This window comes from Rutidosis leptorrhynchoides, chromosome 7, assembly GCF_046630445.1.
Source record: "Rutidosis leptorrhynchoides isolate AG116_Rl617_1_P2 chromosome 7, CSIRO_AGI_Rlap_v1, whole genome shotgun sequence".
Taxonomy (NCBI): Eukaryota; Viridiplantae; Streptophyta; class Magnoliopsida; order Asterales; family Asteraceae; genus Rutidosis; species Rutidosis leptorrhynchoides.
In genome coordinates this window covers 367,750,798-367,822,886 of record NC_092339.1, presented here as the reverse complement: position 1 = coordinate 367,822,886, position 72,089 = coordinate 367,750,798, and the positions used below count along the sequence as shown (strand labels likewise).

The window sequence follows — 72,089 nt, the reverse complement described above, 5'->3', positions numbered from 1 at the left end:
CATATCATATAGATATAGAACATGTGTTTAGTTGATTTTAAAAGTCAAGTTAGAAGGATTAACTTTTGTTTGCGAACAAGTTTAGAATTAACTAAACTATGTTCTAGTGATTACAAGTTTAAACCTTCGAATAAGATAGCTTTATATGTATGAATCGAATGATGTTATGAACATCATTACTACCTTAAGTTCCTTGGATGAACCTACTGGAAAAGATAAAAATGGATCTAGCTTCAATGGATCCTTGGATGGCTCAAAGTTCTTGAAGCAAAATCATGACACGAAAACAAGTTCAAGTAAGATCATCACTTGAAATAAGATTGTTATAGTTATAGAAATTGAACCAAAGTTTGAATATGATTATTACCTTGTATTAGAATGATAACCTACTGTAAGAAACAAAGATTTCTTGAGGTTGGATGATCACCCTACAAGATTGGAAGTGAGCTAGCAAACTTGAAAGTATTCTTGATTTTATGAAACTAGAACTTTTGGAATTTATGAAGAACACTTAGAACTTGAAGATAGAACTTGAGAGAGTTCAATTAGATGAAGAAAATTGAAGAATGAAAGTGTTTGTAGGTGTTTTTGGTCGTTGGTGTATGGATTAGATATAAAGGATATGTAATTTTGTTTTCATGTAAATAAGTCATGAATGATTACTCATATTTTTGTAATCTTATGAGATATTTCATGCTAGTTGCCAAATGATGGTTCCCACATGTGTTAGGTGACTCAAATGGGCTGCTAAGAGCTGATCATTGGAGTGTATATACCAATAGTACATACATCTAAAAGCTGTGTATTGTACGAGTACGAATACGGGTGCATACGAGTAGAATTGTTGATGAAACTGAACGAGAATGTAATTGTAAGCATTTTTGTTAAGTAGAAGTATTTTGATAAGTGTATTGAAGTCTTTCAAAAGTGTATAAATACATATTAAAACACTACATGTATATACATTTTAACTGAGTCGTTAAGTCATCGTTAGTCGTTACATGTAAGTGTTGTTTTGAAACCTTTAGGTTAACGATCTTGTTAAATGTTGTTAATCCAATGTTTATAATATCAAAAGAGATTTTAAATTATTATATTATCATGATATTATGATGTACGAATATCTCTTAATATGATATATATACATTAAATGTCGTTACAACGATAAACGTTACATATATGTCTCGTTTCAAAATCATTAAGTTAGTAGTCTTGTTTTTACATATGTAGTTCATTGTTAATATAATTAATGATATGTTTACTTATCATAATATCATGTTAACTATATATATAACCATATATATGTCATCATATAGTTTTTTACAAGTTTTAACGTTCGTGAATCACCGGTCAACTTGGGTGGTCAATTGTCTATATGAAACCTATTTCAATTAATCAAGTCTTAACAAGTTTGATTGCTTAACATGTTGGAAACATTTAATCATGTAAACATCAATCTCAATTAATATATATAAACATGGAAAAGTTCGGGTCACTACAGTACCTACCCGTTAAATAAATTTCGTCCCGAAATTTTAAGCTGTTGAAGGTGTTGACGAATCTTCTGGAAATAGATGCGGGTATTTCTTCTTCATCTGATCTTCACGCTCCCAGGTGAACTCGGGTCCTCTACGAGCATTCCATCGAACCTTAACAATTGGTATCTTGTTTTGCTTAAGTCTTTTAACCTCACGATCCATTATTTCGACGGGTTCTTCAATGAATTGGAGTTTTTCGTTGATTTGGATTTCATCTAACGGAATAGTGAGATCTTCTTTAGCAAAACATTTCTTCAAATTCGAGACGTGGAAAGTGTTATGTACAGCCGCGAGTTGTTGAGGTAACTCAAGTCGGTAAGCTACTGGTCCGACACGATCAATAATCTTGAATGGTCCAATATACCTTGGATTTAATTTCCCTCGTTTACCAAATCGAACAACGCCTTTCCAAGGTGAAACTTTAAGCATGACCATCTCTCCAATTTCAAATTCTATATCTTTTCTTTTAATGTCAGCGTAGCTCTTTTGTCGACTTTGGGCGGTTTTCAACCGTTGTTGAATTTGGATGATCTTCTCGGTAGTTTCTTGTATAATCTCCGGACCCGTAATCTGTCTATCCCCCACCTCACTCCAACAAATCGGAGACCTACACTTTCTACCATAAAGTGCTTCAAACGGCGCCATCTCAATGCTTGAATGGTAGCTGTTGTTGTAGGAAAATTCTGCTAACGGTAGATGTCGATCCCAACTGTTTCCGAAATCAATAACACATGCTCGTAGCATGTCTTCAAGCGTTTGTATCGTCCTTTCGCTCTGCCCATCAGTTTGTGGATGATAGGCAGTACTCATGTCTAGACGAGTTCCTAATGCTTGCTGTAATGTCTGCCAGAATCTTGAAATAAATCTGCCATCCCTATCAGAGATAATAGAGATTGGTATTCCATGTCTAGAGACGACTTCCTTCAAATACAGTCGTGCTAACTTCTCCATCTTGTCATCTTCTCTTGTTGGTAGGAAGTGTGCTGATTTGGTGAGACGATCAACTATTACCCAAATAGTATCAAAACCACTTGCAGTCCTTGGCAATTTAGTGATGAAATCCATGGTAATGTTTTCCCATTTCCATTCCGGGATTTCGGGTTGTTGAAGTAGACCTGATGGTTTCTGATGCTCAGCTTTGACCTTAGAACACGTCAAACATTCTCCTACGTATTTAGCAACATCGGCTTTCATACCCGGCCACCAAAAATGTTTCTTGAGATCCTTGTACATCTTCCCCGTTCCAGGATGTATTGAGTATCTGGTTTTATGAGCTTCTCTAAGTACCATTTCTCTCATATCTCCAAATTTTGGTACCCAAATCCTTTCAGCCCTATACCGGGTTCCGTCTTCCCGAATATTAAGATGCTTCTCCGATCCTTTGGGTATTTCATCCTTTAAATTTCCCTCTTTTAAAACTCCTTGTTGCGCCTCCTTTATTTGAGTAGTAATGTTATTATGAATCATTATATTCATAGATTTTACTCGAATGGGTTCTCTATCCTTCCTGCTCAAGGCATCGGCTACCACATTTGCCTTCCCCGGGTGGTAACGAATCTCAAAATCGTAATCATTCAATAATTCAATCCACCTACGCTGCCTCATATTCAGTTGTTTCTGATTAAATATGTGTTGAAGACTTTTGTGGTCGGTATATATAATACTTTTGACCCCATATAAGTAGTGCCTCCAAGTCTTTAATGCAAAAACAACCGCGCCTAATTCCAAATCATGCGTCGTATAATTTTGTTCTTGAATCTTCAATTGTCTAGACGCATAAGCAATCACCTTCGTTCGTTGCATTAATACACAACCGAGACCTTGCTTTGATGCGTCACAATAAATCACAAAATCATCATTCCCTTCAGGCAATGACAATATAGGTGCCGTAGTTAGCTTTTTCTTCAATAACTGAAACGCTTTCTCTTGTTCATCATTCCATTCAAATTTCTTCCCTTTATGCGTTAATGCAGTCAAGGGTTTTGCTATTCTGGAAAAGTCTTGGATGAACCTTCTGTAGTAACCAGCTAGTCCTAAAAACTGGCGTATGTGTTTCGGAGTTTTCGGGGTTTCCCACTTTTCAACAGTTTCTATCTTTGCCGGATCCACCTTAATACCTTCTTTGTTCACTATGTGACCGAGGAATTGAACTTCTTCCAACCAAAATGCACACTTTGAAAACTTAGCGTACAATTCTTCCTTTCTCAATACTTCTAACACCTTTCTCAAATGTTCACCGTGTTCTTGGTCATTCTTTGAGTAAATAAGTATGTCATCAATGAAAACAATGACAAACTTGTCAAGGTATGGTCCACACACTCGGTTCATAAGGTCCATGAACACAGCTGGTGCATTAGTTAAACCAAACGGCATGACCATAAACTCGTAATGACCGTAACGTGTTCTGAAAGCAGTCTTTGGAATATCATCTTCTTTCACCCGCATTTGATGATACCCGGAACGTAAGTCAATCTTTGAATAAACAGACGAGCCTTGTAGTTGATCAAATAAGTCGTCGATTCTCGGTAGTGGGTAGCGGTTCTTGATGGTAAGTTTGTTCAACTCTCGGTAGTCGATACACAACCTGAATGTACCATCTTTCTTCTTGACAAACAAAACAGGAGCTCCCCACGGTGATGTGCTTGGTCGAATGAAACCACGCTCTAAAAGTTCTTGTAATTGGCTTTGCAGTTCTTTCATCTCGCTGGGTGCGAGTCTGTAAGGAGCACGAGCTATTGGTGCAGCTCCTGGTACAAGATCTATTTGAAATTCAACGGATCGATGTGGGGGTAATCCCGGTAATTCTTTCGGAAATACATCGGGAAATTCTTTTGCAATGGGAACATCATTGATGCTCTTTTCTTCAGTTTGTACTTTCTCGACGTGTGCTAGAACAGCATAGCAACCTTTTCTTATTAGTTTTTGTGCCTTCAAATTACTAATAAGATGTAGCTTCGTGTTGCCCTTTTCTCCGTACACCATTAAGGGTTTTCCTTTTTCTCGTATAATGCGAATTGCATTTTTGTAACAAACGATCTCCGCTTTCACTTCTTTCAACCAGTCCATACCGATTATCACATCAAAACTCCCTAACTCTACTGGTATCAAATCAATCTTAAATGTTTCGCTAACCAGTTTAATTTCTCGATTCCGACATATATTATCTGCTGAAATTAATTTACCATTTGCTAATTCGAGTAAAAATTTACTATCCAAAGGCGTCAATGGACAACTTAATTTAGCACAAAAATCTCTACTCATATAGCTTCTATCCGCACCCGAATCAAATAAAACGTAAGCAGATTTATTGTCAATAAGAAACGTACCCGTAACAAGCTCCGGGTCTTCCTGTGCCTCTACCGCATTAATATTGAAAACTCTTCCACGGCCTTGTCCATTCGTGTTCTCCTGGTTCGGGCAATTTCTAATAATGTGGCCTGGTTTTCCACATTTATAACAAACTACATTGGCATAACTTGCTCCGACACTACTTGCTCCGCCATTACTCGTTCCGACACCATTTGTTCCTTTCGTTCTATTAACCCCTGGTCCGTAGACCTCACACTTCGCCGCGCTATGACCATTTCTTTTACACTTGTTGCAAAATTTGGTGCAGAACCCCGAGTGATTCTTTTCACACCTTTGGCATAGTTGCTTCTGATTGTTGTTGTTTTTGCGGTTATTATTGTTGTTGGGATGATTGTTGTAGTTGCTGTTGTTGTTGTTGTTGTTGGGTCGTTTGTTGTAGTTGCGATTGATGTTGCGATTGTTGGGATAATTGTTGCGATTATTGTTGTAATTGCTGTTGTTGTTGTATTGGTGATTCTTATCACCGTTTTCCTCCCACTTTCTTTTGACTTGCTTCACATTGGCCTCTTCAGCAGTCTGTTCTTTAATTCTTTCTTCAATCTGGTTCACTAGTTTGTAAGCCATTCTACATGCCTGTTGTATGGAGGCGGGCTCGTGTGAACTTATATCTTCTTGGATTCTTTCCGGTAATCCTTTCACAAACGCGTCGATCTTCTCTTCCTCATCTTCGAATGCTCCCGGACACAATAGGCACAATTCTGTGAATCGTCTTTCGTACGTGGTAATATCAAATCCTTGGGTTCGTAACCCTCTAAGTTCTGTCTTGAGCTTATTGACCTCGGTTCTGGGACGGTACTTCTCGTTCATCAAGTGCTTGAATGCTGACCACGGTAGTGCGTACGCATCATCTTGTCCCACTTGCTCTAGATAGGTATTCCACCATGTTAATGCAGAACCTGTGAAGGTATGCGTAGCGTACTTCAGTTTGTCCTCTTCAGTACACTTACTTATGGCAAACACCGATTCAACCTTCTCGGTCCACCGTTTCAATCCGATTGGTCCTTCGGTTCCATCAAATTCCAAAGGTTTGCAGGCAGTGAATTCTTTGTAGGTGCATCCTACACGATTTCCTGTACTGCTAGATCCAAGGTTATTGTTGGTATGTAGCGCAGCCTGTACTGCGGCTATGTTTGAAGCTAGAAAAGTACGGAATTCCTCTTCATTCATATTCACGGTGTGTCGAGTAGTCGGTGCCATTTCCTTCAAAATAGTTAAATGGAACAAGTTAATCATACAGAATATTAAGAGTAGTTAATAGTATTTCGTAGCATAATATGAACTCATTTATAAAAGCTTTTTCTTCATATTAGCGTTTTATAAGTTTAAATTCGGGTAGTACCTACCCGTTAAGTTCATACTTAGTAGCTAATATACAATTCAACTACTACAATTCTATATGAAAAACTGATTGTAATAATATTTCGCGTTCAAACTTTTATACAATATTTTACAAACTTACAATACCGCTTATTTTACATAAAGCATGAAATATAGCACACAATAACTTTGATACAAGATAGTTGTGAAGACAATTCTAGCTAGTACACAAGTCGTTCGGCAAAGGCAATAAAGACACGTAATTCATACGTCCAGAAACAAGTCATGCATTCTGGTTTTACTAGGACTACTTCCCATCCTTGGTCTTGTGCAACATAACCGTTATGGCCGTTGATAAGACAGCGTGTTGTAACGTCATCAAAGGGACGAGGGTTACGTAATGTCCAACAGTCCCGTAATAATCTAAAAACCTCATTTCTTACCCCAATTACCGACTCCGTCACTTGTGGAAACGTTTTGTTTAATAGTTGTAGCCCGATGTTCTTGTTCTCACTTTGGTGAGAAGCGAACATTACTAATCCGTAAGCATAACATGCTTCTTTATGTTGCATGTTAGCCGCTTTTTCTAAATCACGAAGTCCAATATTCGGATATATTGAGTCAAAATAATTTCTTAACCCGTTGCGTAAAATAGCATTTGGGTTCCCCGCAATATATGCGTCAAAGTAAACACATCGTAACTTATGGGTTTCCCAATGTGATATCCCCCATCTTTCAAACGAAAGTCTCTTATAAACCAAGACATTCTTGGAACGTTCTTCGAATGTCTTACAAACTGATCTCGCCTTAAATAGTTGTGCCGAAGAATTCTGGCCGACTCTAGACAAGATTTCATCAATCATGTCTCCGGGTAGGTCTCTTAAAATATTGGGTTGTCTATCCATTTTGTGTTTTTAAACTGTAAAATAGACAAGAGTTAGATTCATAAAAAAAATACTTATTAATACAAGCAATTTTTACATATATCATAAAGCATAAGAACACTATATTCCATATATTACACCACACGAATACAACTATCTTATTCCGACTCGCTCGTTTCTTCTTCTTCGGTTTTGGTTCGTTTTGCCAAGTTTCTAGGGATATATGATGTTCCCCTAATACGAGCCGTCGTTGTCCACATTGGTTTAGAAAAACCTGGTGGTTTAGAGGTTCCCGGGTCATTGTTACAACTTAAGGACTTCGGGGGTTGACGATACATATAAAGTTCATCGGGGTTGGAATTAGATTTCTCCATTTTTATGCCCTTTCCCTTATTATTTTCTTTTGCCTTTTTAAATTCAGTTGGGGTAATTTCTATAACATCATCGGAATTCTCGTCGAAATCCGATTCATCGGAGAATTGGTAATCCTCCCAATATTTTGCTTCCTTGGCGGAAACACCATTGACCATAATTAACTTTGGTCGGTTGGTTGAGGATTTTCTTTTACTTAACCGTTTTATTATTTCCCCCACCGGTTCTATTTCTTCATCCGGTTCCGATTCTTCTTCCGGTTCCGATTCTTCTTCCGGTTCCGACTCTTCTTCCGGTTCCTCTTCGGGAACTTGTGAATCAGTCCACAAATCATTCCAATTTACATTTGACTCTTCATTATTATTAGGTGAGTCAATGGGACTTGTTCTAGAGGTAGACATCTATCACATAATATCAAACACGTTAAGAGATTAATATATCACATAATATTCATATGTTAAAAATATATAGTTTCCAACAAAAATGTTAAGCAATCATTTTTAAAGAAAACACGGTCGAAGTCCAGACTCACTAATGCATCCTAACAAACTCGATAAGACACACTAATGCAAATTTTCTGGTTCTCTAAGACCAACGCTCGGATACCAACTGAAATGTCCCGTTCTTATTGATTAAAAACGTTCCATATTAATTGATTTCGTTGCGAGGTTTTGACCTCTATATGAGACGTTTTTCAAAGACTGCATTCATTTTTAAACAAACCATAACCTTTATTTCATCAATAAAGGTTTAAAAAGCTTTACGTAGATTATCAAATAATGATAATCTAAAATATCCTGTTTACACACGACCATTACATAATGGTTTACAATACAAATATGTTACAACAAAAATAAGTTTCTTGAATGCAGTTTTTACACAATATCATACAAGCATGGACTCCAAATCTTGTCCTTATTTAAGTATGCGACAGCGGAAGCTCTTAATAATCACCTGAGAATAAACATGCTTAAAACGTCAACAAAAATGTTGGTGAGTTATAGGTTTAACCTATATATATCAAATCGTAACAATAGACCACAAGATTTCATATTTCAATACACATCCCATACATAGAGATAAAAATCATTCATATGGTGAACACCTGGTAACCGACAATAACAAGATGCATATATAAGAATATCCCCATCATTCCGGGACACCCTTCGGATATGATATAAATTTCGAAGTACTAAAGCATCCGGTACTTTGGATGGGGTTTGTTAGGCCCAATAGATCTATCTTTAGGATTCGCGTCAATTAGGGTGTCTGTTCCCTAATTCTTAGATTACCAGACTTAATAAAAAGGGGCATATTCGATTTCGATAATTCAACCATAGAATGTAGTTTCACGTACTTGTGTCTATTTTGTAAATCATTTATAAAACCTGCATGTATTCTCATCCCAAAAATATTAGATTTTAAAAGTGGGACTATAACTCACTTTCACAGATTTTTACTTCGTCGGGAAGTAAGACTTGGCCACTGGTTGATTCACGAACCTATAACAATATATACATATATATCAAAGTATGTTCAAAATATATTTACAACACTTTTAATATATTTTGATGTTTTAAGTTTATTAAGTCAGCTGTCCTCGTTAGTAACCTACAACTAGTTGTCCACAGTTAGATGTACAGAAATAAATCGATAAATATTATCTTGAATCAATCCACGACCCAGTGTATACGTATCTCAGTATTGATCGCAACTCAAACTATATATATTTTGGAATCAACCTCAACCCTGTATAGCTAACTCCAACATTCACATATAGAGTGTCTATGGTTGTTCCGAAATATATATAGATGTGTCGACATGATAGGTCGAAACATTGTATACGTGTCTATGGTATCTCAAGATTACATAATATATAATACAAGTTGATTAAGTTATGGTTAGAATAGATTTGTTACCAATTTTCACGTAGCTAAAATGAGAAAAATTATCCAATCTTGTTTTACCCATAACTTCTTCATTTTAAATCCGTTTTGAGTGAATCAAATTGCTATGGTTTCATATTGAACTCTATTTTATGAATCTAAACAAAAAAAGTATAGGTTTCTAGTCGGAAAAATAAGTTACAAGTCGTTTTTGTAAAGGTAGTCATTTCAGTCGAAAGAACGACGTCTAGATGACCATTTTAGAAAACATACTTCCACTTTGAGTTTAACCATAATTTTTGGATATAGTTTCATGTTCATAATAAAAATCATTTTCTCAGAATAACAACTTTTAAATCAAAGTTTATCATAGTTTTTAATTAACTAACCCAAAACAGCCCGCGGTGTTACTACGACGGCGTAAATCCGGTTTTACGGTGTTTTTCGTGTTTCCAGGTTTTAAATCATTAAGTTAGCATATCATATAGATATAGAACATGTGTTTAGTTGATTTTAAAAGTCAAGTTAGAAGGATTAACTTTTGTTTGCGAACAAGTTTAGAATTAACTAAACTATGTTCTAGTGATTACAAGTTTAAACCTTCGAATAAGATAGCTTTATATGTATGAATCGAATGATGTTATGAACATCATTACTACCTTAAGTTCCTTGGATGAACCTACTGGAAAAGATAAAAATGGATCTAGCTTCAATGGATCCTTGGATGGCTCAAAGTTCTTGAAGCAAAATCATGACACGAAAACAAGTTCAAGTAAGATCATCACTTGAAATAAGATTGTTATAGTTATAGAAATTGAACCAAAGTTTGAATATGATTATTACCTTGTATTAGAATGATAACCTACTGTAAGAAACAAAGATTTCTTGAGGTTGGATGATCACCCTACAAGATTGGAAGTGAGCTAGCAAACTTGAAAGTATTCTTGATTTTATGAAACTAGAACTTTTGGAATTTATGAAGAACACTTAGAACTTGAAGATAGAACTTGAGAGAGTTCAATTAGATGAAGAAAATTGAAGAATGAAAGTGTTTGTAGGTGTTTTTGGTCGTTGGTGTATGGATTAGATATAAAGGATATGTAATTTTGTTTTCATGTAAATAAGTCATGAATGATTACTCATATTTTTGTAATCTTATGAGATATTTCATGCTAGTTGCCAAATGATGGTTCCCACATGTGTTAGGTGACTCACATGGGCTGCTAAGAGCTGATCATTGGAGTGTATATACCAATAGTACATACATCTAAAAGCTGTGTATTGTACGAGTACGAATACGGGTGCATACGAGTAGAATTGTTGATGAAACTGAACGAGAATGTAATTGTAAGCATTTTTGTTAAGTAGAAGTATTTTGATAAGTGTATTGAAGTCTTTCAAAAGTGTATAAATACATATTAAAACACTACATGTATATACATTTTAACTGAGTCGTTAAGTCATCGTTAGTCGTTACATGTAAGTGTTGTTTTGAAACCTTTAGGTTAACGATCTTGTTAAATGTTGTTAATCCAATGTTTATAATATCAAAAGAGATTTTAAATTATTATATTATCATGATATTATGATGTACGAATATCTCTTAATATGATATATATACATTAAATGTCGTTACAACGATAAACGTTACATATATGTCTCGTTTCAAAATCATTAAGTTAGTAGTCTTGTTTTTACATATGTAGTTCATTGTTAATATAATTAATGATATGTTTACTTATCATAATATCATGTTAACTATATATATAACCATATATATGTCATCATATAGTTTTTTACAAGTTTTAACGTTCGTGAATCACCGGTCAACTTGGGTGGTCAATTGTCTATATGAAACCTATTTCAATTAATCAAGTCTTAACAAGTTTGATTGCTTAACATGTTGGAAACATTTAATCATGTAAACATCAATCTCAATTAATATATATAAACATGGAAAAGTTCGGGTCACTACAGATACATGAAAAACATCGTGAACAGCACTGAGTTCTTGTGGCAACTTCAAACGATAAGCCGCCGGTCCAACTCTCTCAACAATCTCAAATGGTCCAACAAAGCGAGGACTTAGCTTTCCCCTTTTACCAAAACGGATCACACCCTTCCAAGGTGAAACCTTTAACATAACACGATCACCAACTTGAAATTCCACATCTTTCCTTCCCCTATCGGCATAACTCTTTTGCCGACTTCTAGCGGTTCTCAACCTTTCCTTAATCTGTACAATCTTCTTGGTAGTCTCGTGAATAATTTCTGGACCTGTGAGTTGAGCATCCCCAACCTCATTCCAACATACAGGAGACCTACACTTCTTACCGTATAGAGCTTCAAACGGTGCGGCTTGAATACTTGCGTAATAACTGTTGTTATAAGAAAACTCAGCTAGCGGCAAATATTTATCCCACCCATTTCCAAAATCAATAACACACGCTCGTAACATATCCTCTAACGTCTGAATGGTCCTTTCACTCTGACCATCCGTTTGAGGATGATAAGCGGTGCTCATATCTAATCTAGTTCCCAAGGCTTCCTGCAAAGATCGCCAAAACCTCGATACAAATCGACTGTCTCGGTCCGAAATAATGGATACAGGAACACCATGCCTAGAAACAATCTCCTTCAAGTACAAACGAGTGAGCTTCTCCATTGAATCTATTTCCCTAATCGGCAAAAAGTGAGCCGACTTAGTGAGTCGATCTACAATCACCCAAATAGTGTCATAGCTACCCGCAACTCTCGGTAACTTAGTAATAAAATCCATCGTAATTCCTTCCCACTTCCACTCGGGAATCTCGGGTTGTACCAATAGTCCAGACGGTTTTTGATGTTCAGCTTTAACCTTAGCACATGTCAAACACTTAGCCACATACGTAGCCACATCCCTTTCAAATTTGGCCACCAATACAGCTCCTTAAGATCATGATACATCTTTCCTGAACCAGGATGAATAGAGTACCTAGACTTATGAGCCTCATCCAAAACCAGTTGTCGTAGTTCACCAAACTTCGGAACCCAAAGACGTCCTGCAAAGTACCTAGTACCATCTGCTCGAATCTCAAATTTCTTAGCCATACCTCTTACGTTCTCTTTCACAAAATTCTCTTCCTTTAAGGCTTCTTGTTGTGCCTCAAGAATCTGCCTTGCGAGGTTTGTTCTAATTGTCATATTCAAGGCTCTAAACCTGCGAGGTTCAGCCCTTTCTTTATGACTCAACGCATCAGCCATAACATTGGCCTTACCCGGATGATACAAAAGTTCACAATCGTAATCATTCAACGTCTCAATCCATCTTCGTTGTCTCATGTTCAACTGTTTCTGATCGAGGATATGTTGAAGACTTTTGTGATCTGTGTACACAGTACTCTTAACCCCATACAAATAATGTCTCCAAATCTTAAGTGCAAAAACAACGGCCCCCAACTCTAAATCATGAGTTGTATAGTTCTGCTCGTGAATCTTCAACTGACATGATGCGTACGCAATAACTTTCTTTCATTGCATCAAAACACAACCAAAGCCTTGACGCGAAGCATCACAATAAACAACAAAATCATCATTACCCTCAGGTAGTGACAATATCGGAGCGGTAGTCAACTTCTTCTTTAAAATCTGAAAAGCAGCCTCTTGTTCATCCTACCACTCATATTTCTTCCCTTTATGCGTTAAAGCAGTCAAAGGTTTTGCGATACGAGAGAAATCTTGAATGAACCTTCGATAGTAACCTGCTAATCCTAGGAACTGACGAATCTGGGTAGGAGTTTTCGGAGTTTTCCACTTTTCAATCACCTCAATCTTAGTAGGATCAACTTGAATCCCTTGCTTACTAACAATGTGTCCAAGAAATTGAACTTCTCGTAACCAGAATGCACACTTAGAGAACTTAGCGTACAACTCTTCTTTCCTCAACAGATCAAGCACTAACTTCAAATGTTCCTCTTGCTCTTCATCACTCTTCAAATAAATAAGGATGTCGTCGATAAACACAATAATGAACTTGTCCAGATAGGGTCTACACACACGGTTCATGAGGTCCATGAACACAACAGGTGCATTCGTCAATCCGAACGGCATAACAAGAAACTCAAAGTGACCATAACGGGTGCGAAAAGCAGTTTTCGAAACATCAGATTCTTTAACACGCAACTGATGATAGCCGGAACGAAGATCGATTTTTGAATAAACTGATGAACCCTGAAGCTGATCGAACAGATCATCAATTCTCGGAAGGGGGTAACGGTTTTTAATAGTAAGCTTGTTCAACTCACGATAATCAATGCACAAACGAAAAGAACCATCCTTCTTCTTAACAAACAGAACAGGAGCTCCCCAAGGGGACGAACTAGGAGGAATAAAACCTTTGTCCAACAACTCACAGAGTTGACTTGATAATTCTTGAAGTTCAGAAGGCGCAAGACGATAAGGAGCACGTGCCACGGGATCAGCACCGGGAACAAGATCAATTTGAAATTCTACCGCGCGTTGCGACGGAAGGCCAGGTAAATCTTCGGGAAATACCTCGGGAAAAACTCTAACAATATGAACATCTCCAACACTCTTCGTTTCTCTTTCGGAATCAACAACATGGGCTAGAATAGCATGACAGCCTTTGCGAAGATGTTTAAGAACCTTCAGACAGCTAATAAGATTTAACTGTCGGCACCCCTTATCTCCAAAAACCATCAGCGGCTCTCCAACCACATTAGTAATACGAATAGCTTTATCGTAACACACGATCTCAGCACGATTCGCAGATAACCAATCCATCCCAATGACAACATCAAAACTACCAAGTTCAATCGGTACCAAATCTATCTCGAAATCCCTACTAGCTAAACTAATGTTACACTTACGATGCACAGTCTTAGCAGTGAGTACTTTACCATTAGCTATTTCAACAACATAAGTATTGTCTAAAGGAGTTAACGGTGTTTTGATTTTTGGACTTAATTTACTCGACACAAAACTCAAATCAGCCCCTGAATCAAATAGTACATAAACTGATAAATCATTGACCGAGAATGTACCAGTAACAAGTTTAGGATCTTCCTCAGCATCCCTAGCGTTAATGTTGAACGTTCTACCACGCGCAGTCTCTACAGTCTTCTTGTTGGGACAGGCATCACGGAAATGCCCCGGCTTCCCACACTCGTAACAAACTCTCGGATTACCACCATTATTCGACTTTCCATTACCATTACCATTACCATTACCACCTCTATTACCAGCATTATTACCATTATTACCACCTGCAGTAGGAGTAGCAGAACTCGGCAGAAGTACCGTACAATCCTTAGCAATGTGTCCCTGTTTGGAACACCTCTTGCAAGTCACGGTACAGAAACCATCATGAGCCTTGTAACAACGTGGACACACACGCTGACTGCGGTTATTCGAACCAGAAGTATCCTGCTTTTTCTGATGATTCTGGTTTTGATTGTGGTTATTATCCCACTTTCTCTTCCCATTATTAGCTTTCTTAACAGCCTCTTCACTGGGTTCAGTTACAGCAGCCTTGCTTCTTCTCAAGATTTTATCATTCAACTTATGAGCCATTGACATCGCGGCCTCAATAGTCTGGGGCTCACTAGATTCAACTCCATGTTCAATTTTCTCAGACAACACATCAATGTAAGCTTCAATCTTAAGATTCTCATCTGCATAAACATTAGGGCACAACAAAGTCAACTCAAAGAATCTCTGCTCGTAGGCATCTAATTCGGTGCCCTTCATTTTCAAGTTTTTAAGTTCAACCTCTAACTTCTTAAGCTCACCCCTAGGAAGGTAGCGGGTGATCATTCTTTCCTTGAAATTATTCCAAGTTAAACCATAAGCCACATCATTTCCTAAACTGTTAACCAAGTTGTTCCACCAGGTCAATGCACTATCCTTCAAAGTGCAGCTAGCAAAACTAACCTTGTCTTCCTCTAGGACTCGACTAACCCTGAAAATAGACTCGATTTTCTCGAACCAGCGGGTAAGTCCTATGGGTCCTTCTGTACCACTGAATTCCTGTGGGCGACTAGCCATGAACGTTTTGTGAGAGCATCCCACCTGATTGTTGTTCGCATTAGCATTTGCATTCGCATTCGCTGCCATAGCAGCAGCTATCCCTTCGGTAATAAGACGTTGGATACTGGCTTCGTTAGACTCTCTAGGAGGCATGATCTTCAAAACAGAATAACACAATGCGTCCTGAAACCACAAGCAACGCGTTTAGTACTAACGGTTGTGTTATAAAGGAATAGATCGAACACGAAAAGATTAACCATTAAAATAATAGTCAGTAAACACTATAGGTAATAACATGACAGTTATGATTGTTATAGAAATAACCACCACATTCATACATATTTTATGATAACATCATACAACATACATAGCACCTAACATACATGATCTACATTACGCATAATATAACATGGCAAGAGTCACAACATCAGAAATAAAATGTGATAATGATAATAGATGTCAGAAAAATAACCATCCATACATAATGAAAAACATCCCATAACAAAATCTTAATAAAATCCTCGGCAAAACGCCGTACATAACCCCAAAAATGTATGTATGAAAGGACATTAAGTCTTATGAAATAAATTATCAATCATGAATCATAATATCACATCTACTTAGAGCGGGTGTGATAAGCTGGGCCAGCATGAGTCACAGCAGAAGGCTCATACTTCCGCAACTTTCCTTTCACTTCTTCCAACTCTTCCTTCAAACCACGAACTGTGCTCTCGAGAGCCTCGAACCTAGCTTCAACTTCACGGTTACGCTTACGACTCTCGATCCCAACATTGTTCTTGAAGCTAACAAACGAATCCATACTAGCTCGTATCTGGTCCATCATCTCATTATGTGGCAAGGTACGCATACAATCACTAAGAGCATTAATACGCGTCACTTCATTGTAAGCCCTGTTCATATGGGTAAGGGTGGAAAAGTAGTAGTGAACAGGATCATCGATCTCCGGTTGATCAGCACGGCGTCTGGCAGCAGCCGGAGGAGCAGGAGCAGCAACTGAGTTATCGCTCGAAGTCAACATCTGCAAACAGTAAAACCACAAACCACATACCAAAAGATATAAATTCTAATGATATAACACATCCGAAATGAAATGCATAATAATGCTATAGCAAAAGGGTCGGGCTGTAGACTAGACTCTAATGCACCCTAAGAACCACGGGTTGACCAAATTAAGACCGCCTAGTTCCCTACAACCAGAGCACTGATACCAACTATGATGGCCCCGTCAAAACACTTAACGGCTCCATCACTTGGTCCCACAGCTTGATCGAACTTAAATGAATTTAATAAATGACATTGCATTCTTTTATATCAAAAGTTTCCCAAAAAGGAAAGCATACCAAAATATGTAGTTTAAAAGTAACCCACAAGTATTAATTATTCAAAAACCGAATGCAAGCCAAAGTTTCATAAATTGTTTCATAAAAATCTGCACAAATGCATGCAGACTCTTCTAAACACAGCGGAAGCATCACATAAACTCAAGTACCTGTGAAAACATGCGAGTAAACTGTCAACACAAAGGTTGAGTGAATTATAGGTTTAAATAATTGAATAAACTTTAGACCACAAGATTTAAAAATGTTAGAAAACATTAAACATTATTCCATTATCAATGGGCCACCTGGTAACCACTTAACCCTTTATTTACCCTTGCCAATCACAATAAAAATATACACTGGACAGTGTATCTACAACAAAATACGAAGTACTAAACATTCCGATTATAAATTGCTAGCGCGACTAGCTCGAAATGGGGTTGTCAAACCCGATAGATCTATCCGTAGGATTCGCGTTCACCGGTAGAAACCAATGATTACAGTTACCAGACTAGGGAATATTTTTGTCCAACTCACAATGAATAATTTAAATTTAATTGTCACTTGTGTCTAAACGTGAAATAAAATGCATGTAATCACATCCCAAAAATATACTTCGAAAAGTATGTAAAAACGGGACTATAACTCACCTTAATAGTAATGAAGTAACCAACACAATTAAGCGAACAGGAAATGTAGTACAGTGATCAGGAATGATCACAACGCCGACCTATAAATAAAGCATGTCGATATAAATAACTAACTTAGGTCAAGTCTTAGTATGATAGCTATTGTACATGTTGCAAGTAGTTATAGAACAATACTCAATATGTATTGGTTTGATTGGAACAGCTTACGGACACACACTTTCTATTTTTAGAAAGTTTCTATTTTTAGCAGGTTTCCATATTTGGAAAGTTTCTATTTTTGGAAAGTTTCTATTTTTGGAAAGTTTCTATTTTTGAAAAGTTTCTAGGTTTAGAAAGCTGCTATTTTAGGAAAGTTTATAAGTTAGGAAAGTTTCCTTAATTAGAAAGTCAACAAAAGTCAACTGAAAGTCAAAGTCAACCGAAAGTCAACTCAAAAGTCAACCTTGGTCAAACATAGTCAACGTAAATTTTAAATGTGTAAGTTATAATAATAATATAAGTTATAACGTTTATTAAAGTTAAATATGTCTAATTATGTCATAACATAAGTTTAATTAAATTAAAATGAATTATTAAAGTTAATATAAGTTTAAATGATATAATTAATATAACATAAGTATTTAATTAATTAATTAAATATTAGTCATAATGTAAATATTATTAATTAATAATATTTTTTAAATCATATCATAAGTGTTATTAATTAATAATGAATTATTAATCATATCCTAAGTTTCTAATTATAATTATTAAATCACAAGTATTTAATAATTAAATTATAATTAAATAATAACTAAGCCTTATAATAATTAAATAATTAATTAATCCTTATTATAAGTCTTATTATAGTAATCTCATAATATAAGTTTAATACTTATCATAAGTATTTTTCCATTAATAATGAAGTATTATTAATCATATGTTTAATTAAAAAGTTAATTAAATCATAAATATTAATTAAATGATATAATAAATATATATCATAAGTTGTAAATAATAATAATTACCTTTTTTTATCATAAGTAATTAAATTATAATGAAATCCATTATTTATATCCTAAGTTTAATAATTAATCAAAAGTTTTAAATCAAAAGTTCATCGGGTCGTATCCTGAGCCCCGGGTGTCGGTTTTCGGCGAGCCTTACATATATCTCCGCCTAAGAAAACCACCCGACACTTTGGTACACTCAAGAACACCCCAAGAACAGTCCAAAAGTCATGATGTACAGCCAACACACTACTTGCAACTTCAATTCAATCAAAAACGTGTTTTGGACGTAACGGGTGATTCGTGGCTCGGATTGAGATGACCCGAACATGAAAGTTCGCCCCACCATCAGTCCTAACACACTAACACACCCTAAAGTCACCAAATATGATCACAAAGTCGGACCAAACCTGGTTCATACCAAAATCACATTCAATCTTAACAAAATACCACTTTGATCATAACTAGGGTTCCGGGAATCGAAACGACATGAATCCGGTATCTAAAATTAATGTCTTGAAGAGAGGAACTCATTTATATACTTTATTTTAACTTTTATATCAGTTAAAAAGTCAGAAACACACGAAAAAGCTGCTGTCCAAATTATATCAAACCGAAAACATATGTAAACGAGCAATTCTACGCGTACAATCAACATTACAACAACTAATAATCATCATACTATTAATAAATCATCAAAATATAGAAAAGTAAGGAAAAATTAAAAGTTCTAGGGTTAGGGTTTATACCCTAATCAAGAAACGAGAAGTATAATCGCGTAAAGAACGGAACGAGGAACGCGTTGATGTATAACAATCCTTGATCCAAGCTATGAAAATTGATGAAGATGATGATGTTATGGTGATGGTTGGCGATGGCAAGGAGGGAGAGGAGAGGGAGAGAGCACCAAAAATAGAAAATTAGGTTTAATAAAAAGTGGGATGGAAATAATACTCCAAAAATAAAAATCAAGGGAGTTTTACTCCCCCCCCCCTTGGTGTCTCGGCCGAATGAGGGGTCATGGGGTGGGCCCCATGGCCCAATCTTGCTAAATGTGTAAAAGCTTGTGGCCCGAAAGCCCGAACGAGTCCCGAAACGCGAAAACGCACTTACGCGATTAAAAATTCGGAAAGATAACAAACGCGCGACGAAAAATAAATATAAATACACTATATAATTATATGACCTTAAAATATCATATTTAAAATAAATAGGATTTAAATATCCCAAAAACGCGACCGTTGGTTTGAAAACCGAAAAGATTCGCCGGACAGAAATTCGCGATTCGTATAAACGTACGTTTTAAAATATGAATACATATATTCACATAACACATAATAATTAATATATTATTACTAAAATAATAATATAGGTCATAAAATGACGTAACCCAATTAACAGTTAACGGTCGTTAAATAATTAACGGTAAAAGATAACGGAAAAAGTAGGGTCGTGACAGAAATCGTACTGGCATGATCTTGATTTGTCAAATTACCAGAATATCCGAAAAAGATTGAATCATCAAGAAAATATTTTCTTGATATTTTTAGAGATTAAATAGAATACAAGAGTCGTGTAACATGGCACTTAATGACGGTATGGTCTGTGAATCGTCATGTCCCATTAGAAACTCAGCATGACTTACTGTAATATAATCACGTTGATCAAGTGTCATTATATTATACTAACTCATGCTTCAGTTCCCAACACTACTTCAATAACATTCATATTTTAAACTTGAAGGTTTCAGAATTCAGAAACTAAAATAGTTTCTTTTATGATGTAACACAGATAGCGCGAGGAGATAAATGATTTCAGATAAGAATAGTTATGAAAATATCTTCAGAAATGTGGAGGATCTTTATAATGAAAGATACGATGATATCTTGGAATTTCTAACATAGATGAATGATGATGAAGATTTTTTCGTAAGGATTTAGAGTCAAGAGTAAGATATTCGATAATAATTTCAGTAGACACTGAATCATTTGGATCCTTTGATGGTAGGTTTAGTCTTTGTGATTTGTCCACAGCCTCTTTCATGGTTTGCTCAATTCGTTTTTCAGTACCAAATCTTCTCTTTTTTTGATCTTTGCCAACACACTACTCTTTATCATCAAACTTTTTACTGTTAAGTCGTTTATAGTATTTGCTGCTTCATCAGCATTTCGAGAACTAGTTCGCAGTTCAGGGTGTTTTTCAGAAACTTCACATTCGCAGTATATAAGTCTAGGAGATAGACGTTATAGGTACACATATAATTGTTGGCGTAGACATGCTGCGAGATTTCAAAATACTGATTGCTGAATCCCAGTAATTAGCATGACAATTCTTGTTACAAGATGCAGATGAGTAAACGATGGGGTTTCGTTATAACGATTTTTCGGAAAGTCAAAGATCAATGAAGTTGTTGGTAAGTTTATTGCTAATGTGGTGGACATAAACGGTTCCCCGATAACGATGGCGAAAGGGCAACGTATATATCAAGGTTATAATAAGACTATTTCAACTGAAAAGTCGAGGTTGACTTGCTGGAGCTGTAACAAAACTGATTACTTTGGAAAAGAATTGAAAAGTTATTTTAGCTAATAAATGCCAAAGGGTTTGACACGGATACGTGTTAAATTATAACTTTGGATTCAAGAGTTTCTCAGGTACATAACTGTGGGTAACATGTGGTTGGATCATCATCTCGATTGTTCATTATTTGAAGTGTCTTCAGGAATTTTGAAAGGTTTGAACACAGATTGTAATCGTTAATATACCTATGATGTTCTAACACAGTTTTGAAGTCAACGTATAGCTTTGAAAGATGTAATGATCTAAGAGTGATGATTTTGGTTATATCTTGAATTGAATTTTGCGATTTCAAAATCAGAATATGTAATTGAAATTGAATGAGTATGGTTGTTTTGATTTTTATGAAAGAATGTATTTTTTTATGAAAATAGTGAATATAGGGGATGATTACTGAATCAGATTCGAAGAATTGTAACATATTAATTGTGAATTTATATATCTCTCGGGTATTACCTACCCGTTAAAAAAAATTTCACAATTAATATTTTGTACAAAAAAAAATTATTACAGTCTTTATGGATATATATATGTGTATATTTTCTTTAGATGTAACATATATTTAATAAGTTAATATTAAATTAAACTCATTTGATTTTCGGTTGAAACTAGAATTGAATAATCCTTAAACTTTAGAAATTACATAAGTATTTCTTCAGTGATATTGAAATTATGAATCAATACTTTGTTATTTGTTGATGCATGGTGTTGGTGTTTGTGGAATTCTTGTGAACTTCGTAAGGTACAAATGATGTTATCTGGAAAGTTTTGAGTACATCGATGATGAAAAAGTAAAATCAAACATATATTTGAATAATACACTTGATTTATTATGAATTGGAATTTATTGAATTGAGACAGATATTGTAGTTAACGATGGTTAAGTTGTGGGAGAAGGACGTACATTATTGCATATTAGTAATTATGAATTAACCGAGTAGTTAAGATTCACACATAATAGCTTAGTACGGAAAGATTTATTATGGTTTAAAAATGTATATAAGATATACATATAAATCCTTCAGTGGAAATGAGTTAATACTTAATAACTCATTGATATGACATACTTGTTGTTGATTTGTAATGATGTCCACGATGATTCTTGAACTGTCGGAGCTTGTGATGTTATAGGTGCTGCTAGTGCTAATGATGCTGACAGTACTGACGGTGCTGTGATGCTATCGGTACTGTTGATGCTGCTGATAAAACAAGTCTAGCTTGTGTATCACGCACCATTCTTGTCAGGGTTTCTATTTTGGTTTATTCATCTGATCTATGGTTAGGGCTAGAATAGATAATCTCTAAGACTTTGGAGATTACATAATTACCGCGAAAAGTTTCTCCAATGAATCAATACATCATCGGTTATTGTTGATGGTACTCCTTGTTATCTACGGTGCGTATGACATTGATGCTCGTGGGACAGATTGTGAAGTTGAGGTTTGCGATGCGGTAGTTGTTGGTGGTGGTAATGGTACTATTGGCGTTGATGATGGTGGTACTGGTTATGCTGCTGGTGCTGCTACTGGTGTTTGTAACATTTACACCATATTCTCCAAAGCCACTACCCGAGCGCGAAGCTCGTTGACTTCTTCTATTACACCGGGATGATTGTCGGTTCGGACGAGCGGATGAATAAGATCTAGAATTTGAGATAGTATATAATCATGACGGGATACTCTGGAAATGAGAGAGAAGATGGTGTTTCGAACAAGTTCGCCGGTAAGTGCTTCAGGTTCTTCACCAAGAGGGCAATGTGGTGGATGGAAAGGATTTCCTTCTTCTCTTCTTCAATGATTTAGTAGATTACGAACCCATTCCCAATTCATCCAAAATAGATGATGGCTAATCGGTTGATCCATTCCGGTCACACGGCTTTCGGGGCTCGAGTGGGATTCTATTTCGGAATTCGAGGGACTTGAACTAATGACGAATTCCATTTCGTACAATTGAATAAAGGATTTTTTGATATGAAATGATTTTCCGGCTATCGGATGGTATTCTAATTACATAGAATATCTATATATATAGAGCAAAAGATTTCGTAGATTACGGAGGATTTTACGAAATTTGTCAGGCAAAGTTTACAGTGCAGATACGCTAAGATATGAATTTTGTCTATACACTATTCATGTAATCAATGCAATAAGATGTGTCTAGACTAAGAATGATAAGCAGGTAATTTCCGACAAAAATGATAAGCAAAACTTTTGTCATGCAGACACGGTCGAAGTCCAGACTCACTAATGCATCCTAACGACTATCAGTTAGACACACTAATGCAGACCTGGTTAGTTAAGACCACCGCTATGATACCACGTGAAGTGACCCATCCCAATCCATAAGGACGAATACAATAACATATGATTACATCGCGAGGTATTTGACCTCTAAATGATACAATTTACAAACGTTGCATTCGTTTTTAGAAAGACAAACTTCCATTACAACAAAAATTGAAAGACATGCATACTATCTCATAATATATCCAACCTATGAATTATTTCTTATCAATCTTGATATACTTAATGACTTGAATGCAACGTCTTTTGAAATATGTCATTAATGACTCCAAGTAATATCTTTAAGATGAGCAAATGCACAGCGGAAGATTTCTTTAATACCTGAGAATAAACATGCTTTAAAGTGTCAATCAAAAGGTTGGTGAGTTCATAGGTTTATCATAACAATCATTTCAATATTTTAATAGACTATAAGATTTCCAGATATTTAATTGTACACGTAACTCGAGTACAAAATAATACGCGTAACCCGCGAATTAAAAAAATCATTCATATGGTGAACACCTGGTAACCGACCTTAACAAGATGCATATAGAATATCCCCATCATTCCGGAACTCTCATCGGACATGATAAATTCGAAGTACTAAAGCATCCGTAACTCGAATGGGGCTCGTTGGGCCCGATAGATCTATCTTTAGGATTCGCGTCAATTAGGGTGTATGTTCCCTAATTCTTATATTACCAGACTCAAAAGGGGTATATTCGGTTTAATAATCCAGCCATAGAATGAAGTTTTGATTACTTGTATCTATTTCGTAAAACATTTATAAAAACAGCGCATGTATTCTCTGTCCCAAAAATATGTATTGCAAAAGCATTTAAAAAGGGAGCAAATGAAACTCACGCATATAAATATTGTAAAGCAGTTAATAAAATATTGCATGTATTCTCAGCCCAAAAATGTAAGGAGTAAAAGGGAGCAAGTGTACTCACAATGTTGTATTCGTAGTAATTAAGCATATGATGGCATTGAACAAGTGCAAGGTTGGCCTTGGATTCACGAACCTAAATTAAGTATATATATTTGTATGTTGGTCAATATCTGTTGATCAATTTAGGTCAAGTCGTAGTGTATCACAATCCTAAAGCCCGAGACTAATATGCAAAAGTCAACAAAAGTCAATTTGACTCAAAATGATTGCCATGATTATTATATAACTTAAATATAGTCGTCTTATATATATTTAAATATATTTATCAGATTTTATTAAAGTAAATAATAAAAGTCATTTATTAATAAATAAGAATTAATATTAAAATATATATATAATAAAAATATACTTTTATATATTTTAGGTAAATAAATTTATAAAGTTCACTTAATATCATAAAATATAGTGGTATGTATTATTAATGTAATTATGTTACGTGTGGTAAAAATATCTTTGTATCTCATATTTATTTGATAAAATAATATTGATAATAATAGTAATTAAAAGTTGTATTATTTTTTTTTAATAATAATTATTATTATCCTACTATTAATAATAACAATATTTATATTTACTAATGGTATTATTAATTATGATAAAATGATAATTCTAATTATGATAACTTTAATATTTACGATACTTTTTAATATTAACTTTAAAATAATATTTTATATATAAAATAATAATTCTATTAAAATGATAATAATAATGATATTTTATAATAACAATGATATTTCTATTAAAATGATAATTTTTGTTAAAATGATAGTTTTAATACCAACGATACTTTTAATAATAATAATAATGATAAAAATAATAAGAACGATAATTTTATCTAAATCAATATCTTACAATATTTTAATTTCATCATGATACTCATACTCATTATTTCTCAATCGATTTTTTTAATAGCTTTTAGTCTTCGTTTTTATCGCATTTATAATAATGGTAATAATATTAATCATGATAATTAAATGATACTAATATTAGTTTAAATGATAATGATACTAAAAATAATAATTATGATAGTACTAGTGATAATAATAATAATAATAATAATAATAATAATAATAATAATAATAATAATAATAATAATAATAATAATAATAATAATGATGATGATGATGATGATGATGATGATGATGATGATGATGATGATGATGATGATGATGATGATGATGATGATGATGATGATGATAATAATAATAATAATAATAATAATAATAATAATAATAATAATAATAATAATAATAACTTAGTTATAATTATGATAGTATTAATAATAAAAATGATGATTTTAATGATAATATTTATATTGATCACGATAATGATAATGATAATAATAATAATTTTTAGATAATAATAATAATAATGACGATAGTAATAATAATTATTTTAACAATAATACTAAAATTCAGTTGACTATAACTTCTAATCCGTTCATCGAAATCATACGAGTTCTAAATGAGAAGTTCTTAATTTTTCGCTAGCTTTCCAACGACATGCATATTATATACCTTATCTCAGTAGCATATGTATTTAATTCATGATTCAACATAACTTATCTAACGACAATATCAAACGTACAAGCATGCATAATCCTATATACTCGAGCACTAGTCAGGGATACACTAATAATATATAAAAGTTAAGTTATGAGTGCTCACGTATCAATATTGAGATTCAATATTGTAGGAAAGTACGTAGACGCAACGGAGATGATAAACACTAGGTTGACCTCACGAGCAAACCCTACGAACATTACCCATAACCTCCATAGCTATAACTTATAATTTCCTTAGCTCTATCCCTCTCAAAAACTCATTTTAAAACATACGAGCAGAACCTCGTCGTAATATTTTATGTATAAATAATAAATATACTAATACTACTAATAAGATTAATAATAATATTAATCTTTAATAATAATAATAATAATAATAATAATAATAATAATAATAATAATAATAATAATAATAATAATAATAATAATAATAATAATAATAATAATAATAATAATAATAATAATAATAATAATAATAATAATATTTTTAATATATATTTACGTGTGTATACGGAGTAATATATATATATTAGAGAAAAGAGTGTGGAATAAATGAACTGAAAACGTCGACTTTTATAGACTTGTGCCACCAACCATTACAATGCGATCGCATATGTTTGGTATGGTTAGGCCATGCGATCGCATGGCACACTCATCCAGCTCACATTCGATTGTTTCTTTGTGCCGACGGTTTATATTAATATTTTATATATAATATATTTAATATATATAATTAATTATATATTATATTATATTTACGTGCATGGTAAAAATGTAATTTTATTCTAATGACTCGTACATTGTCACTCGACTTATGATCCTGTTTCGGTTTCTCGAACGCATTTTCGTACGCTTAGAAAACTAGTACTTTACATTACGCGACACGTACCTTTATTATTAACTAGACTTATAACATCGATAAACTATATCATGTAAACTATAACTTGTACGTTTGAGTGATATGGTCATTTGCTTCTTAAAATCAATGTTTCGTTGTTTGTAAAAATGTATATTTTAAATCAAACGTTTTATGACTAAGTTAATATTATATCTATCATTTTGTAATATATATATATATATATATATATATATATATATATATATATATATATATATATATATATATATTCTTTAAAAATATAAATTTGTACGTATTGTATGTAGTTGAAATATTTATTTAATAATATAATATTTAGTTTTTCAAAACTAATTATATCTTAAAGTTTGTTTTAAAATCGTTTAAAAATATTATAACACGTAACGTTTTCATTTTAAACTTAAATAGATACAATTCATTTATGTACTAACGTTTTAAATATCAATCGCATTACTAAGCGAGTGTTACTATTGCGTACTTAACTAATTTGAAAACATATATATTTAATGAACACGTTTTAAATACAAGTTACAAGTTATCTATATATTTAACAACCAATATTCCAACCTACATTTATTTAATCAAATACATTTTAAATAATCAAGTTCTATTATATCGAAAAGCGTTTTCGTATATTTGGAAACTGCATTAATTGATTACTATGTAATTTACTCTTCCACTAATATTTGTCTAACTCTCGTTAATTGACATGTTTGTTCTTACTTGTAAATCACTTTACCATCTTCCGAATATTGTTAAAATGGGAAGATTTCTCAAATCAATGTGGACCTCTCAACAGAGTCTTGTAATCATAATTCAATGTATCTGGTAATTCAATCATTTGATATTATCTTTTAATTCCATCGATAATTATTTTAAATATATTTTGAAGCAAATACGTTCATGTAAAGTATTATACGTCTAATACTTTGTTAACGTTTTCAAGTTATAATATATACACATATGCATATATAATCATATCCGTTCATATAATGGTTCGTGAATCATTGAAATTGGGTCGAGGTTAAATGAATGTATGAACATAGTTTAACATTCTTGAGATTTAACTTAACAACTTTGCTTATCGTGTCGGAATAATTATAAAAATAAAGTTTAAATTTGTTCAGAAATTTCCGGGTTGTCACATTGCGGATTTTGGTTTGTGCATCCATCAAGATTTCAAGGTGAGTGTCAATATACTGTGTGCATATGTATGTATAGAATGGGTAAGGGTTGGGTGAAGTGATTCTCGGCTATAGAGCTCACTTCACAGTATAGGTGGATTTGATGGACTTGTGTAATAGGTCCAATTGGCACGGTTATGCGGTTTGGTTGACCACCTTTGGCGAGGTGCACACTTTGTGTGTACGTTATCACATGGGCTTGTGATTTGGGTAACCCCGATGATGTGGATTTATATAATCCCGACGGCGTGGGTTTGATGTTTGAGTTGCGGTTGAGTAACCCCGACGATGTGGATTTTTATAATCCCGGGACCGTGGGTTTTGATTTGGGAGGTGAGTCACGTGTGGTGCAGATTCACGATGACGCGTGTAGATTCGGTCCTCTTATTGAGGTAGTGGTCACGTGTATTGCGGATTCACTAAGGCTCGTGTAGTTTCGGCTAACCTCGATGTTGTAATGGTATTGAAGATAGTAGTCGCGTGTGGTGCAGATTTACTAAGGCTCGTGTAGTTTCGGCCAATCTTCATGATGGTATTGGGTTAAGGGGTTAACCTTGGGCGGTTTGCGCATTGTTATATATATATATATATATATATATATATATATATATATATATATATATATATATATATATATATATATATATCTATTGTCGTATTGTTGTGATGTAGCTAACCCTCCGAGTGTAGCTCGATGGCGTTGTACATATCGTTGTTGGTGTACTTACATTGTTGATGTATTAGCTTGTTGTATAGCGCTCGTACGGTATGCTTAGATTAGCTTACCTTTATGCTTGGACTCCGGTATGTGCTACTTGATTATTATTGTGTGGCGTGTCCATTTTATGCATATGTATGTATGTAGTGTATTCTCACTCACTAAGCATTAGCTTACCCTCTCGTTGTTTACATTTTTTATAGGTTCGCAAGGTGGCGGCTTGGGTAAGCATGGGGACTAGTGCTTTGCGGGTTGCTTTAGAAGATTGTGCTTTAGACTTTTGATTAGGATTGGGTAGCATTTCCAATCACCATGCTCGATTTTATCGAAAGTAAAATAGTCGGGTCAAGGTTTACATTTTGGTTATGTCAAACGGGTCTTGGGTTGTACACCCGTTTTGTATTTCAACTTATGTAATGCATGTTTTAAAGTCGATTAAACTTACTGTTGTAATGAAGATGTTTTTGAAAACATAATTGGACCTAAATGTTGTAAATATTATTTCGTTAATAAGAAAAAAAATTATGGGCCGGAATACGACTGGTTGGGTCGTTTCAAGAATGAAGAAATTCATCGAGTAAAGATGATGTAAACTTGGCAATACAAAACTCTGATGATGAGATGACAATTGAATTTCCCGGTATAGTTGTGCCTAGCACACTCCTACAAAATCAAAAAAGATCACCGTTAATTGAAAATATAAGACTTACTAACTCGCCATGAAGAGCACGCTCTAAAGTATCATCGTCCCTAAACCATACCTTTAGATCACCGATTTGCCCTGCATACAGGTATATACTTCATGAAACATGTTTATACAAATTGCCAAAATTGTTTCATATTGATTTCAAATAATGCAGACACTATTAATGTAGTATGTACTATGCAAAACAGAGAACATGTATAACTAACAACTAAGCAGACTAAGTAATTACCATGTACTTGCGGGTTCAGCAGCAATATGAGACTGATATAACGGTAATCGATGTTCCTCCACAACGGAAGTAAACGGTTGCAGGTCTTCAAACGAAAGAGAAGGAATGGGATAGCCATTCAACCAGATCAAGTTGTGTAAACAAAATAATGCAGCATCATCAATTAAACGAAACTCATTGAAGGAAGAATTGATTCTTGATTTTGATTTTGTGATGGTTGTCGTGTTTGTTTGTAGAGGAAATTAGGGTTTTCTAAGTTGTAGTCGTATATATGGTGAAGGGTTTATTCTGATTTTGATGCCGCTGGAAAGGTATATCAGAGAGTTTGTATATTTGAAAAGGATTTATTACCTAATAAATTTTGATGATGATTAATGACCATTGGATTAAGGGGTATTGTAAAGTAATTTTCTAATCCAATGGTAATTAAGAGGGTTTTGAAAATATTTATTAGCTAATTAACTCTCTTTTAATATATACGAAGTACTACGATAGGATAGGATATGATAGGATAGGATAGAATTGGCCGCTTTTAGTTTTATTTGGTATGCCTCTTTTAATTGTTGAATAAGCCTCCCTAACGTCTGGCTCCGCCAATGTATTGAATTGAATACATTCCATAAATTTTACAGGATAGCCACGTGAGAACAATTTAGGTCAAATCAACAACTCGCATTTTGACCCCTTACTACTAGGGATGGCAATGGATCGGATATGGATCGGGTGAGGCCGTATCCATATCCATATCCATTTTTTTTTTACTTTTCATCCATCCATATCCATATCCGTCGGGTGAAGTGGGTTAATGGATAATTATCCATATCCATTTAAATTTATTTTATTTTTAACAATTATAAGCGGTGGTTCACTATATACGATCAAAAGTAATATTTTTAATATTTTATGCTACCGAAAGTCACATTTTACTAATATATATAACAAATATTCAATAGATAACCTATTAAACGTGTAAAGATATCGACATTTAAGTTGCTTACTTTTAGTTACATGGAATCACATTTGAACCACCAAAGTACGATAAATACATTTGATTATTTAAACAAAACAAAATATAAGAATAAAGTTATATTTTTAGAGAAAATATAAAGAAAGATGAATATGAATATAATTAATGAAATATCACTACATAAATGATACTAATTTGAGTGATAAATTTATATATTTAATTATTTCGGGTGAAAGCGGGTTCATCCATGGATGAAATTTTTTCATCCACATCCATATCCATATCCATTTAGATCGTCCATATCCATGAATAATCGGGTGGATCGGATGAATATCCACTGGATCGGGTATCCATTGCCATCCGTACTTACTACGCATCACAAATATAGAACTATGACTAATGCAAAAATCTTAATAAGGTCACTCGTGTAATATTTGATTGATTAATGATTTGGATCTTGAAATAGCTAATGCAAGGAATAGCATAAATTAGCAGGGACACAATCATTGTTTTTGAGTTTTTGTGTGCAATGTAGCTCAATATTCCACTAAACGACGCATAAATTCCTTCTAAAACGTAATGAAAATCCATAATTTTTTCTCTTTTCTTTGCATGCTCACAAAACATACGCACAAAGATATTATCTTCAGGCATAGGTTCTTGTACTGTTTCGGGCCAAAGTTGGTCTCAAACTAAAACAAAAAATTATTAGGATAAATAACAAGAAGCACTGCAAGAAACTTTACAGGTTGGTATAGAATTTGAGTAACCACTTGATCTTTTTAGTGCCACAAAAAACCATACACATATGGTCATCACTATAGTCGGCAAAATAGGGAGTCGGGCAGGTTAGGTGGGTGATAAGTCAAATTGAATTCGGTTCAAGAGGTGATTAGGGTTGACCAATCTAAGATGTGGATCAATTTGGAGAAAAACCATTAACATTTTGCTTCCATCTCTAACCAAGAAATTAACCTCATGATTGGGGTTAGTCAATTATTATCATTTTTTGGCATTCTGTGTACTCTTATGATAAACTCTTTAACCGACCAAAATATGATTACCATCCATTCAAAAGAAAGGCACAGCAACAAATAAGAATACCAGTATACTAAACTAGACATCAACAAGCAGCTAATCCATTGACATCCAACTTAAGACTTTTGAATGGGTAAGCAATCGGTTGAAGATAAAATCTCTAGATTGGCTTCGGTGGATGTCAAATCCTAAAAGCATTTTCGATCCAGGCTAGGCTGTTTTGTTTTGTGTCCTGTGGTTTTTGTCTCTTCGTGTATGTTCTGATTCAGCTTCATTTGTTTCGTGAGGTAGCCAAGGTGCAGGTCTTTTAGGAAACTGCATTTTGGTTCTGCTATTTCTCATTTATATGTTGATCAGAATGCATTTGGGGGTTTCATGTCCCATGCATTCCTCCCCTGTAATTTCTGTTTATAATACAAAAATATAGTTGCTTTTCAAAAAAAAAAAAAAAAAAAACGACTTGTCTTTCAAAATACACTACTACATTTAAGCCATTTAACCAATTTACTATGCTACTTCAAGCTTGTTCTAATTATCATATTGTTCCACTGCAGGCCCCATTTTCAGCAAGTTTAACCCATCTTTTGCTGGGTATAATTTAGCATTTTATATATGTAGACAGATGGTTAATTTGGCAGTTCATAAGTACAATTTGGGTGACTTTGGACCCATTTGCCCCAACGCTATTTATTGGACATTTTTTACACACAAGAAAAATCTCAAGGAGAAAAGGAATGGTGAGAAACTCATGGCAGTTATAAAACCCGGCCAAAATGGAAGCTTATAATTGCTGCCAAGCATAAACATAACAAGAAACCGAAAATGATGACAATCAAGTCTGGAATATGGATGCATTACTGATTAATAAATAATGGAGTATTCAACAACCAAATTTTTCAATATCAAAAAAGTTAAAACCTTTGACAATATAAATAGTAAAATACAGTAAAGTAGACATGAAAAAACAATCCTTCACTCCCGTCCACCAAAGATCAGGTCTTGAGCATATATTAAGAAGGTGATTGATTATGTGTCGTCCTAAGAACCCACTAATAGCTGCATCATGTCAAACTTGTTCAATATCCCGACAAGGTTGAGGTTGAGGTATGCCCTTTACATTACGGCCAGAGATATTAATCGCTTCCTTGCTAAAACAGTTAGGCTGACATTGATATCCCAATTTTGACAGCTCAATAACTCCCGCATCTGATTCTTTTACATTAATACCCTCAAGATTAAGATACCTCAAATTACAACCATGCTTCCCAATAAACCCAAAACCCTTATCCGTCAACCACCCACCACGTATACTCAGCTTTTCAAGTTTATCACAACCAATTAACAAAGACCGGACCCCATTGTCTAGTGCCGTTTCATTTTTCTCCATCCACATATGCAAACTAAAAACCTTAAGCTTTTTCATATTCTTACCAATATAACTCATAACTTCATCCGTCATACTAACAACAATAATATGTAAACATTCTAACTCAATACAGTGTTTTGCGATATGAATAACCCCATTATGTGACACCCGACTTACTATGGCATAAAAATCATCCTCAATATAAAGCTTTCTCAAATTCTTGCAATAAATAACAGTGTCTTGCAATTCTTGATCACTAATGTCATACGGCAAATGTAGTACTTTCAAGTTATGACAACTCTTAATCAACTCAAAATCGCCGGGTCCATAATGAATTGGAAAATCTAATTCCGTTATTAAATGTGCAAACGGGGCAAAAAATTCTACAGCAATTGTGCGTCTTATCAACAAGTGCTTCAGACTATCAGGAAACTTAAAACTCTTATATTCATCCTTAAGTTGATTACTAAATTTACCACCAACGAATTCCACTAAATTAACCGCGTAACTGAAAAATCCCACAAGATCAATATAATCATATCTTTCATCTATCTTAACTGAAACTAAGTTATCACCGCAATTTTTCGCAACAAATTCAAGATCTTTTAAATCATAGTCGACACCATCAAAATATAACTTTTCTATTCCCGTGCCCAATTCCTGCAACCAATTTTCACCATTCTCATCATCAATCTCGTTATCAATCACACGCAATTCCTTCAAATTATTACAATATTTTGCTATATGAAATAACCCTAGAGTTGAAAAACCAACACACGAAAATATCTTAATTTCGCGCAGCTGTTTGCCGCGTGATAGAACCAATAACTCAAGATCAGAATTCTTTAAAGAAAAATATTTGAAACGAATGGAATTCAATAGATATAAATTACTAGTAATTTGTTGTACCCATTGAGTGATGATGTTGACGTCATCATCGTGCATCTGCTCGGATGATCCATCCAGGGTTAGTGATTGGAGGAACGGAAAACGTTGACACAAACGTGAGGGTGACGTGGCATAACGGGTATAGACGGTGACATGCTCACGCGTCTTACAATCAGCATCATAAGATCTACGACAGATTAAAGAAAAAGTGTTGCGATCGTTTATGTAGGGTGCAATACAGTCGATAATTGTGTGGATGTTATTATGATGATTATTATCTTCCATAGTAGAGGTGCAGTGATGGTGAATTAGGGTTAGTTAATTTGTTCAGCGATGTATTTGAGCTACAGTGATGATGAGTTGAGGGTTAATTTGGTTGAATGAGGTATTTGAGGTACGGTGTTGATGAATTAGGGTTTGTTCAACGACGTATTTGAGGTAGTGACGGTGATGATGAGTTAGAGTTATTTTGGTTCAACGATGTATTTGAGGTACGGTGTTGATGAATTTAGGGTTTATTTGGTTCAACGATGTATTTTTATCAGATGAGAGATTTTGAATAAATCTCAGTCTTGTTATAATATATCAATATATATATATATATATATATATATATATATATATATATATATATATATATATATATATATATATATATATATATATATATATATATATAAATGGATAGTCAATTATTGATACACAAAAGTAATATTATTGTATTACCTAAATTTGTGATATTTTTGCAATAAATATACATGAATGCAAGCATTAAACTTGCACCATTTCTCACACTTACAAAGTGTTTCTTTCTTTCTCTCTATTATCATCTTTGTTCTTACACTTCATTATTAGTATTCTTAATCAAGAATCAAATAACTAAAGGTAGTTATAAGCCTACTGAATTATAACACGTTATCAGCACGATAATCTTAATACTAATTGTGGTTGGCTCTGCCACCTAAATGATATATGGTCGGTTATACCACCTGAATAATATATGATCGACACTGTCGTCTAATTATCATTTATGTTACTAACATTTATATTTTAATTATCTAACATTTATATGGCCGACACTGTCGCCTAATTATCATTTATGTTACTAACATTTATATTTCTATTATCTAACATTTATATGGCCGACACTGTCGCCTAATTATCATTTATGTTTACTAATATTTATATTTATGTTATATAACATTTATTAATGATTGCTTACATATGGTCGACACTGTCACCTACTTATCATTTATGTTATATTAAATTTATGTTTAATGTTTATATACTTATGAATATAAAGTGACTATAATTTATCATGTTGTTTGTTTTAATAGAAAATGTCGAATCTGGAAAAGCTTAAATTTACTCTTTAGAATCAACTGGAAACAACTACATGCCATGGATTATAAAAGTAAAAATGCATCTTAAATCAATGGGCATTCTTGAAGCCATAAATGAAAACAACACTTGTTCTGAAAAAGAACAAGCAACGGCATGTTGCTTTATTCATCAACATATTGATGAATGCTTACAAAATAATTATGTGACTGTAGAAAATCTCCATGTTTTATGGGAAGGTCTCAAAAGCAGATTCAATAATCAAAGAGAAATTTTACTTCCAGCTGCTATGGAACAATGGAGAACATTAAGGTTCCAAGACTTTAAGAAAGTAAATGAATATAGCTCAGCTCTGTATAATACATGTTCACAACTTAAATTCTGTGGACATGAAATAAGTGATGCAGACATGATGGAGAAAACTTTCTCCACAATGAATGCTGCAAACATCACAGTGCAAAGAAATTTAAGAATGCTAAAGTTCAAAACATATCCTGAACTTAATTCATATCTCTTAGTTGCAGAGCAAAATGATGAGCTATTAATGAAAAATCAGCAATCCCGTCCTACTGGTACACTTGCAATCCCTGAAGCAAATACTGCAAATAATTATAAATAGGGACAAGGACGCGGGCAAGGTCGTGGTTATAATAACCATCACCATCATCATGCCAAAAGCCATAACTATGGTAGAAACCATCCTTATGGTAATGGTAATGGGCGAGGACGTGGTCGTGGTCGTGGCCGTGGTGGTCAAAGAAATAATAATCCACGAAAATATAAATATCAACCACAAAACAAGCCCACTAAACAAGATGTTGAAGAAAATTCTTCTAAAAATTCTGAAGAATCTTGCTACAGATGTGGTAGAATGGGCCACTGGGCTAATACTTGCCGAACATCTAAGCATCTTGTTAAGATGTATCAGGATTCGCTGAAAGGTAAAGAAAATGAAGTAAATTTTGTGGATAATATTGATCCAACAGTCACTGAGCAACCATCTGATTTATATGAAGATTTCTTCAATTAAATTAATATGTTTCTTTTATAAATAAAACGATTTAACCTTTGTCATCATGTTTTCTCAAATGTTTCAGTTCTATATGTTTTATCAAATATTCCAGTTCTATGTTTGATGTTTCAATTCTATGTATGTCAAATGTTTCAGTTTTATCTATTTGTATGTAATAAACATTTTGTGTAAAATTTATATACTTACTGTTTGTTTCTTATATATGAAGTTTAATATGAATTCTGCTGGAACACAACATCAATCAAGTAGTGGAGATCTCTGTATAGCAGATAGTGGTACTACACACACTATACTTAAATCTGAAAAATATTTCATTGATTTGAAACCAACGGAAGGAACTATACATACAATATCAGGTACTGCTAACTTGATAGAAGGGATAGGAAAGGCAAAATTCATATTACCAAACGGTACAACATTTTTAATTAATAATGCCTTATTCTCTCCTAAGTCAAGCAGAAATTTATTGAGTTTTTCTGACATATACCTTAATGGATATGATTATCAGTCAGTAACGGCAGAAAATGAGAAATATTTAAGTATCACTAACAAGAATCACGTGATTGAAAAACTGCCAAGACTTAATTCTGGATTACATTATACACATATAAATGTACCAGAAGCACATATGGTGATTAAAGAAAAGTATATTGATCCTGGTGTATTTAATTTATGGCATAACAGATTGGGCCATCCAGGATCAACAATGATGAAAAGAATTATTGAATGTACACATGGACATCCACTGAAGGATAGAAAAATCCTTCATGATACAATGGTTCCATGTATATCTTGCTCTCTTGGAAAATTGATAACTAGACCCTCACCACTTAAGGTTGAGAAAGAATCACCAATGTTTCTTGAAAGAATTCAAGGTGATATTTGTGGACCAATTCATCCACCATGTGGACCATTTAGATATTTCATGGTCCTAATAGACGCATCTAGTAGATGGTCTCATGTTTGTCTGTTATCAAGCCGTAATGTGGCATTTGCAAAATTTCTTGCCGAAATTATTAAATTGAGAGCACATTTTCCTGATTACATCATTAAAAAGGTGAGACTTGATAATGCTGGTGAGTTTACATCTCAAGCATTTAATGACTATTGCATGTCTATAGGAATTGTTGTTGAACATTCTGTTGCTCATGTGCATACACAAAATGGTTTAGCCGAGTCACTGATTAAACGTTTACAGTTAATCGCTAGACCATTGATAATGAGAACAAAACTCCCTGTATCTATATGGGGTCATGCAATTTTACATGCTGCTGCATTGATTCGCATCAGACCAAGTGCAAGTCATAAATATTCCCCCCTACGACTTGCTTTTGGTCAAGAGCCAAATATTTCCCACCTTAGAACATTTGGTTGTGCAGTATATGTTCCAATTGCGCCACCACAACGTACAAAAATGGGTCCTCAAAGGAGGTTGGGAATATATGTTGGATATGAAACATCTTCAATCATAAGGTATATTGAACCTATGACAGGTGATGTTTTTACAGCACGTTTTGCTGATTGTCATTTTAATGAAACATTGTTTCCTAGATTAGGGGGAGAAATAAAAAATAAAGAAAATGATGTTTCATGGTGTGAACCTCAATTAAAATATCTTGATCCTCGCACAAAAGAATGCGAGATAGAAGTTCAAAAGATAATGCATACACAAGAACTTGCAAATCAATTGCCTGATGCATTCACATATACAAAAAGGGTGACTAAATCATATATACCAGCAGTTAATACTCCAGCTCGAGTTGAGATTCCAAATCGGAAAACTGATAATGTAGTCACTCAAGAATCTATGCCAAGTCTGAAACGTGGGAGACCAGTTGGTTCCAAAGATAAAAATCCTTGAAAAAGAAAATCAGCTGATAATAAGGTAAAAGAAAGTGTTCAAGAAAAACCACAAATCAGTACTCCTACTGCAGAGGAGATTGATGATGTCAATACAGAAATTGCAATCAATTATGCACATTCAAAAATATTATGGAACCGAAATGAAATGAAAAATCTTGATGAGAAATTTTCATTTAATGTTGCATATGACATCATGAATAATGATGATGATCCAGAACCAACATCTATGGTTGAATGTCAAAATAGACATGATTGGGCTAAATGGAAAGAAGCAATACGAGCTGAATTAGAATCACTCAATAAAAGAAAAGTTTTCGGATCCATCATTCTCACTCCTAAAGATGTGAAACCTGTAGGATACAGATGGATTTTTGTCCGAAAAAGAAATGAGAAAAATGAAGTTACAAGGTATAAAGCTAGACTTGTAGCTCAAGGTTTTTCTCAAAGACCGGGAATTGATTATGAAGAAACTTATTCCCCTGTTATGGATGCAATTACTTTTAGGTACTTAATCAGCCTGGCAGTTTCTAAAAATTTAGAAATGCATCTCATGGATGTTGTGGCTGCTTACCTATATGGATCACTTGATAGTGATATATATATTAAGATACCTGAAGGATTTAAGGTACCAGAAGCATCAAATGCAAAACCCAAAGAAATGTATTCGATTAAATTACAAAGATCTTTATATGGGTTAAAACAATCTGGACGTATGTGGTATAACCGATTAAGTGATTACTTGATAAGCAAAGGGTATAAAAATAACCTTACTTGCCCTTGTGTTTTCATTAAGAAAACAACATCCGGATATGTGATCATAGCTGTTTATGTTGATGATCTTAACATCATAGGTACAAATAAAGAGATCTATGAAGCCACTCAACTTCTAAAGAAAGAATTTGAAATGAAAGATCTCGGAAAAACCAAGTATTGCCTTGGTTTACAAATTGAGCATATGCCTAATGGTTTACTTGTACATCAAACAACATATACTGAAAAGATTTTGAAACGTTTCAATATGGACAAGGCAAAACCATTAAGTACTCCTATGGTTGTTAGATCACTCAATGTTGAAACTGATCCATTTCGTCCATGTGAAGATCATGAAGATATTCTTGGACCAGAAGTACCATATCTTAGTGCAATTGGAGCTCTTATGTATCTTACAAATTGTACAAGACCTGACATTTCTTTTACAGTTAATTTGTTGGCAAGGTTCAGCTCTGCTCCTACCAAAAGACACTGGAATGGGATCAAACACATATTTCGATACCTTCGAGGAACTACTGATTTAGGATTATTTTATTTTAACGAATCAAAACAAGATTTGGTTGGTTATGCTGATGCAGGTTATTTATCTGATCCACATAAAGCTAAATCTCAAACTGGATATGTATTCCTAAATGGAGGTACTGCAATATCATGGCGTTCTCAAAAACAAACACTTGTTGCTACATCATCAAATCATGCTGAAGTGATTGCATTACATGAAGCTACTCGGGAATGTTTTTGGTTGAGATCAATGACACAAATCATTACTGATTCTTGTGGACTAGAACGCGATAAAAGTCCAACAATTATCTATGAAGATAATGCAGCTTGCATAGCACATATGAAAGAAGGGTATATCAAAAGTGACCGAACCAAACACATACCTCCTAGACTCTTCTCATACACTCAAAATCTCATTAAGGACAACGAGATTGAAATGAGATATGTTCAATCCAGCAAAAATTCTGCTGATCTTTTCACGAAAGCACTTCCAACTGCTATTTTCAGAACACACGTTCATAACATTGGCATGAGACATGTTCAAAAGATGTAACAACTGAAGCGATGTCTACTCGAGGGGGAGTCAACTCCATGCTGCACTCTTTTTCCCTTAGCTAAAGTTTTTCCCACTGGGTTTTCTTTAGCAAGGTTTTTAACGAGGCAGTAACTTACAGTTGATCTTCAACAAACAAAATTGCTATCCAAGGGGGAGTGTTATAGTATATCAATATATATATATATATATATATATATATATATATATATATATATATATATATATATATATATATATATATATATATATATATATATATATATATATATATAAATGGATAGTCAATTATTGATACACAAAAGTAATATTATTGTATTACCTAAACTTGTGATATTTTTGCTATAAATAGCCATGAATGCAAGCATTAAACTTGCACCATTTCTCACACTTACAAAGTGTTTCTTTCTTTCTCTCCATTATCATCTTTGTTCTTACACTTCATTATTAGTATTCTTAATCAAGAATCAAATAACTAAAGGTAGTTATAAGCCTACTAAATTATAACAAGTCTCAAACTCTATAACCAAATTTTAATTTTTTTCAACTATAATCCTTTTGTTATCGGGGTTTTAGATTCGATTTCAAAATTTATTAATATTCCATACTTTTTCTTAATTAAAATTTGAGAAGATACCGGTAGACCTTGGGTTTTTTTTTAGTATTGGTCATCGGGAGCCTTGTTTGCTGCAGGCTCGCTATAGTGTCTAGATCTCTTTCTCTATTTGTTATGCATACTACTTGAATGTCGTAATTTACAATTCGTTGATGAGAAGCTGATTAGGTTGTGATTTTGAATATTAGTTTCAAATAAAATAAAATGTGGTATAAGTTAGTGATTAATGGTGGTTCGTGTGAGCATAGTCCCTAAACTTTTACTATATTACACTAGTAGTCCTTATGCTTTATGACTGTATAATGTGAGGGGTTAACCATTAACTTTGACGCTAGTTAAGTTGGGGTACCAACCACGATAATTTAGTAAAACTGAAGTACCAACTACGCAAAAAATAAAGTTTAGATGTTATGATGCAAATGTGAACAAATCACATGTACCAACGACGTAATTTTTTCTTAAATTAATGTTAAAATGTTGATCAATTTTGACTTTGACCAACTTTGATTACCAAATTCGATTTTCACCCATCAATCGATGTTGACCTGTTAATTAAACGGATTTTAAAAAATCAAAACGGATTGCTCTTAAAAATGAGAAATCGGAGATTAATCGACGAGTAATCGGGTTTTTTACAACAGTGTGTGTGTGTGTGTGTGTGTGTATATATATATATATATATATATATATATATATATATATATATATATATATGGGGAAGATCAAGCGCTAAGTGGGTATAAGTGGGATAAGTGATTTTGTGATTTTTATATCTTTAGTTCTACAGCTCCGATTTTTAAAAAAAAAAAGAAAAAAAAATTGCTGGTATCTATTTTTATTGTGTAGATTCAAAAAAAAAAAAAAAAAAATTTTTTTAACTGGATCGTTAAGATGCATCTGATGCATGTTATCTGCTTTTTGATGCATATTAACTGCTTTTCATGCATCAGATTCATCTTAACAAAAAACAAAGAAAAAATGACTTTTGATTAAAAAAACAGTGTTTAGGGTTTAGTAATTAGGGTTTAGAAATTAGGGTTTAAGGTTTAGAAATTAGGGTTTTAGACTGAGTTTTTAATACGGACGGTTTAGAGTTTAGGAATTAGGGTTTAGGGTTGAGGGCTTACGGAGTAAACCCGAAAACCCTAACCCCTAAACTCTAAATTGGGCTAAATCCTAAAAAAAAAAAAAAAAAAAACTCAAAAAAACCTCAAAACACGTTAACATACGTCAATGCATTTTAAGCTCCTGTTAAAAAAAAAAAAATTATGAATCTACACAATGTCAGTTAATCACGGATTTTTTTTTTAAATTGGAGCTCTAATGTAAAAGATATAAAAATCTCATTTTACTTATCCCCTAATCTCAAAAATACCACTTATCCCTTGATCTCCCCCTATATATATATATATATATATATATATATATATATATATATATATATATATATATATATATTGGTTTAATTCATGGCTAAACAACTTTAGTGGCTAAGTGGAGATAAGCAAAATTAAATATATATTTTTAGATTCATAAATCTTCATAAAAATGCTCTCTTAATCTATATTTTTATAAGCCAAAAACATATAAAATCGTTAAAAAAATCTACGATGAATGATAATAATCGTAATGAATGATTAATTTATCATTTATCTGAATAGTGATGTATGATAAATTAATCATTCATCAATATTCAAATGAATGATAAATTAATCATTCATCACGATTATCATAATTCATAATCGAGTTGGATAAGAAAGAAATCGATCTCGATTCAATTGGATGTCTGGTGTGTGACAATGGCGTTAAAACTTTAAAGCATATTTTTAAAAAATGTACTTTCGCAAATGATATGTGGCAGTGATTCTTCCGATGGTGGGGCCTGGCCTATCAACCCCTTCTTTCGATTATACTTTCAGGGAGCCCACTATAAGTAAATAATGTCTCAATGTGGCAAGCTTGCATGTGGGTGTGTGCGTATAAGATTTGGCACAATTGAAACAATAATTTTTTTTTAAAATACAGATTGGTCGGTGCCATTTGCTTTCCAAGAGATTCAAGTTTGTAGCTTCGAGTGGATATCAAATAGATCAAAAAGAAACTCCTTCGATTGGCTGCAATGGTCTCTTAATCCACACAGTATTGAAGACCACGATTATTAGCAAAACGTTTGCTTCATGCATCGAGTTAACTGTTTTTTGTTTTTGTCTGTGTCCTATAGTTTAATCACATACCATTGTATAGGTCGATTCCACGTTCAGTGCTTTCTGAGTCTTATCTTTAAGACTTTCATTGTAAATCCTCATGTTATAAATAAAAGTTGTTTGCTTTAAAAAAATAAAAAGAAAAAAAAAACTTTCATGTATGAGACAGTTAAGTAGAAAGGCACACTACAGTAATACTACTCCCTCCATCCCTAATTTAGAGCACAAGGTGCCCGTTTCAGTGTCCATTTCAGTGTCTTTTTTTTAAATTTATTTTGTATATTTTTTAATTGTGTAAATATTAAAAAAACTTCAAATAATAATAAAAAAAATTACATATTTTAATAAAAAACCTTACATTAAAAAAATTACATATTTTATTTTATTTTTATAATACCTTTTATTATTAGTTATTATTATTATTATATTTTATTTATTGTAAAAAGAAAAAAAAACTTTTATTATTAAATATTTATAAACTTTTCATTAATAATTAATTAAGTAAAGGATTTCTAGTAACAAAAAAAAGAAAATGAAAGAATTGAAGGTACCTGACTCCTTCTTCAAGAAGGTACCTGCAACAAAAAAATAAAAATAAATTAAGAATAATAAAATTAACAAAAAGAAAATGAAAGAATTGAAAAATGAAACAAAAATTCAAACAAAAAGAGGTCCAACGGTCGAAAAAAGCACCGTCGGTGGCGCGACACTGTAAATCGACGGTGGTGGCGACGGTGTCGCGGTGTCGGACGACGGCGATTTCGGTGTCGATTTTTGAGAGACGGCGGGGGGACGATTACGGGCACCGTGTGCTCTTATAGTCCAGTATTCCATTTTAGAATGTCCCAAATTAATTGTTCACTTATATAAATAGAAAAGAATAAAGAAGCTTAAGTTTTATTATGTCCTTAATATATGCGGATACGATTAAAGGAGAAAGAAAAAGGTAAGGATAAAACTGGAAGGTAAACATAAAGTACAGTGCTTTTATGACATTTACTTAAACTGTGTATTTTTTTATCTGGAGACAATTAATATAAAACGGAGAGAGTAATAACGTTCAAAGATAATGAGATTAAGAGTTTAAATAATCAATTCAAGAGTTTAAATAAAATTCATTTGAGTACTTCAATTATTTTAAGTTTGTAGAAAATATAGTACGTACCCGAAACAATATTTGATTATCAAATAAACAAATTATCATAGAAATACATATGATTAAATATATTCATACCTGAGCTAGGACAAAAGGATATTCATCAATACATGGTGAGCCGAGACCCGTATTTAACACGGTTCTCTTAAACAGTTTCAGCGTATGCACAACGTCTGATTTTCGGAATACAACGGCTGAAGCAATAGTACTGTCGGACTTGAATATTTGCCTGAAAAGTTGTCTACATTGTTCTCATAAGCTAAACCACGTTCGTGTCTCTCTTGACTAAAGTCATTTATAAAACAAAACTACGCTTAGCACTTGTGTGTACCGTATGGAGCTAACGTTTTTTTCTCTTATTTTCTCATATGATTTAGGATCAGAGGATTGCTATGAATGATCATCCAATGCCTCCATTAATAACCATCAATAACCATCAAATGATATTAATCATCAAATGATATTAGTGTTATGTGTTCATAAATTATAACTCATATAAGTTACAACCTTTTAACAACTCTCATCAATTTCCATCTAAATCATTATTTATTTTCAAAAGTTGATTATAGCAGATTATATTTTGATTTCAAAAAAAAAAAAAAAACAAATAAATAAAAAATAGCGACAATATTCGTATATTTTTTAAATCATTATGTTTTAACATAATGAATATGAATTCATCCGTCCATCGTATATATTAGATACAGATACACACGCACATACATTAGCTGTACACACACATAGGATCAATGTATTTCTAGTATGCATATATTTTCCATAGATAGTTGATTTGGGAAATCATTCCCATATGTTAGAAGAATAGGGATCCTTGTATGCCTATTTATATCGGCTCATATTATGTTGATACCACACAGAAAATATTAAAACACTTGCATGGTATCAGGCCATTAACCCCTATTCTTCTCTTCTTCATCTTCAGCCGATTTTTATTTTCATCTTCTTTTCTCCATGGCTGACCACAAGTACCACCCCGCTTTTACAGTTTCAAACATCAAAAATCACATTCCTATTACCCTTGAGATGGACAAGGCTAAATACTCTACCTGGTCTGAACTTTTTAAGATAACCTGCAGAGCTTACGATGTGATTGATCACATCATCCCTCCCTCTACTGATTCTGCTAATTCTTCCGTTGTTTCACCCAACACCACCGAGACATCAACTGTTTCTTGGGCTCGTTTAGATGCAGTGGTCCTTAATTGGATCTTTGGCACAATCTCTATTGACCTGCTTGACAACATCTTTGAAGCAGACTCCACCACGGCTAAAACCTGGAAACGAATTCAAGATTTGTTTCAAGATAACCAGACCACTCGTGCACTATATCTTAACCGCCAATTCACCAATATCAAACTTGATAATTTTCCTAATGTCACTGCCTATTGCCAGGAACTGAAATCAATTTCAGATCAATTAGGCAATGTTGGGGATAAAGTTTCAGATCAGAAGATGGTTCTTCAGTTAATCGTCGATCTAAATGCTAATTTCGGCACAATTGGATCTCAATTATCATACATTACACCCTTACCTTCATTTTATCAGGCTCGATCGATGCTGTTATTGGAGGAATCTCGCAAACAGAAGCAAGTTATTGATAATGCTCCAAATGAACATATATTTAGGCACAATATCCTTTCAATATGTAAAGCTTTTAATTGCAATTGTTCTATTTTTATGTAATATTCGTTTAAATAAATAAGTGCGAAGACAAAAGAAGAAAATGACGATTTGAAGACGCAAATGACCAAAAAGCTAAAAAGTACAAAGGACAATCCAAGTGGTTCGAATTATTGATGAGAAACGTCTAAAAATTACAAGAGTACGAGCCGCGGAACGCAAAGTACAAAATATCTCAGCATCCGAAAGGACGTTCAAAAATCCGGAACCGGGACATAAACCGAAAAGAAACGTATGAGTCAACGGAGCTAAAATTACGAGTCAACTATGCACAAGAATATAATATAATATATATATAATTATATAAAATTATATATATTATATTATATAATAAATAAATCAAGAGTCGCCCACGTTTTTGGCAAGTATATGAGCTGGATCAGGAGGCCATGCGATCGCATGGCCAGAAGGCACAAAATCCATGCGATCGCATGGGATGCTGTAGCTGGCCAAGTCTATAAATTTAGCAATTTTCGGACGAGTTATGTACACCTTTTCTTCTTTCTTTCTCTTTACATGTAATATATATATTTATAATTATAATTATAATTTTAATTTAAGTTAATAATAATAAGGTTATTGTAAGAATGTTTTACGGGTTTTAAGTCAGAACTCTGCCCGTGTAGCGCTACGCGATAAATAATCACTGTAAGCTATGTTCTTCCTTTTTAAACTAATGTCTTGTAACTAAGTTATTATTATGCTTATTTGAGCCGAAGTAATCGTGATGTTGAACTAAAAAATTAAGATTGGGTTATTGGATTTTGTACCATAATTCGGGTTTAGACAAAAGACCGACACTTGTGGACATTGAACTATGAACTATTAATAGATGGGGGTATTGTCTAATCGAATGACAACTCGTTGGAATCTGTCGAACCTATCTTCAAATTAGTTAATCTAATCATTATTAAATGATTATGAATGTTCTATTTAGTGACGTTTATACGACATCTGTTATGATCATTTAATTAATTACTCGGGTTGGGTAATTGATTATTCATTCTGATCAAGTGGATAAATTAATATTCATATCTCATTAAAACAGGGGTGGATTACATACAAGGATAACTGGTGTAATCATTAAACAAAGTATTAAAACCTTGTTACAGTTCGAATCCCTAATTAGTTGGAATATTTGACTTCGGGAATAAGGTTAATTTGACGAGCATTTTATAATTATGACCGATGAACTATTATGGACAAAAACCAAATAGGTATCAAATAATCCAGGACAAAGGACAATTAACTCGGGTAATAAATTAAAATCAACACGTCAAACATCATGATTACGGAAGTTTAAATAAGCATAATACTTTTATTTCATATTTCATCGTACCTTTATTTACTGTCACTTTAATTACTGCAATTTACTTTATCGCAATTTAAATTTTGTCATATATATTATCGTCATTTATCTTACGCTTTATTTAAAATCGACAAACCGGTCACTAAACGGTAAAAACCCCCTTTTATAATAATATTACTATATATAATTATATATATTTTTATACAAATATAGTTTAAAAAAATATATAGCGTTAAACTCAGCTAGCTCCCTGTGGAACGAACTGGACTTACTAAAAACTACACTACTCAACGATTAGGTACACTGCCTATAAGTGTTGTAGCAAAGTTTAGGTATATCCCATCCGTAAATTAATTAAAACTTGTATCATATTTCGTAGTATTTCGTAGTAAAAATAATAACTATTTCGTATACACCTCTGCACACATCAAGTTTTTGGCGCCGCTGCCGGGGAAGCGAAAGCAAAACGCTATATTCTAAAAAAAAAAGAAAATATTAAAATTAGTTTTTAAGCTATTTTTGGAAAATATAAAAGTTTTTTAAAAAAAATATAAAAGAAAAAGAAAAATATATATCTATATTTTTAAGTTTAGTTAAATTTAAAAAGTTTATATTTCTTTTTATTGTGAAAAGTTATAAAAACTAATAAGTAAATTTTTCTTATTTATAAGTTTTATATAAATATATTACAAAATTAAAAAAAAAAAAGTAAAACGTAAAAAATTTAAAACTGAAACGGGCCGATCACTGTTGCAGCCCAAAACCTTCGGCCTGGTATTCGAGTCCATGCGATCGCATGGTAAGACCAAAGAAACCTCATGAGGTCGCATGAGGTGAAAAGACAGCTCTGAATACCTTAGCCGTACGGATTAGGGTTAGGTTTTATTAATTATTATTATTAATTAATTATTAATTAGGGTTTTACTTATTTAATTAATTTTTAATTCTAGTTTTAATATTTAATTTGTAATATTTAGTTTAGATTAGTGTTATTAATTATAAATTGATACTTTTATAAAATATAATATAAAAATAATATCTTTATAAAATTTGTATTTTTATCATTTTAGTTATAATTTGCATTTTGTCGTTTATTTCGTAATATTTATCATTTGCTATATAGTTTTAAGTTTAGTATTTTGCCGTAGTTAATTTTATTTTTCTAAATTTTTAGGTTTTGTCGTAAAATCCTTTAAGTGCTTTTTCTATAAGACTAAGATTTAGGTGTTTTAGAATTTTGCGACGTCGTTTTAAGATTTTAGTACTTTTTAAGTTATTGCCGTTTTGGATATAGAATTCCTTTTAAGCTTTAATACCTTTAGACGTAAGTTTTAATTTTTAGTTTTTAGACTTTTAAGTTTCGACGTTTTACTTTCTTATTTTTATTTTTCGACCTTTTATTTTTCGACGTTTTTCGACGCACTCTTTTTCTTTCTTATTTCTCGACGCTCTAGTTTTTAGGACATAGAATTTTCTATTTCTTCTCTAAAATTTCAAAACAAAAAAATTATTTTAAGCGGTTAAATTGATAGACATCCAAAATTTTCTGGTTCGTAGTAATAGTTGGATTTGTTAGTGGCGAGTTGTGGGCTTCCGATTTAAAGGGTCCTGGCTACCTGCTGCATCTATTGGCTATTCGAAACGTGGGCAAAATCAGAAAAGTCTATTAATTTGATAACTTATATAATTTTTATTTTTATAACTAATAGGATATTCAGTGAATGCACCGAGCAAAACGTTCACCACCTTTCATACGTTCACCAGCTGTAACTCGATCAAGACATCTAGCCAATATTATCGCCGTTGATTTCTCTTTAGAATCATCATCTAGTCAAACAAGTACTCCAACTCAAAATCCCGATAATCCATTTTTTGAACCCGACCTCACAATTGAGAATCCGGAGGATATTCAGGGACAATTCAAAGATCCTGAACTACTAATCATTCCTCCTGAACCACAGATCACTCATCCAGAAATTGTCGAGGAAGAAACAATTAAGTCAGAATCCTTTAGTGATTCAGATTCAACCAATTCAATCATGGAAAATCTGGAACCTCTAAGTATGGAAGACCGAATGAGAGCTAAACGCACTGGCCAAGGTCACGCCATTATTAAGCCAGACATTAATGTGCCAGATTATAAAATCAAAGGACAAATTCTACACATGGTAACTAATCAATGCCAATTTAGTGGTGCACCGAAGGAAGATCCAAACGAAAATCTTCGTACTTTTAATAGGATCTGTACTCTATTTAAAATCCGAGAAGTGGAGGATGAACAGATCTATCTCATGTTATTTCCCTGGACTTTAAAGGGAGAAGCCAAAGATTGGTTAGAATCATTACCTGAAGGGGCGATTGATACATGGGACGTTTTAGTTGAAAATTTTCTTAAACAATTCTTTTCGGCATCTAAAGCCGTGAGACTTCAAGGAGAAATTGTTACGTTCATACAAAAGCCAAATGAAACTCTATATGAGGCGTGGACAAGATTTGGAAAGTTGTTGAGAGGATGTCCGCAACATGGTTTAGATACTTATCAAATAGTACAAATATTCTACCAAGGATGCGACGTTGCTACACGAAAAGACATCGACATAACAGCTGGTGGTTCCATTATGAAGAAAACCGCAACCGAAGCTCACAAAATCATTGATAACACAGCATCCCACTCACATGAGTGGCACCAAGAAAAAAATATTTTTCGTTCATCTAAAGCGGCTATAGCCGATTCTAGCCATGACTTTGATTCTGTTTCCGCAAAAATAGATGCTTTCGAGAGACGAATGGAAAAGATGAATAAAGATATTCACACAATACGAATCAGTTGTGAGCAATGTGGTGGACCACACTTAACGAAAGATTGTCACATTGAACAAACCATGGAACAACGTGAGAATGTTTCCTATATGAACCAAAGGCCGGGAAATAATTATCAAAATAATTATCAACCGCCAAGGCCAAACTTCAATTGAAATCAAAACATTCTTTACAATCCAAATGGACCTAACAATAACTCGTACAACCAACAAGGTCTGAATAACCAACCAACTCAAAACAACACTTTCAATCAACAAAGACCTAGCTTATATAAACCACCACAACAAACCGAAGAGAAAAAGCCAAATCTGGAAGAAATGATGGCAAAGCTAATGGAATCTCAAACACAATTTATTACATCTCAAACCCAAACAAATGAGAGGTTTAATCAGTCATTAAGAACTCAACAAGCTTCCATTTTGAATCTAGAAAAACACGTAGGTACTCTTGCTAGCATGATGAGTAAGAGGGAACAAGGAAAGCTACCGAGTAATACTGAAGTAAATCCTCGGAATGAGAATGTTAATATGGTATCAACGAATTCTAAAAAACCAGCATCAGAAGATGGGATGGTTTTAGATGTGAGTAACAATAAAGAAGTTACAACACCACCACCACCACCTGAGTATGTAAAGCCAGTGGTGGCACCATACAGACCACCCATCCCGTTTCCAAGAAAAGGAGTTGAGTATGAGCAAGTAATAGGTAATAAAGTTTATGATACCTCTGGAAAGAAGAAGAAGAAGAATAAGAAAATATAAGAAACAAAAACCGTAGAAGTAAACCCGGTGAAGACAGTTCCACCAAAACTTCCACCAAGGTTGGGTGATCTGGGTGAATTTATTGTTCCTTGTCTACTTAGTGATTGTGTCATGTATGATGCACTAGCAGATTTAGGTGCGAGTGTGAGTGTTATGCCTATTTCATTATATAAGAGATTAGGAGTAGGTGAGTTAAGTCCAACAGAGATGAGTGTTCGACTCTTTGATCAAACCATTAAGCGCCCAGTTGGAATTGCTGACAACCTACCCGTTCAAGTGGGTAATTTAACATTTCTAGTCGAATTTATTGTCATTGACATAGAAGAGGACTCAAATATTCCTCTAATTTTAGGTCGACCATTCTTAGCGTCCACCATGGCGTTATTTGATGTAAGAGAGGGTAGAATGACACTTAGTGATGGTGAAAAATCGGTCACCTTTGTGAATCGAAAGTCTAAATCTCCACCAACCAAAACTGTTGAACCAATAAAAATGATCGATGAGAAGCATATTGTTTTACCAACTCCAACGGTAGTGCTTAACAATAATAAAACGCCTAAGTGTGGGGAAGATGAAGTAAAACCTAATGATTACCTGATAACAAAGAACCCCGTTGTTGATACGAAATTAAATGACCCCGTTATTAATAGTTCAATGAAGAAACTTATTAAACGGATTCGCGCTGCTAGAACCATGGGGAACTTTAAGTTATGTAATCGGTTAGTATCCAATCTATCGCCTAAAAAAGGCAAAACTAGTTGAATTTGTGGATATTACACAGGAATCCGACCAATGGCTTAAAGAAAAAGTCACAGATATACAAGTTGATTATGGTCCAAAAGAAATTGACAATGAAGTTAATCACAAATTCGACACCACAGCTACCTGAGTGTGGGGAGATTCAAATGTTCTAAGAAATAATGCTGTCTAGGGTTAGTTATTCGGTTCTCGTGTAGTTTCGAGAATGGAATCCGATTGGTCTTTTCCACTAGCAGACACCAAAAAACTAGTTTTCTCCCTCCATTCTGAATTTTTGTTTTGTAGGTTTTGTATGAAATTAATACACCTTTTCAATTTAAGTTTTGTGTGAATTTAAAAACAAAAATTACTTTATTTCATTAAGTTTAAAAAAAATGATTTCTAAAATTCGTCGTAAGTTAAAGACTAGGTCATGGAACCGAAATTGCTTTACCCGAGGGCGGGGCGACAAATTTTGTTATCATTATTTTTAATATTATTGATCTAAAGTATACCAAAAAAATTAAAAAACCTCAAAAATCTTTGCTTTTAAAACAATCGCTTTAAAAATGACAAATTTTAAATTTTATCGAGGGACGGACTAGGTAAACATACCAAAACTACCTAAAGTAAAAGGAAACAAAATTTTAAAAAATTATTCACTTAAATTGTTTTAATAAATAAAGGTTATATATATATATATATATATATATATATATATATATATATATATATATATATATAAAAGTATAAAACAACGCACTTTTATATATATATAAAAGTATGTATATAAAAGTATATATATATATATATATATATATATATATATATATATATATATATATATATATATATATATATATATATATATATATATATATATATATATATATATATATATATATATAAAAGTATGTATATATATGTTTGTAGTTTATCTCATGTACAAAATAGGGTAAAACAGCGCACATTCAAAGATTAAGTTCAGCAAAAGCTACTAATTTTGACGATAAGACGCAAAACATATGTGAAATTACAACAAAAGAAATGAACGATGAGGCACGCCATCTATCATTCTACGAGCTTAGAAATTTCAAACTGGGTATTTTTAATCATTTTTCTACACTAATCACCCTCATGAATTTATAATTATAGTCTGATTTCATATAAATGAGGGCATTGCATGATCTCAAGTGTGGGGAAGGGTTATAAATTCTCTCGGGTTTACACTTAGTTTAATTGCCAAATTTTGTGAAAATTTGAAAAATTTTCAACTAAATGAATTCAAAATCATGTTTATACATATTTATGAACGATAAAACTAGGTGTTAATGCCAAAATTATTGTTACCACGGAGAGAACATAAATGGAGAAACAACCCAAAATGCTTGAATTCATTTAAAATGGAATAGAAGAGAATAAAAAGATAAAGAAAAGAATAAATAAAAGCTAAGTGTGGGAAGAATTTATCAAGTTCTTTAAAACACATATCACATATTTTGTACAAGATTATTGCAGGTACTTTTGCTTTGGACTAAACTAATCAGTTTTACCCGAATTACTGTAATATATTTGAAAGAAAGATGGATCTACACGATGAATCAATTCCATCATTAAAAGGAAGTAAAGTCTTCCAAAAAAAGACACGCGCTTCTTGATTTAGGTCCAGAAGTTGTCGTCCAGACCAGCTGTAGGTTAACGAAAAATCTAGAAAAGTCATCTCTAAAATCAGCAGGAAATCCACGGACCTCAACATCAAACAGGGTCGCCAAGTGGTCAGACTTATCCTAACCATGAGAGGATCTGTCTTGTAAAATGGGGAGGGCGTCGTGCAAATTAGCTTGATAAGACTAATGAATCAGACCCTCAGAAAAGGATAATCTCCTTAAAGATTAAAAATCAGCTTTTAAGCCTGATATTACTCAATCCTTGAGATTGACTTTAAAAGATTGAGAATTACAAACTCATGGATTTCGATGATATCTAAACTCGAGCTTGAACGAGAAAATATTTTGATCAAAATTACAAACCGATTTTTTTCTTCTGAAAACCTATTTTCAATGCGTTCATTACCATTGAATGTAAAATTCTGAGAATTCATCTGATATTCATTAGGTCACCTGAACCAAATCGGGTGTCAACCATAAGAACGGTGGTTGCATAGCATGGTCGAAGACAGGACCTTGTGCCAGACCGAAAAACTATAGGGTGATCTTTACTATTGCTCCTACAAAGAATAGTAATTGCATCCGACACGTTTTTGACCATAATTATCTGCATGTCACGGGACATTGCCTTAACAGTTGCTTGTTCATCGCTTTCCTTTACAACCGGACGGTAGTTTACCGAAAGGTAATATACGGAGCAAGTATACTGGAAGTGTGCTTTCCTAATACAAGGTTAGCAAGTGGGTGACACAAAACCGCAAGTTTTGAGCTAAAATTTTAAAATATGAAACCCACACAACCCACAAAAACATTTTGCAAACACCGGTGAAGGGTTATTCTGGAAAACTTATCTAGGGTAAAAGCTAGATTGAATTTTCAAAAGATTAAATGTTTTCATAAAGATCAAATTTCCTTAAAGGATCTAAATTTTCATAGTCATGTGGGACTGTAAACCACATCGTTACTATCATTGTTTATACCGCTGTATCAAAATCACTGATGTATAAAGTGTGAGAATAAAAAAAAGTGATTCGAGTGAAGTGTGATTTAATTTCAAGTTCTGTATTGCTTGAGGACAAGCAACGCTCAAGTGTGGGGATATTTGATAGTGCTCCAAATGAACATATATTTAGGCACAATATCCTTCCAATATGTAAAGCTTTTAGTTGCAATTGTTCTATTTTTATGTAATATTCGTTTAAATAAATAAGTGCGAAGACAAAAGAAGAAAATGACGATTTAAAGACGCAAATGACCAAAAAGCTAAAAAGTACAAAGTACAATCCAAGTGGTTCGAATTATTGATGAGAAACGTCTAAAAATTACAAGAGTACGAGCCGCGGAACGCAAAGTACAAAATATCTCAGCATCCGAAAGGACGTTCGAAAATCCGGAACCAGGACATAAATCGAGAAGAAACGTAGGAGTCAACGGAGTTAAAATTACGAGTCAACTATGCACAAGAATATAATATAATATATATATAATTATATAAAATTATATATATTATATTATATAATAAATAAATCAAGAGCCGCCCACGTTTTTGGCAAGTATATGAGCTGGATCAGGAGGCCATGCGATCGCATGGCCAGAAGGCACAAAATCCATGCGATCGCATGGGATGCTGTAGCTGGCCAAGTCTATAAATTGAGCAATTTTCGGACGAGTTATGTACACCTTTTCTTCTTTCTTTCTCTTTACATGTAATATATATATTTATAATTTTAATTTTAATTTTAATTTAAGTTAATAATAATAAGGTTATTGTAAGAATGTTTTACGGGTTTTAAGTCGGAACTCTGCCCGTGTAGCGCTACGCGATAAATAATCACTGTAAGCTATGTTCTTCCTTTTTAAACTAATGTCTTGTAACTAAGTTATTATTATGCTTATTTGAGCTGAAGTAATCGTGATGTTGGACTAAAAAATTAAGATTGGGTTATTGGATTTTGTACCATAATTAGGGTTTGGACAAAAGACCGACACTTGTGGACATTGAACTATGAACTATTAATAGATGGGGGGTATTGTCTAATCGAATGACAACTCGTTGGAATCTGTCGAACCTATCTTCAAATTAGTTAATCTAATCATTATTAAATGATCATGAATGTTCTATTTAGTGACGTTTATACGACATCTGTTATGATCATTTAATTAATTATTCAGGTTGGGTAATGTGATGACCCGGGAATTTCCGATCAAATTTAAACTTGAATTTTTATATGAATTCAACACGATAAGCAAAGTCTGTAATGTGAGTCTCAGAATTTATGAACTGTTACATGGATAACATTTACCCTTCGACTATGTCCGTTGATTCACGAACGATTGTGTGTAAATAAATATATGTAAATTATATATATGATATATATATATATATATATATATATATATATATATATATATATATATATATATATATATTAAATAAAGGTTATCATATAATATAATATATATTAACTGTAAAATTAATATATTAAATGTAATTACAAGTATATGTATATTGGTTATATTCCTAATAGTAATAATACTATTATTATCATTAATAATATTAATATCATTATGAAAATGTTAATAATAAAATTATTGTTATCATTTTTAGTATGATTATTATTTGTAAACATATAAAAATTTTCATTTTTATGATTATTAGAATCATTAATATTTATTATTATATTTATTAGAATTAATGATATTATTATCATTTTTATTAATTTATTTATTATTATTAGATCCATTATTATTATAAAAATCAATATTAAATATTTAATGCATATAATCAATATCATTATATTTACTTATAATACAGAAGATTGTGTAAATCATTTCCCTCTGTAGCTAAATTGATTCTCTTGTCTCCAATTCTATAATAAGGTTCGAAATCAAAAACAGTTATGTCCAAATTCAGTTATCAATCAAGATCTCCTTTATTTTTTATATTTTTTTTCTTCTGTACTCGTTTGTTTTGAGAATAATATGACGACCATACCCACTACAAAATAAGGGATTAGTTAAATGATACTGTTTAAATCATTCATTCCTACACTATCATTATCAATATCTCCATTTTCTGTAAATCGAGATTTATCAGAATTATTTGAATTATTTGAATCATTACAAATATACACAACTTGTGTTTCTTCCTTCTCCCTACGGTTTACACACTCGAGAATAACCATCCCCATTATCAATTATAACCACATCTATTTTTCTATTGATCGCCACCATCATAACCACACTTTTGATTCTCTTGATCAACCATGACAACCATCACCTATAATGACCAACATCTATCACTTTTCAACTATGAACCACTACCATCCGTCACTTGAAACCATCTTGCTTAAACCACCATCTTCATCAAATATAAGCTATCATTGAATACCTTCTTCAACCTCAGATCAACCGCCACCACTCTCCTCTCTCTTTTCTCTCTCTCTTCTTCAAATTCTCTGCTTGATAGCAGGCTGTTGCAGTATATATATATATATATATATATATATATATATATATATATATATATATATATATATATATATATATATATATATATATATATATATATATATATATATATATATATATATATATTTACTAGCGATCACCAACAAAAAGGAAACCACCGTCAACGACCCTCCTGTTGTACGCCTATAAATATTAGGATATTTGCAATATGATGAGGTTTAGCTAGTGGATTAGTTATTTATTGGATTGAAGACCCACCTAGTAATTTTTTGTTGTGATTTATCAATTCATAAAAACCTTTTATAAAGGTGTCGGCATTGTGGCTATTGGATTAAAAAAAAAAAATGATGGACAGTGATATAATATAAGTGGAGACGAGTGCTATTTTTTTTTATTTCCATATGGGCCGTTAATGATGAAATGGGTAGTGGAGTGATCATAGTTATGGGTTAATAAAAGAAAGATAATGATGATGATCAAGTGATGATGGTGAGGAATGATGATAAAGACGATATAAATGATGTTAGTGAGATGATGATGGTGACTATGTCGATACACAATGAAGGATAATGATGGTGATTCGAGCATGAGTAACGATGATAAGGATTCATGATGATGATGTGATGAATCGTGATGGTTGCTGTGTCGATTGAAACAAAGAAAGAAAACATAAACCCTCGTCCTGTTTAATGATACTCCGTATTACATTTGGATTATTCCAACAACTTGGGCCAACTAGTTGTTTTTTGGACTTGCAACTTAGGTTATTATTGTTGGGCCGTAATTCATGATGGACCGAGATCAAGTTTTCATTTAGGTTGGGCTAGTTGATAATATTCAAGAAAAATGAAACGGATTAATACGGGATGTATACATATACTATCTGGTTTAAATCAGAAAAATAGGATACAACAGAATGGTTGATTGTGTTGAGGAGTAAGCGAGTGGTTACGGGTTCGAGCCCGTGCTGGGGCATCTTTTTTTCGAAACTTGTTACTTTAAGGTAGTCTCATAATATTATTGTTATTATTATTATTATTATTATTATTATTATTATTATTATTATTATTACCAAATAAATATTAAGTTATATGTATTATATTTATTATATAAATCAATTATCATTAAATTAGTTAATTAAAACAGTTTAATAACTATTGGATATATTAAAATTAAAGAACATATTTAAGTTAAAAATATATATTAATTATTTATTAACAAGATAGAAAATGAAAATATAAAGTATATTACTAATATTAATATATAAACTTATTTGATTACAATTATATGTGTTAATATGTATATATATATACATGATATAGGTTCGTGAATCCGAGGTCAACCCTGCATTGTTCAAAGACGTCATATGTATTTTTACTACAAAGTACAATACTGTGAGTTCATTTGAATCCCTTTTACTCTTTACATTTTTGGGCTGAGAATACATGTAAATGCTATATTAACTGTTTTACAATATTTATATGCGTGAGTTTCATTAATCCCTTTTTAAATGCTTTTGCAATATATATTTTTGGGACTGAGAATACATGCGCTGCTTTTATAACTTTTTACGAAATAGACACGAGTAAATGAAACTACATTCTATGGTTGGATTATTAAACTGAATATGCCCCTTTATAGTCTGGTAATCTAAGAATTTGGGAACAGACACCCTAATTGACGCGAATCCTAAAGATAGATCTATCGGGCCCAACAAGCCCCATCCAAAGTACCTGATGCTTTAGTACTTCGAAATTTATATCATGTCCGAAGGAGGATCCCGGAATGATGGGGATATTCTTATATGCATATTGTTAATGTCGGTTACCAGGTGTTTAATCCATATGAATGATATTTTTGTCTCTATGCATGGGACGTATGTTTATGAGAAATGGAAATATGAAATCTTGTGGTCTATTAAAATTATGAAATGATTATTTATGATAAACTAATGAACTCACCAACCTTTTGGTTGACACTTGAAAGCATGTTTATTCTCAGGTATGAAAGAAACGTTCCGCTGTGCATTTGCTCATTTTAAAGACAGTATTTGGAGTCGATCATCGCAATGGAACCAGTTGTTGGTGACTTCGTCCAGATGGTTTAGGACGGGTCCTTTCAGTTGGTATCAGAGCGGTGGTCGTAGCGAACCAGGTCTGCATTAGTGTGTCTAACTGATAAGTCGTTAGGATGCTTTAGTGAGTCTGGACTTCGACCGTGTCTGCATGTCCAAAGTTTTGCTTATCATTTTGTGTCAAAAATCATCTGCTTATCATCCTTAGGAAATTACCTACTCATTATTCTTAGTCTAGACATGTTTTACTGCATTGACTGCATGAATAGTGTATAGACAAAATTCAGATCTTAGCGTATCTGACAATTCATATCTTAGCGTATCTGACAATTCATATCTTGGCGTATCTGTTACTGTAGACCTTGCCTGATATCTCTCGTAAATTTCTCCTCAATTTAAGGGATCCTGGTACTATATATATCTATGTAAATTATGCATTGAGAATACCATCCAACTATCAATTACTATCACTAAACTCTTCGTATCAAAAATCTTTCCTGAGATCGCGTAAGATGGCCTCTACGAATCGATCAAATTCCTCTGACTCCGAAGACAGCGTGACAGGAGCACATCAATCAATCAACTATCGTGATTACTGGAGAAAATGGGGGTGGGTTCGCGACATACTCACTCTATGGAGAAGGGAAGAAGGTACCCCATATCATGAATCGAATCTACCACCTAACCTTGGAGTACTCGACCCGCTCACTGGCGAACCTGTTCGCAACACCGTTTATACCCTTTTTGCCAGAATTTTTCATCTTGAGACTACCATTAATGGAACTAGAAAAGATATCCAATCTCTATCTCACATTGATAACCAACCAGGGTTAGTAGAAGAAGTTAAAGAACTCCGAGCTCGAGTGTTAACTCTAGAGAGCACGGTACACAGTCTGCAAACACCAGCAGTATCACCAACACCAGTCACATCACCAACCTTAGCACCAACAACACTAGTACCACCAACAACAACATCCGCATCACCAGCTTCGACATCTCATTCTATACCTCAAGTATAATCATCGTTCTACGTATCGTTCTATCTATTTTATTTTCGTTCGACATGGCGATTATGTAATCTCTAATGTTTTAGAAATTATATATTCTTGTTCTAATGATAAATCAAATGAGATCAATATCACATTAACTCATTAAATTCATGATTACATCTAAAGAAAATATATACGTATATATGTTTTCATAAAGATTGTAATTAAAAATTCTTTTGTACAAACTGTTAATGGTAAAAATATTTTTAACGGGTAGGTAATACCCGAGGAGTATTTAGATATCACATTAATAAGTTACACTGTACATTCTTCGGAATTGATTCAACGATCATTTACTATCCTATTTACAACCACCAATTTACGTATCCGTTCACCAAAGAATAACGATTTTCATTCAAATTCAATTTCATATTTGGATTTTGATCTATCAGAATCCAACAAGTGGCATAATGAAGAAATAATGGACACAATAAAAATTGATTAGAAACAGACTAATTGATAATATGAAATTTTGTTAAGAAACCACGCTAACAAAATCCTAGCTAACTGTTCCTAGCTAACTGTTAATTCCATATTACATTCTATTTATCGCAATTTATTTTATCGCAATTTTAATTCTCGCAATTTTATTTATCGTTATTTAATTTCTGTTATTTACTTTACGCATTTTATTTATCGTCATTTAATTTCTGTATTTACTTTACGCACTTTAAATATCGGGACACGTATACAAAGTTTTGACATATCATATCGACACATCTATATATATTATTTGGAATCACCATAGACAATCTATATGCAGTAATGATCGAGTTCTCTATACAGGGTTGAGGTTGATTCTACAATAATATATATACTTTGAGTTGTGATCGAGTCTGAGACATGTACACGGGTCACGATACGTATTAATTAATTCGAATATTATATATTAAATTATATATGAATTATTGGACTGTCAACTATGGACTAATAACATTGGACAATTAAAATGAATTAAAATATTGATTATAATATATGAAACTAAATAATTCTTCAAGTTTGCCACTTGATTTCATCTTAAATTCCATTTGTATCTTAATGATTACAATCTGTGTTCAAATCTTTCATGATTCTTGGAATCTCTCAATTAAGAAACAACTGAGAAGATGAACCAACTGCACTTCAACTATGGAAGAAAAGATTGACGCATATAGTTATGCACCTGAAAACACTCGGAACCTGAGTAAATGTTAAACACGTATCTGTGTTAACTCTTTTTGGCATTGTTATTACCGAAAATAACTTTGCAATTTCTTTTCAAAGTAGCCAATTTTGTCACAGCTCCAGCAAATCAACTTCGACTTTTCATTCGAAGTAGCCTTACTATAAATCCTGATTACCCTTTTGATATTAGAGAATTCTTTTATATTCTACAATATTACCAGCAGACATACCTGTAATCTCGTTGCTCCTTGGTTTAAATCCCTCAGGCAAATCACTACATTTATCTATTGAAGTCTCATCACATTCTCATCCACATCTGGTAACGAGAATTGCCATACCAATTACCGAGAATCAGCAAATCTGTATTGTGAGCCTCGCAATGCTTCCACATCAACAGTTATATGTAAACATATAACATTTATCTCTTAGAATTATGATCTCTCATCTGAAATCCTGAAAAGCACTCAGTCTACAAATCAAATACTCTGAATGTTGAAAAAGCTGAATGAAGCAGCAGAAATCGTAGACAACTGTAAACGACCCTAATCGTCGGAAGTCTTGATGATAAAGAATGGAGTATCGAAAACACTCAATAGAAAATTTATTACTGAAAAGCAGATTATGCGAAACTATGAAGGAAACCGTGGACAAGTCACAAAGAATAAGTTTGACTTCAAAGAATCCAAATGATTCAATGCCTGCTAAAGCCTTTAGCAAATGTCTTGCTCCTTACTCTAAACCCTTGTGGACGATATTCTTCCTCATCCTCCGATCATAGATATTCCAAGATATCATCGTATCTTTTATTATAAATATCTTCAATATTTCGGAAGATAATTTTATAACTATTCTTATCTGAAATCAATAATCTCTTCATGTTATCAGTGTTACATCATATAGAAACTGTTAGTTTCTATATTCTGTAAAATTTCGAGCTTAAAATATGAATGTTTTTGAAGTAATGTTGGGAACTGATGCATGAGTTAGTATAATATAATGACACTTGATCAACGTGATTATATTACAGTAAGTCATGCTGAGTTCTAATGGGACATGATGGTTCACAGTAGATCATACCACCATCATGTGTCATGTTACATAACCCTTTCATTCTAATTAACTTCTGAACATATCAAGAAAGTATATTCTTGATAGTTCTATTCTCAGCGAATCTGGTAATTTGACAAATCAAATCGTGCTATTACATTCCTCCTTATTTAGAACATTAACAGTGTTCATTCTGAAACTTATATCTGCGAATTTTAGACCATTACAAGAGATGCCAAATCGCCAGAAGAAGAAACGAAGGGACAAAGCTCTGAAATAGAAATTGGAGTATAAATCGCAGCAAATAAGAGAGGGTATTAACTGGGGATTACAATGATTGTAGGAAACAGAAATAAGGACATTGAAATATAAGGGGAGATATAAAGCCCAATAACAACACGGAAATTACAGACCGTGTATATCAATGTTTATCGCAACATAAAGACACGGGAGAATTAAAAACACTATAACACTAAGGGCGAAGTAAAAGAAAACAGATTCCTCTGGTGGAAGTTGGAAAAGGAGAATGATTGTTGCGATAGTAAGGATGAGAACAAGGATCAGAACTGGATTAAGCATTTTCAGAATCTTTTGGATGTGTGAAACAAGTAGGAAAGTATAGGAATGGTGAGAATAATGGAACGGAAGAGTTTCATTTATAATGGAAATATCAGACAGTGTAATCGAAGCAGATCACCGTATTTAATTAGAGAGATCTTAATTTTTTTTATTCGCCGAAAAATCAAATCTTTAGATTTCGAAGATTTTCTCTAAATCCCTTGAATTCCGGAATTCAAGCAAGTCAACGTCAAAAGCTAAGACACACCTTATTTTCTAAATTCAACCCTGACTACGTGAAAAGTTAAATCTCTATCTCAACCTGTTGTAACAGCTTCATTCGTACGCTTCACCTAATCGAATTATTTTATCTATATTATTCAATGATGATAAAATTCCATTTATCAACTCATATTCGTCATGGAAACATTTTTATTGTTAACCATGACTACCTCGCTCAAATTTCGGGACGAAATTTCTTTCACGGGTAGGTACTGTGATGACCCGGGAATTTCCGATCAAATTTAAACTTGAATTTTTATATGAATTCAACACGATAAGCAAAGTCTGTAATGTGAGTCTCAGAATTTATGAACTGTTACATGGATAACATTTACCCTTCGACTATGTCCGTTGATTCACGAACGATTGTGTGTAAATAAATATATGTAAATTATATATATGATATATATATATATATATATATATATATATATATATATATATATATATTAAATAAAGGTTATCATATAATATAATATATATTAACTGTAAAATTAATATATTAAATGTAATTACAAGTATATGTATATTGGTTATATTCCTAATAGTAATAATACTATTATTATCATTAATAATATTAATATCATTATGAAAATGTTAATAATAAAATTATTGTTATCATTTTTAGTATGATTATTATTTGTAAACATATAAAAATTTTCATTTTTATGATTATTAGAATCATTAATATTTATTATTATATTTATTAGAATTAATGATATTATTATCATTTTTATTAATTTATTTATTATTATTAGATCCATTATTATTATAAAAATCAATATTAAATATTTAATGCATATAATCAATATCATTATATTTACTTATAATACAGTAGATTGTGTAAATCATTTCCCTCTGTAGCTAAATTGATTCTCTTGTCTCCAATTCTATAATAAGGTTCGAAATCAAAAACAGTTATGTCCAAATTCAGTTATCAATCAAGATCTCCTTTATTTTTTATATTTTTTTTCTTCTGTACTCGTTTGTTTTGAGAATAATATGACGACCATACCCACTACAAAATAAGGGATTAGTTAAATGATACTGTTTAAATCATTCATTCCTACACTATCATTATCAATATCTCCATTTTCTGTAAATCGAGATTTATCAGAATTATTTGAATTATTTGAATCATTACAAATACACACAACTTGTGTTTCTTCCTTCTCCCTACGGTTTACACACTCGAGAATAACCATCCCCATTATCAATTATAACCACATCTATTTTTCTATTGATCGCCACCATCATAACCACACTTTTGATTCTCTTGATCAACCATGACAACCATCACCTATAATGACCAACATCTATCACTTTTCAACTATGAACCACTACCATCCGTCACTTGAAACCATCTTGCTTAAACCACCATCTTCATCAAATATAAGCTATCATTGAATACCTTCTTCAACCTCAGATCAACCGCCACCACTCTCCTCTCTCCTTTCTCTCTCTCTTCTGCAAATTCTCTGCTTGATAGCAGGCTGTTGCAGTATATATATATATATATATATATATATATATATATATATATATATATATATATATATATATATATATATATATATATATATATATATATATATATATATATTTTTACTAGCGATCACCAACAAAAAGGAAACCACCCTCAACGACCCTCCTGTTGTACGCCTATAAATATTAGGATATTTGCAATATGATGAGGTTTAGCTAGTGGATTAGTTATTTATTGGATTGAAGACCCACCTAGTAATTTTTTGTTGTGATTTATCAATTCATAAAAACCTTTTATAAAGGTGTCGGCATTGTGGCTATTGGATTAAAAAAAAAAATGATGGACAGTGATATAATATAAGTGGAGCCGAGTGCTATTTTTTTTTATTTCCATATGGGCCGTTAATGATGAAATGGGTAGTGGAGTGATCATAGTTATGGGTTAATAAAAGAAAGATAATGATGATGATCAAGTGATGATGGTGAGGAATGATGATAAAGACGATATAAATGATGTTAGTGAGATGATGATGGTGACTATGTCGATACACAATGAAGGATAATGATGGTGATTCGAGCATGAGTAACGATGATAAGGATTCATGATGATGATGTGATGAATCATGATGGTTGCTGTGTCAATTGAAACAAAGAAAGAAAACATAAACCCTCGTCCTGTTTAACGATACTCCGTATTACATTTGGATTATTCCAACAACTTGGGCCAACTAGTTGTTTTTTGGACTTGCAACTTAGGTTATTATTGTTGGGCCGTAATTCATGATGGACCGAGATCAAGTTTTCATTTAGGTTGGGCTAGTTGATAATATTCAAGAAAAATGAAACGAATTAATACGGGATGTATACATATACTATCTGGTTTAAATCAGAAAAATAGGATACAACAGAATGGTTGATTGTGTTGAGGAGTAAGCGAGTGGTTACGGGTTCGAGCCCGTGCTGGGGCATCTTTTTTTCGAAACTTGTTACTTTAAGGTAGTCTCATAATATTATTGTTATTATTATTATTATTATTATTATTATTATTATTATTATTATTATTACCAAATAAATATTAAGTTATATGTATTATATTTATTATATAAATCAATTATCATTAAATTAGTTAATTAAAACAGTTTAATAACTATTGGATATATTAAAATTAAAGAACATATTTAAGTTAAAAATATATATTAATTATTTATTAACAAGATAGAAAATGAAAATATAAAGTATATTACTAATATTAATATATAAACTTATTTGATTACAATTATATGTGTTAATATGTATATATATATACATGATATAGGTTCGTGAATCCGAGGTCAACCCTGCATTGTTCAAAGACGTCATATGTATTTTTACTACAAAGTACAATACTGTGAGTTCATTTGAATCCCTTTTACTCTTTACATTTTTGGGCTGAGAATACATGTAAATGCTTTATTAACTGTTTTACAATATTTATATGCGTGAGTTTCATTAATCCCTTTTTAAATGCTTTTGCAATATATATTTTTGGGACTGAGAATACATGCGCTGCTTTTATAACTTTTTACGAAATAGACACGAGTAAATGAAACTACATTCTATGGTTGGATTATTAAACTGAATATGCCCCTTTATAGTCTGGTAATCTAAGAATTTGGGAACAGACACCCTAATTGACGCGAATCCTAAAGATAGATCTATCGGGCCCAACAAGCCCCATCCAAAGTACCTGATGCTTTAGTACTTCGAAATTTATATCATGTCCGAAGGAGGATCCCGGAATGATGGGGATATTCTTATATGCATATTGTTAATGTCGGTTACCAGGTGTTTAATCCATATGAATGATATTTTTGTCTCTATGCATGGGACGTATGTTTATGAGAAATGGAAATATGAAATCTTGTGGTCTATTAAAATTATGAAATGATTATTTATGATAAACTAATGAACTCACCAACCTTTTGGTTGACACTTGAAAGCATGTTTATTCTCAGGTATGAAAGAAACGTTCCGCTGTGCATTTGCTCATTTTAAAGACAGTATTTGGAGTCGATCATCGAAATGGAACCAGTTGTTGGTGACTTCGTCCAGATGGTTTAGGACGGGTCCTTTCAGGTAATTGATTATTCATTCTGATCAAGTAGATAAATTAATATTCATATCTCATTAAAACAGTGGTGGATTACATACAAGGATAACTTGTGTAATCATTAAACAAAGTATTAAAACCTTGTTACAGTTCGAATCCCTAATTAGTTGGAATATTTGACTTCGGGAATAAGGTTAATTTGACGAGCATTTTATAATTATGACCGATGAACTATTATGGACAAAAACCAAATAGGTATCAAATAATCCAGGACAAAGGACAATTAACCCGGGTAATAAATTAAAATCAACACGTCAAACATCATGATTACGGAAGTTTAAATAAGCATAATACTTTTATTTCATATTTCATCGTACCTTTATTTACTGTCACTTTAATTACTGCAATTTACTTTATCGTAATTTAAATTTTGTCATTTATATTATCGTTATTTATCTTTACGCTTTATTTAAAATCGACAAACCGGTCACTAAACGGTAAAAACCCCCTTTTAAAATAATATTACTATATATAATTATATATATTTTTATACAAATATAGTTTAAAAAAAAATATAGCGTTAAACTCAGCTAGCTCCCTGTGGAACGAACCGGACTTACTAAAAACTACACTACTCTACGATTAGGTACACTGCCTATAAGTGTTGTAGTAAGGTTTAGGTATATCCCATCCATAAATTAATTAAAACTTGTATCATATTTCGTAGTATTTCATAGTAAAAATAATAACAATTTCGTATACACCTCTACACACATCAGTTATGCCACCATCTACACCCGCTGATGCTGCCCTAATCACCACCGCCACCAACCCTTCCACACCCAGGCCATCGTCATCTACTAGTTATTCATATCAGGGTTCTAATCGAGACGTGGTGGAAATCGTAGAGGTTATCATGGTCGTCAGAGCTCTAATCGGGGTAGAGGTTGAGGTTATCAATCATCCAATTCATCGGCTTGGATGTCTAACCCACCCTGGAACTAGCAGCAAGCACCTTGGGCTTATCCACCTTGCCCATATCCAACAAATAGTTGGGCCAGGCCCTCGTCAAATCAGGTTAGTTTATTGGGCCCCAGACCTAACCATGCTCAATCTGCTAATTCTGAGGCCTCTTATCTGTCTGATATCGAAAATGCTCTGCACACCATGACGCTCACCTCACCCGAAGATACATGGTACATGGATACTGGAGCGACTTCTCATATGGCATCTGGTTCAGGTAATCTAAAATCTTATTTTCCTTTGTGTGGCTATAAACAGGTATTTTTCGGAATTGGCCAATCTATTCCAATAAAAGGTTTTGGTCATGCTTCTCTTCCATTTTCCACCCACTCTTTACATTTACGCAACATTCTTCATGTTCCCAATATTATTAAAAACCTTATTTCTGTTCGTCATTTATCTAAAGATAATAATCTTTCAATTGAATTTGGCCCTTTTGGTTTTACTGTGAAGGAATTCCCGAAGGGCAACCCAATACTCAGATATAATAGTAACGGGGACCTATATCCACTCACCACTTCCTTGCTCCGCAAAATAAAGACATTATTCATCTACGTTTATTACTTTATCTTCTAACGTATGACATCATCGTCTTGGACATCCAAGCAATGATGTTCTACGTTCTCTTAGAAATAAGAATATTATTCATTATAATAAACCTATATCTTCTACCGTTTGTGAATCATGCGTGTTTGGCAAACATATAAAGTTACCATTTGTTTCTTCTAATTCATCTACTTTATTACCTTTTGATATAATACATAGTGATTTGTGGACTTCACCTGTTTTAAGTACTTCTGGATATCGATATTATGTCTTATTTCTCGATAACTATAGCAATTATTTGTGGACATATCCTATTGGCAACAAATCTGATGTCTACTCTATATTTCTCACCTTTAGTAATTATATAAAAACACAATTTGGCAAGTCAATCAAAACCTTTCAATGTGACAATGGTACGGAATATAAAAACACCTCCTTTTTCCAATTTTGTGCAAATAATGGTATGGACATTCGTTTTTCTTGTCCACATACATCACCTCAAAATGGTAAAGCTGAACGTAAAATCCGTGCAATAAATAATATAATGCGTACCTTGCTATCTCATGCTTCTATTCCCCCTTCTTTTTGGCCTCACGCACTTCAAATGGCAACCTACATACTTAATATTCTTCCAACCCGTCTACTACAATATAAATCACCCACACAAATTCTCTATTCTCGTAACCCATCTTACGATCATCTCTGTATCTTTGGTTGTCTATGTTATCAATTGTTTCCTTCTACAACAATTAATAAACTACAAGCACGATCTACTCCATGTGTTTTCCTCGGTTATCCACAAAATCATCGTGGATACAAGTGTTATGATATAACCTCTAAAAAGTTCTTCATCTCTCGTCATGTAATTTTTGACGAAACTATATTCCCGTTTGCTAAACATAACACACCCACACCACAAACTTACGAATTTTTGAACACTGATATAAATCCCTACTTTCTTCACTCTCGAACTGGGCCTCTATCAGCCCCTGGTCCAACACAGTCCAATAATTCACACAACAATGACTCTTTAAATTCATCACAACCTATCTCATCTTCAAGTCCACAAGCCGCGTCCTTTACTGGGCCGCACATAACTTCTGGCCTAGACACCACTGCAAGCCCAATCACGCCTAATGTTGCTTCTTTTGAGCAGTCTACTTCGAACACAAATGCTGCAAATACGAACCCTATATATATTGCTCCTATATCCGATTCCTTACCTACCTCACCTACTACTTCCTCTACCACTACATCACCCATAACTGAACCACCTTCTCCTAACCTACCTCCTACACGAACCATGATCACTCGTAGTATGGTTGGTACTTTTAAACCCAAAACTCAATACAACCTTTCAGTTATCACAGATCTTACTCCTCTTCCAACCTCACCTAAAGAAGCTATATCAAAATTTAATTGGAAAGCAGCCATGACCGACGAATATAACACACTTATGGAAAATAAGACTTGGGTCCTTGTACCACGCACTACTGACATGAAAATTATACGTAGTATGTGGATTTTCAGGCATAAATTTAAATCAGATGGTTCTTTAGAGCGCTACAAGGCTCGTTTAGTGTGTGATGCTCGTACACAAACAGTTGGTATCGATTGTAATGACACTTGTAGTCCCGTTGTTAAACTTGCTACTATTCGTATTATTTTGTCTATTGCTTTATCACAGGATTGGGCCATTAATCAACTGGATGTTAAGAATGCATTTTTACACGGCAAGCTACATGAGACAGTTTATATGCATCAACCTTATGGCTTTCGAGATCTACACAACCCGGATTATGTGTGTCTTCTAAAGCTCTCTCTTTACGGGTTAAAACAAGCACAACGTGCTTGGTACCATCGGTTTGCTACATTTCTTTCTACTATTGGCTTTACTCACAGTCGCTCCGACAACTCATTGTTTAATAATCGACAACATGGCCATACCGCGTATCTTCTCCTATACGTGGATGATATTATTTTAGTTACTTCATCACCCTCTCTTCGAACTACTATCATGAGCTTACTTTCTAAGGAATTTGCCATGAAAAATCTTGGTGATTTAAGCTATTTTTTAGGTATTCATGTCACACGCAACAAAAACGGGATGTTTTTGAATCAAACGAAATATGCGAATGAGATCATTCAAAGGGCTGATTTGGTAGGTTGCAATCCCGTCAAAACTCCTGTTGATACGAATGGAAAGCTGAGTAATTTCGGGGATAAGCCATATTCAAAACCCACTTTGTTTCGTAGTTTAGCAAGTGCATAACAATACCTTACATTCACAAGACTCGACATCTCATACGCCGTCCAACAAGTTTGTTTACATATGCACGATCCAAAAGAAAGTCACATGCATGCTCTAAAATGGATCATACGATATATACAAGGCACGATCTCATTCGGTTTACATCTTTCCAAATCTGCTATTCATTCTTTGGTTTCTTATACCGATGCAGATTGGGGCGGTTGTAGTGATACAATGCGTTGTACATCCGGGTATTGCATTTTTTTAGGTGATAATTTAATCTCATGGTCAGCAAAACATCAGCCTACTGCCTCTCGATCTAGTGCCGAGGCAGAATACCGCGGGGTTGCCAATGCAGTGTCCGAGTCATGCTGGCTTCGCAATCTCTTACTTGAATTGCATATTAAACTTTCGAAAGCAACACTAGTGTTTTGTGATAATGTGAGTGCCATTTTCTTATCCGGTAATCTGGTCCAACATCAACACACTAAGCATATTGAAATGGATATTCACTTTGTTCGGGAGAAGGTGGCTCGTGGTCTAATTCGTGTTCTCCACATTCCAACTCGATATCAAATTGCCGATGTTTTCACTAAGGGGCTACCTCGTATCTTGTTTAAAGACTTTTGTGACAGTCTAAGCATTCGTCCTCCTCCAGCTCAGACTAAGGGGCTATATTAGATACAGATACACACGCACATACATTAGCTGTACACACGTATATGTGATGATCGCTTCAAATCCATATGGACGAACACGTCATTCATCGATTTCATTGCGAGGTATTTGACCTCTATATGATACGTTTTGTAAACATTGCATTCTTTTGAAAAGGCACACCATAAATGAATATTTAAATCAAAGATTTTCGACATCTGATGATTTCTACATATAGACAATCACCGTAAATAATAGTTTACAATAATACTTCCGTTGACAATACAGTCAAAATAAGATACATGGTGATGATTTGGTGAATGCAACGTTTTCTTGAAAAATATGTCATGTAAGACTCCATGCACATAGCTTGTCTAACATATAAGCAAACAGCGAAAGACTTCTAGGGAACCTGAGAATAAACATGCTAACAAGTGTCAACACAAAGGTTGGTGAGTTCATAGTTTTAATGTATCGTATAATCTGTATACAAAGGTGGATCACAAGATTTCAGTTGTTTCATCCAGAAACGTTTATCAAAAGTTTGTCAATAGATTCTACGTAACAGAGCACCCTGATAACTAAGCTTTAACGTTATAATGATAAATACCCCGTTCGTTTTAATACACGCAAACCAACGTGTCCTAAACTCAAATAACACACGTCCGTTAAAAGGCTAGCGCTCTAGCTCGGACGGGGATGTCAAGCCCTATGGATCCATATACTACTACTCGCGCCCACCTGTTCTTATAACCGGCAGTTACTAGTTACCAAAGCTAAGGGATTTTCGGTTCAAACTCAGTATAGAATTTAGTATGTACTTGTGTCCATTGTGTTTAAAATAAAGTGCATGTATTCTCAGCCCAAAAATATAGATTACAAAAGCAATTAAAAAGGGATCAAATGAAACTCACCTTAGCAGCATATAAAGTCGTTCACCGAAATGTGACCGAAACTCGGAATACCAAATAACCGTAGATCTCAACCTAGAGAACATATATTGGTCAATAAATGTCTATCAAGCTAGGTCAGATCATAGTGTATCACAATCCTAATGCTCGAGATCGACATACAAAAGTTATCCAAAGTCATTTCAAAAGGTCAATTTTGATAAAAGTTCAACAAAACGAGACGTACCTTATATAAGGATTCATTTACTTGGTTGGTAATATTCAAAAATCCAAAATATCAATCTTATAAACAAGTTGTTTAAATATCAATTACAGATTCAAAAGCAATTTCAATTAATGTTAATCATAATTCAGTTGTCCATATCTTTTAATTCGTTCATCGAAATTACGCGATCTCTAAATGAAAAGTTATTGATTTTTCGCCAGCTTTCCAAAAACAAGCATATCATATACCTTATATCAGTAATATATGTATTAAATTCATGATCTATCATAAACTATTTAACGATAAAATTAATCGTACTAGCATGCATAATCCTATATACTCGAGCACTAGTCAGGGATACACTATTAATATATAATAGATAAGATATAAATGCTTACGTATCAATATTGTGATTTAATATTGTAGAAAAGTACGTAGACGCGACGGAAATGATAAATGCTAGGTTGACCTTTGACTCATGATCATAACCCCCAAGTAATACCCATAACCTCCATAGCTATAA

The 72,089-nt window shown here is 33.2% G+C and overlaps 1 protein-coding gene across 1 annotated transcript; it reads right to left on the bottom strand.

Moving 5' to 3' along the window:
- Window positions 1–32,306: 32,306 nt before the first annotated feature.
- Window positions 32,307–34,290, bottom strand: LOC139858215 (coronatine-insensitive protein 1-like). The gene is made up of 2 exons (XM_071847067.1): window positions 33,745–34,290; window positions 32,307–33,495 (listed from the first exon to the last, which is right to left on the bottom strand). The coding sequence occupies exons 1-2, from the start codon at window positions 34,006–34,008 to the stop codon at window positions 32,536–32,538; spliced, it is 1,224 nt and encodes a 407-aa protein (XP_071703168.1). The 5' UTR covers window positions 34,009–34,290; the 3' UTR covers window positions 32,307–32,535.
- Window positions 34,291–72,089: the final 37,799 nt, after the last annotated feature.

What these genes read in the sequence shown, in the direction of transcription:
- LOC139858215 (XM_071847067.1), bottom strand. Translation starts at nt 34,008, where the DNA reads ATGGAAGATAATAATCATCATAATAACATCCACACAATTATCGACTGT. An exon ending in TCAACATCATCACTCAATGG is followed by an intron (nt 33,496 to 33,744) that starts GTACAACAAATT and finishes AATTGGTTGCAG; the next exon opens with GAATTGGGCACGGGAATAGA.